Below are 64560 nucleotides of genomic sequence, written 5' to 3' on the forward strand. Positions count from 1 at the left end.
CGGCTCAATCTGATATCGTATTTTACGATTGTAAATTCGTTTTCGGATTGAACCTCACCAACATCGCTTTTATTTTTGCTTCCTAAACACTCAACAAAGTGGACTGAATCACAAGTGAAACAACAAAGTTGACACTAATTTTAGATTAGATCTTTAAACAACTCTACTTAAATGCACAGTTTATTTTCTCATAAGCGAGAAAGGGGGGGGGGGGAAAAGGCAGAGAAAAACTATCTCAACAAAGCGCCTAAATGATCATCCCAAATCCAATTCCCCCGAATGGAAGAAGAAACACTCCACCATGGGTGTTTAAGAGTTTGTATTAGTTTTGGCGCTTTTATACTCACCTACCAAACAAAAATAGAAGCAGTACTTGAATAAAGAAGTGCTAGATATGACTCCATGATGATAAATTAATTGAACTTTTATCTGCGTAGGGCAAAAAGATGGCTGGAGTAGAAGGTGGAAATGGTGGTTAGGAATGATAATGACAAATTGGGATATCAAATTGATTTGTATTCCTTCAATTGAGTCAAAATCAATCAAGGCAATTGATGCAATTACTATGTCTAGTCAGTGAAGTTAATTATGATGAAAGACCATCTAAAAGCAAGACAGTGAGTCACAGTAAGATATGATGTTTTTGGGTGCACAAAGACAGAACTTGTCGCTATTTAGGAACATGAGAAGACAAAGAATCATTCATCAGAACAGAAAAAAACGAAATACAAACTAAAGGGGCATTTATTTTTCTGTTTACCATTGAAAAAACCTTAAAAGTTTTCAGCAAACTATATATTTAAAGAATTAATAATCACCATACTATTGGTTCACTACCAATCAAATCAAGGAAAAGAATAACTACATATATTTCAAAGGGTTGAACTCAATTAGGGTTTTAAAGCAGAGATTGATTAAATAAAAAAGAAAGTGGAAACATATATAAGATTGTGATCAATATGTTATCAAAAGAATCGAGTGAATCATTGGTGGAGTGGCTAGGGAGGGGAAGGTGGAGATTAGAGAATGAGTGTAAGAAGGAATGAGGAGAGGGAACGTTGATATAACAGGGAGAGGAGGTATTGCCTAGGGATGGGGAGGCGAAGAAGGTGAGGGGAATGATGTCAAAGGGGAGCAAAACTTGCTTTTTAGGGTTTGCCCATGCTTGGTTTGTACTCAAATACATTTCAAACTCCTTCTATTGCGCATGCACCTCCAAAATATTCTCCTTAAAAAAACCAAAAAAGACTCTACTTTCTTTTCTTTTTTTCTAGAATTATGGTGTATTATTTTAGGCTCCCACCTTTCTGCACCATTGTTCATGCCTACCTTTGATTAACCTAGTGAAAGATATACATTACTGAAAGGGAGAATAAGATGGTTTATATGAATTAATTTATATTTTAAGATTTAAGCTTATGATTGAGTTTATATTACAAATCAATGAGACATTAATTTAATTAAAAAATTATTAAAATATTTTTCTATATTAATGTAGCAATTAGTTAAGTTTGTCTTAAGCCGCTAGTGATCTACTTCTTTTTTTTTTTTTTAAAGTGAGCTAACTAATTATGGATCAAATATAAATTTACACAAAGTATTACAGAAGCTTTCTCTAGCATTGCTCTCTTAGGCTCTCCTAACGAGTTCAATTGACTTTGACTATAGCTTTCAAACATGGCATTTGATAATTAGTGGTGCCTAGAAAAGTACACCACATATGTATATTCCGTGGTTGAATAGAAACTAAAGATGTTCAAATTTTGATGAAGAAAAAATGTGACTAAAAATATTGAGAGATAGGAGGAGTGAATCTTGGGAACATGAGTGCAAAATGTCAGCAAAGGGGATTGTCTAGGAAGAAGTTTCCATTATCTTTTTTACTTCCCGAACATATGTATGAAATGAGCAGTAAGCAGGAATAAGCAAGATTTGGCATTTGTGTTTTGCCAGCAACCCAAAGCGGAGACACCGGCGCTAAAGGAGCCCTGCCATGGCTCTGCATTAGGGAACACGCTCCTTGGTTTTTGCTTTCCTTACCTTTGTTTTTTCTAATTAAAATTATTTTCTCCTTCTTTCGAAGAAGAGGAAGGGATTCAACAATTCAGGTCACTCTTCATGTCGGAAAATGTAAAAGGGAAAAAACCTTTTTAATTATTAAAAAAAAAAGAGGCTATTCTTGTCACTCACTCATGATTTTGAGCTATAAGTTGGCATGCCACTATGAAAAACATATTCCTCCATGCACGCCTCATTCCATCACCAGAACTAGGACTTTTCTTTTTCTGTTTTCCTTTGTTCTTAGGCTCACGATCATGGAGGAGACGAAGTTAAAAATTTTGTTTAAGGGGTTGAGATAAAAATATAAAATTTGAGGAGGTGAAAGCTAAAAATATTGTATTAAACTAAATTATTAATTTTTCAAAAAAGATTAAAATTATAAAATTTTCATTTAATTAAAGGTTAAAAGGACTGAGATGCATCACTCTTGTAAAAACTTCTCTTTTATTTCCAATAATCAAAGGAGCACACTCATACCATGAATGGTATATGTCAAGTTTCTTCCTACAAATAAACAACATAGAACTTCTCCATCTTCTTTTCTTACTAATTCATTCTTGATTATGTGTTTTTATTTTTTTAATTCATTCTTCAATCTCTATAAGGGACTGTAGCGACCTAAAATTTGAGCATCGGGCGCTAGTCAAAGTGATTATTGAAAATTTGATAGCAGAGTTTCAATTTTAAAAAAGGAGTCGCCACCGATCTTTTTTTCTAGGTGTGATCGGACACCTAATAAATTCTCTTTTTAGAAGAAAATTTTATTTTTTAAAATTTTCTAAAAAAGAGGTAATTTTAGGTCTACGTGAAAATCCAGAGAAAATTAGAGTTCGGGAGTCGGTTACGCACGAGGAAGGTATTAGCACCCTCGCGACGCCCAAAATTGGTATCTCATTAAACGCGTGTTGTCTTAATTTTTAAAAATACGAGTTCAATTTAATATTTAATCGTGATCCGATTGAAACACGAGAATTTCTCGTTTTGAAAACACGATAAATTTAAGACATAATATTTTTTTAAAACACGGAATTTTTTTTGAAACACAATAATTTTTGAAAACACGAAAATTTAAAAAACACGGGAAGTTTTTTAAATACAAAAATTTTGAAAACACGAAAATTTTGAAAACACGGGAAATTTTTTTTAATACAAAAATTTTGAAACACCAGAATTTTTGAAAACATGAGGATTTTTGAAACACGAGGATTTTTGAAAACACAAAAAACACAATTTTTTTTAAAACATGAGAATTTTTAAGTTTTTCAATTTTTAAAAGGGCGTCCCGAATTTAACACTAGCCAAATATATTCACCCAACATAGCGATAAAAATATACGGCTTAATGTTAAATCGGTTCGTCGCCTTATTTATTAAAATTAAAAAAATAAATTAAATACTAAATATATAAAAAAATGTTAAAAAATACCGAGAATATTAAACATGAAATGTGATAAAAATACATAAATTAAATTTAAAGTGAGTAAGAAATTACCGAAAAGCCCGAAAATACGAGCTTGATCGAAAGAGATACACGACTTGGACTTCTTTTTTCTTTTTCTTTTCTCTCTCTTTTTTTCTCTTCTTTTTCCCTTTTTTTTGGCAGATTCGGCCGCTGGACACTGGGCCGGCTGTGGCTGCTGTGAACTGGGCCTGGCTGCTGCTGGGCGGCCTGCGTTGGGATACTAAGCCTGCTGAATTGGGCCTGCTTCTTGCTTCTTCTTGGGCTGTTTTTTTCTTTCTTTTGGGCTGATTTGTTTTTTTTGTGTGTTGCTTTTTTTCTTCTTTTTTTTTTGCTTACTTTTTTTTTTGGCTGTTGGGTTTGGGTTTGGGTTGCGGGTCGCGGGTCGGGTCGATGGTTGGTTGGGTCGGTCGGTCGGTTTGACCCGACTATTTAATTTTTTTATATTTTTTCCTTTTTCTTTTTTTTTCCTTTTTTCTTCTTCAAGCCCTAGGTGCCGCCGCCGCCGCTTGCTGCCGTCGTCTTCTCCTCCTTCTCTTCCTTTCTTTCCTCTTCCTTCCTCTTTCTTTTGCTGCTGAAACTGTTTTTTTTATTCGGGGGTGTTCCAATTTTTGGGGTTAAAACCCCTTTTTATAGATGTTTTTCCTCTTCTTTTTGCAGGGAGCAGGTGGCTAGGGAGGAGGGAGGCCATGCCCTAGGTCAGCGGCCGGAAAATCGGGGAGTAGGTGCGCAAATCGCGTTTGGCTGCCAGAAGGACTAGATTGCAAATGTAGCAACACTTATGGGTCCAAAACATAATTTTGAGAAAATTTAGGGGTCATAATGTAATTTAAAAAGTTTATGGGTTAAAATGTAATTTCAAAAAAAGTTTAGGGGTCAAAATATAATTTTAGGAAAATTTAGGGGTCAAAATGAAATTTGAAAAAAGTTTAGAGGCCAAAATATAATTTTTTATTTTTTGTATTTTTTTAAATTAAAAAAAAAAAAACGAAATCGAGCCGGACAAAATTCAGTAATTACAGAGACAATGGAAAATTACTACTTTTTTGGAAAGAGAAAGGACAAAGATGAAGGAAATGATAATTCATGGGAAGAACCGTAAACCCTATCCATTAACAGAGAGAATTTTGCTTTTCACAAGCCATAGGGAAATGATAATGGATTGGGAAGGTGGGCAAAATCAAATTTCCATGAGGAAATGATAATTTGCTGGGAAGGGTGGGAGGCACAATTAATTTTCTTTTTCATTAATGGAGGTCATTTTTGAATGAGAGAAGATTTTTAAATTTAAATTTTAAACCCTAAAAGAGCAAACTAGATAACTATACTAACATTAAATTTAGTTTTGGACCCATCTTTTACATTATTTTTGGACAGTTATCTATTTCCTATATATATATCAACACATGCTTTATATTAGAGGTGATCATGGGCCACTTCAGGTTAGGCCGAGCCGGGTCTCAACATAACTTTAGTCTCATTTTTTAGGTCCGAGTTCATCCCAACCCGAAAAATGGATTAAAAATTTTGCCTAAGTCTAACTCGGATAAAAATGCTAAAATCCGAACTCGACTCAGCCCGTTTGTTTTAATTTTTTATATTATTATTTTTATATAAAAACAAGTTTAAAAAAATAATACATCAAATATACTAACAACATTAAAATAAATGTTTCCCAATAAATTTAAAATAAGTTAAAAAAAAGTATTCAATATATGGAGAGAAGTTGCACAAAATGGTAGAATTTATACTTTCAAAGTGATGATAGGTGAAAATAGTTCAAGAGCCATGGAGATTCATTGTACTTGAAAGAAGTTCGAGTTTTGTGTCTATCTTTGCTCTCATACTTTACTGATTCTTAGTGTTAAAAATGTTAAGAAATTTTTTTAGCATTATATATATCGCAGATGGATTAAAGATGCTAAAAAGAACATGCATGGTGATAATGCTGCTAAGTTTTCAGAATAGTATAATACAGAGGCTAAAATTGTATTCTGAAATCATGTGATTCGATTTGCTTATGATTTAATTATAAAATGTCAAGTAAACGAAAAAAAAAAGGCAACTTTGTCAAAAGATTTTATATGAAAGTTGAAAAAGAATTGACAAAATTATATGTCTCTAAGAATCATGAGCTCAAGAAGAATGAGACGAATTCAAGAGGAGTCATTTGATCTACGTAATCAAGAATTTTGAATGCTTTATGTTTTGGTTACATAAGTGATAATTGTTTTATTTTTAATTTAGGAAATAAAAATAAGAATTCTTCCATCTTAAAGTCTCTGACTTAGACTAGTGCTTAATAAATGAGTTCTATATTTGTAAATTCGTGTTGAATTTTTTAACTATTTGTAGTCTGATGTTAATTTCTTATCTTTGAGTTTTATTAAGATATTTCGGCAATGAAGCACTTAAGCATACTACATAATTGAGCAAGGAATTAACGATTCGGAACTCAAATATAATTAGAGAGTATTTCCAACTCATCAAAACTGTACACTTTCTTTAACTAAATTGAACAATGCCATTGCTTTTTAAATGCGTGGACCAATTGTGCAAGAAACTCAACAAGGAAGCCACAACACACCATGATTGAATAACAAATAAAATAAAGTTTCAGGAATGGATATATTAAAAATATTTAAATAAAAAGAGATTGGCAATAGCTTCAGATGGAATAGGGAAAAAGAAGAAGAAAGAGTTAAACTAGAATTAGAAAGTATACGCTCATGCTTGTAAATTACAAAGAAAATCATAAATGGTTAGTTGATTAATCCCATCAACATTCGGGTCGCTTGAATAATATTTCATTTGCTGGCTCAAAACCCTAAAAGGAAGGGCTGAAAATATCGCTCAGCCATAAGTGTTAACAGATCTCCAATGAATCCAAGAAATGCAAAAAGGAATTCATTTAGCAAAAACCCACACCATGACCAAAACGATTCATCATTGACCCAAAAAGTTGCTAAAAAAAGACACAAAAGTATAATTCTTAATTAGATTTGTGAAAAAGAAAACAAATGTTGTGCACAACATATGAATCCGTCTCCATCTCATTCATTACCCAACTTAAAGGGAACTATTCATTCAAAAGCAGAAGATGAAGAATGATAATTTTCGGTACATAGCACTAATGGCACTTTCAAGGTTCAACTTTATTCTTAATTGCCTATCTTCATCTCTAATAGTTTACCTTTCAAACCATAATTACTTTACAAAGCAATTGAAGTTGAAACGTAAACCTATGGCGTCAATCAAATATGGTAGTTGACGACCTTGACGAAGCACTTGACCTGCGACTTCTTGGTTGTTTTCTTGGCAGAACCATTACGGTTAACCTTGTTGGGGGTACTTCTTTATCCCTGAAACCACACAGTGGCCATAGGGATGATGTAGTAGGAAGGTCCATAAAATAAATTCTCAGAACATAGAGAGTCTTTGATTAAAGGAATGGGACACTCATGTTTATATGTTCCACGTTGGCTTTTATTATCAGGAATAAAAAGCAATTCTCAACATCTCTTCAATGAAGAGAGTAATTGTTATTTCAAGTTTCCTCTTATCTCTAGTTTCATTTTGTCTAGTCAATGGAGAGATTGGCACGATTTCTGGGGTTCAATGAATGCATTGGGAATCATGGTCAACTAGCAAGGGCCAAGAAAACAAGATTTGTGGTTAAGGTAGCCATGTTTCAATCATGCAAGGCAACTAAGACACACCTCCCTCTTGAGCAATTCTAGTAATTTGCTGCTGCCTCGTTGTAGAATCCAGTGATTTAAATTGGGATCATCAACCGACGTTTTTACATGTATCCTGCTTATGTTTACGATGATCACTTCTATAGATAAACGAAATTGAAACGGCAGAATAACAATGGGAATCCCCTAAAAAATTATTAGTTCCGCAATAAGCTGGGCTTTGCTTTTGCAAAAGATTGATGCACACAAGTCATTGCCAACACACCCGTAGCAAAGCAGAATTGTTTGTCGATAAGTTATAATGATGTCTTCAACTTTGAGGGAAATGGAGCATTATTCTGCTTTGAGTTAATGTCACAGTTAATCCCTAAACTTTCACCAAATATACAATGTCGTACCTGTGCACATAAAATGTCAAATGCTGCCTTGTATCCATCTAATTCCATTTATACTGGACGTTGAAATTATTTTGATTTTTTAAGCATTAAACAAAATAACTTACAAAACCAAAAGTGAAATAACCTAAAAACTCTGACCACCCAGAATTTCAAAATCAATTCAGTCCCTTCTAACTATAAAGACATAAATGGCACAAATGTTAAAATGGCTCTGTTTGTTGAAGGTTTTACGGATACTCCATTGGGGTTGGCCATTTATAGTTTGATCTCCTTTCAATTAAGCCCAAACTAAAAAGTATTTGGCTGGATCACTTATTAATGGCCCAATGGAATAACTCAATAAATAAATATTTTCATCTTCGCATTGAATTAAAATTTGTTTTACATTTTTCTACGCTTCTTATATTTAAAATTTATTCTCTCTAATTAATCTATTTACTTTTCAATTTTAAAAATTTGGGCTCAATTGTTACCATGTTAAAATTCTCACTGATGTGTTTAAAAATGTGCACTTAATAGTGATTAAAATAATGTTGAAAATGTTAAATGTATTTCTTTTTTAAAATCACCCATTTAAACTTTTGGTGATAAAACAATTTTTCTTTTGTTGGAATGGTCTTTTAAGAAAAAAATTTTAAAGAATAAAAAATCCCTCCCCAAATCGAGCTTGCATTTTTCATTGCACACGACTTTCTCTATGTATCCATCTAAAACCCTGTTTATTCCCTAAACAGGACTCTAAAAAAACAGAATACCCGGCCAATCCCCTCTTATAATTGAAGTTACATAATTTCATAACCAATCATGAATGATTGACCAGATCATTGATACAAATAATATCCAAATACCAAATTCGTCCCCTATAGAACTTTTGCAAAGCAAAAAAACCTCTTGGGAAGATCAAAGAAAAAACATGTTCTTCTGTTTCCGTAAAGATTTCTTCCAAAAATTCTGAACCTAATTTTTTTCAAAAAAGCACGGACAGTACTTTTGTGTTTACGAGCCAAAGTTTTAATACAAGAAAACCGAAGTATATATTTTATTCGATACAAACTTTTTTTTAGATCCATTGTGATAATGAGAAATATTTCTGGATATACGCACAAATCGGTCAATAATATCAGAATCGGGGGAATCGACCCACGTCGGCTTACTAATGGGGTGCCCTAATGTGTTACAAAATTTCGCCTTAGACAATGATCCAATGAACTAAATAATTGGAATTCTTGTAACCAACGTCTTCATAGCATTATCTATTAGAAATGAATTTTCTAGCATTTGACTCCGTACCATTGAAGGATTTAATCGTACACTTGAAAGATAGCCCAGAAAGTCGAGAGAATATTTAGATAATTGATTTTTACGGACTCTTCCTGATTGAGACCACAGGTAAAAATAATATTGCCATAAATCGACAAAGTAATATTTCCACTTATTGATCAGAATTCAGAAGAGACGTATCATTTGAGGCCAGAATTGACTTTCCTTTATACCTAATAAAATGTATGAATGGGTCTTTGAACAACCATAGGTTTTTCTAAAAATCATTATAAAAGACTTCGCCAAGATACTTTATTTTTCCATAGAAAAAATTCGCTCAAGAATGACTCGGAAGATGTTGATCGTAAATGAGAAGATTGATAACGGAGAAAAGGAAAATGGATTCGTATTCACATGTATGAGAATTATACAGAACAAGAATAATCTTGGATTAAAAATCAAAATAGATTTCTTTGGAGTAATAAAACTCTTCAAATTACAATACTGAGAGAGAGAACTGTAATAAATGCAAAGAAGAAGCATCTTTTACCCAAAGAGCGAAGGGCTTGAACTAAGATTTCTAGATGGATGGGATGAGGTATTAATGCCTCTAACACATAATTTAAATGTGAGAATTTGTCCTCTAAAAAAGGAAATATTGAATGAATTGATTGTAAATTATGAGATTTTATGCTTCGCCTTGTGAGTAAGATATTAATCGTAAGGAAAATGGAATTTCCACAATGACTGCAAATCTAGCCGCTATCATTTGAGAATACAAATTAATGTTGTGTCCAAAAACCAGATTTCGGTTGGAATCATTAGCAGAACTAATCAAACGATTCTATTGATCCATTCGAAGAATTAAATTGTAACACCCCCTACCCGTATCCGTCGTCGGAATAGGATACGAGGTATTACCAGATTTTACTAATTTTTTTTAAACTCAATATAACCCCTTTATAAATATCTAATCTTCCCTGCAAATTTTAAACCGAGACCAATCCGACACAACCAATCTATTTCAATATATTTTCAAGATAGATTTATCGTATTCATAAGATAATCTCATCACATACCAAAACCAAAATTTGTTAACCATACCAATGGCTAACTATACATTCATTTTACATTAACATCTACTTTACTAGCTTATACATGCTATTGATTTCCAAAATAAAGTTTCTTTATATACCGAGATCTTGAGGTTGATAGTGTGATGAGTCTCCGACCAAATTTGACCTCTGAGCTCTTAACACTACAAAACAGGGGAAAAAGAAACAAGGTAAGCACTTTGTGCTTAGTAAGCTCATGTAACAAGAATTATACTTACCTAATATTTTCAATACAATGCAATAAACATTCATACATCCGTTCAATACATTATTCCCCTATCATGCACAAACTCAACATTCAAATTAGCCCAATAATTTTCATGTATCAATAATATATATCATGATTGATGAGCTTATAAATACCATGATTTCCATTTCCTTGTTATTTTTCCATATTTATCCCGTTGAATTTCTCGGAATTTTGATGGATTTTCAGAGGTACACTTTAGTGTACAATTTCGGGTCCGTCAATTCATATTCATGTGCACACATTTTCATTTCAAAGAGCACACTCCCGCGAACCTCGTCCTTACAGCGGGATTACCTACCCGGGCTAAATCCCCTGTAATATAAACTCATAGAGTATTGTCGGGATTACTACCAAAGCTAAATCCGCAACGACTATTACTCTAATGAGCTTGGATCCAATTACATCCAAAGCTAAATTTAGACCCTAATTCGGATTACCCGTCCGGGCTAAATCTATTTTCCACATATTCTTCAGGAGGGCTATATCAGAATAGGATCACCCGTTCGGGCTAGATCCTTTTTACCGTCAATTCCTTTTCAGAGATCCATTAAATTTTCCTTCCATTCAACCGGGATTTATTTCCTCTTTTCATCAAGAGTATCAATACTTCATCAATTATCATACAATAAACATCCAAATCATATTCACATCAATAACAAACATTTCAAGCATTTAGGAATATAATTCAAGTTACACGAACTTATCTCGACACTTGTTCGTAACCAAAAATCTACTAATCCCGACCTTTTTCTTTTCCTCGATCTAGCTTCGTATTTGAATTTTCTGGATCTAAATAAATAAATTTAATCATTAATCTAATACATTTCATGTTCATATGTAACATTCTTTATAATTCCATTATTATTTATAGTGCATTCAAAGCTGTCTCACTTAGGGGTGTGCATTATTCGGTTAAAACCGAAATTTTTCGGTTAACCGACCGAGTTCGGTTAATCGGTCGGTTAACCGAAAAAATTCGGTCGGGGGTCGGTTAAATTTTTTTGGTTTGTTCGGTTAACGGTTAAATCGGTTCAAACGGACCGTTAATCAAAAAATTCGAAACCAAATTAACAATATAGGGCCTAAACCAGTTAAATTTAAACCCAGCCCAAATTTAAACCCAACCCAATTTTAAACTTGCTGGCTGCTGTCCAATGTCCATTTCTGCTTTCTCACTTCTCAGCACAACCCGACTACTACCCCCCCTGGCCCCCTCTCCCTACTTTCACTTTCCCTTTCAATTTTCACTCACACTCTTAACACCCAACCCCCCTAGCCCTAAATCCTTCCTTCCTCTCAATCTCAGTCGAATCCCACCCTAAAATCACACACTTAAACTTTCACTCACACACTATTTCTCTTACGCCGGAGTGGCCGAGTCAGAGTGTCGGACCACCACACCAATAGGTTTGCTTTCTTAAAATTTCCCTTTTTTTTTCCAATTTCTTCAAATCTCAGTTGACTGATATAGATAGTATTCGTTTTTTTTTCTAATGGAAAAAAATGGAAAAGAGGGTCAGCTCTTGAAGAAGACATTGCAGATATTGTATGTAATGTAGCTTATTTGTTTAAACCTTAGGGCCATGCAAAACTGTTATTTATAGGGAAAAAGGAGGTTGATAGGCTAAGGGTTGAAGAGGGCAAGAGGCTGACATAAAATTTTAATTGTTATTTTGATTTTTGACAGTTATAGATCTTCCCAAAATTGCTGTTATATTGCAATAGAATTATAATTTATATAAAAATAAATTAAATATATTGTAATACACGACAATATAAATTAAGGGGGTAAAACTATTAATTTAATTTAAAAATAAAATATGTAATAAATTAAATAAATAAAATAAAAACCAAACATTATAAAAGAAATAAAATGAAATTATAGGAAGACAAAATAAAACATTAACTCCCTAAAACATTAAAATTGAACTTTTAATGTCTCAACCAATAAGGATTTTGCTCGTCCACTTGTCTAATTGCTATTACAAATGATTACAGTTTAACTTTAGTTTGTTCATTCAACTCCACAAGAAAAATCATTATTATTAGGTTCTAAAGTCATGCAAATTAGGTTCTAAAGTCATACAAATAATTACTTGATGAATTACAATATAGATCCTTTTAAGTGTATTCGCATCATTCTAAAGTCATGCAAATTGCAATGGTTTATGTGAGGAATTAATTACTTAATTATAATAATTAGTGATTGGTTAAACTTAAACGTGCATGATGCATGGATACTTATTAAATATTGAGTGTTGGAATTTATATTTTTAAGAAATCTTGAGTGTTTGTCTGTTTGATACATGATCTTGATTAATTTATTATATACTTTTTTAATTTATTATATACTTTTTTTTCTTGCAGAATGTCAACCGAACCAACATCTATTGAGGGTAGTGTTACACCTCCTACTTCGATAGATTCTGAAAATTCGGGGGTTGGAGCTTCAATCCAAACAAAGGGGACTACTTCTGGGAAAAGAAAAGCCCCTCCTCAAAGGTCAGAAGTTTGGTCTCACTTCACTAAGTTTATTAATAGTGAGGGTACAAGTAAGGCTAAATGTAATTATTGTGATAAGGAATTTTGTTGTGATATGAAAAAAAATGGTACAGGGTCATTGAAATATCATATTGGCTCATGTAAGAAAAATCCTAGTAATGTTGTTGACACTAGTCAAGGACAACTAGTTTTACCTAGAAAGGGAGTTGAATGGGGGGAAGGGAATCTTTCAACTTGGAGATTTGATCAAGAAGCATGTAGGAAAGGATTAGCACAAATGATTTTGATTGATGAATTACCTTTCAAGTTTGTTGAAAGTGAAGGTTTTAAGAAATTTATGTTTGTGGCATGTCCTAGGTTTCATATTCCTTCACGAACTACTATGACTAGGGATGTTTATCAATTGTATCTAGATGAAAGGGTCAAGATAAAGCAACTTTTGAGAAGTTCTTGTTCTAGAGTTTGCTTAACTACTGACACATGGACATCTTTGCAAATAGTTAATTATTTGTGTATCAACGCTCACTTTATTGATAATGATTGGAAATTGAATAAAAGATTTTAAATTTTGTCCAATTTCTAGTCATAAGGGTGAGTCCATTGGGATGGTGATTGAGAAATGCTTGTTGAATTGGGGGATTGATAAGTTGTTTACTGTTACTGTTGATAATGCAAGTTCAAATGATGTTGCCATTGGTTATTTGAGAAAGAAATTTAACCCTCGAGGGGGTTTAGTTCAAAATGGTAAATATCTTCATATGAGATGCATGGCACACATTGTGAATTTGATTGTTGTTGAAGGCTTAAAGGAAATGAATAAATCTATTGAACGTGTTAGGGGGGCTGTTAGATATGTGAGACAATCTTCAGCTAGGTTACAAAAGTTTAAGGAGTGTGTTGTGGTGGAAAAGATAGAGTGCAAGAAGATGTTGTGTCTTGATGTTTGTACTAGGTGGAACTCGACCTACTTAATGTTAGACACTGCTCAGAACTTTGAGAGAGCTTTTGAGAGATTTGAGGAGCAAGATACAAACTTTAGGGCTGAACTTGAAAGGGGAGAGGGTTGGCCTAGTGTGGATGATTGGGATAATGTTAGAAACTTGAGGGATTTCTTGGAACACTTTTATGAAGTCACTTTGCGTATATCTGGCACTTCATATGTCACGTCCAATAATTTTTTTGATGAGCTTTCCGAAATTGATATTCTTTTACGAGATGCTCAGTTAAATAGTAATATTGATTTCAATGTTATGGCCATCAAGATGAAAGAGAAGTATGATAAGTATTGGGGTGATATTGATAAGATGAATTTGCTTATGTTTGTTGCTTGTGTTTTGGATCCTAGACAAAAACTAAAGTATATTGAATTTGCACTTAGTGAAATGTTTAGTTCTGAAAAAGCTTGTGAAATGATGCAAAAGTTGAAGGAATCTTTGTATGATTTGTTTGATGAGTATAAGCCTCCACTTCATGGTACTTGTAGCCAATCGAGTGTGTCAACACATGTTTCTATTGGTGAACCACAACAAAAAATGAAAAGGCGAATGCAAGCTTTGTATAAAAAGCGTGAGTTGGAAATTTGTGGTGAGGATAAAACATCTGAGTTGGATAAATATCTAGCTGAGGCTAATGAAGAATTTGTTGAAGATTTTGATATTTTATTGTGGTGGAAAGTGAACAGCCCTAGATTTCCACTCTTTCAAAAATTGCCGAGATGTGTTAGCTATACCGGTTTCTACGGTTGCTTGAGTCTGATTTAGCATGTGGGGACGTGTGCTTGATCAATATAGGAGTTCTTTAACTCCTAAAATTGTACAAGCTCTTGTGTGTACTCAAGATTGGATTCGAAGATCATCATCACAAGAAGACATAAAAAAGATTGAAGAACAAATTCAAGAGCTTGACAAGATTGAAAATGGTATGTTTATTGTTTTATTTTAATAGTTTCAATTTTTTACCATATCACATTATCACTCTTACTTATTTAATTGATTCAATGTTTAGACATTGCTTGAATGCATTAGAGCCTACCCTAGATTCATGAGCTGTGAGTTGAAGGGTATGCTTACTACTATCTTATTCTTGTTAATTTATAATCTATTCGTTTGTTTATATTATTTGATTTTTTAAATGCGTATATTTCTATTATATGCTAAATTTTTGCTCGTGTTTTTTTTAGGTTTAATGCAAATGGAGATGTTTTGGAGAGATGACATGGATATAAATGGAGAATATTAAAACTTACATGTCAATTATGTGTTAATTCTAGACTTATGTAATGTTTTTAATTATGTAGTTAATTCAAGACTTATGTAATGTTTTTAATTATGTAGTGATTCAAGGACTTATGTAATATTTTTAATTATGTAGTGATTTAAAGATTTATGTAATGCTTTTAATTATGTAGTGATTTAATTCGGGTAATTCGGGTAATTTGGGTAATTTTCGGGTAATTCGGGTAAATCGGGTAAATCGGGTAAATCGGGTAATTCGGGTAAATCGGGTAATTCAGGTAATTTTTAACCAAAAATGAACAACACATATTATTCGGTTAATTCGGTTAACCGACCTTATTAACCGAAAAAAATTTCGGTTCGGTTAATTATTTTAAAAAAAATTCGGTTCGGTTAACGGTTAAAAAATTTGGGAGGTCGGTTAATTCGGTTTTAACAATTTCGGGTCGGTTAACCGACTGAACACCCCTAGTCTCACTGAGTCACAGTCACTAAATTATTTATATCTTGAGCTACGGAACTCCAAATTAAGATCTTCTAATTTTCCCCAAAACTAGACTCACATATCTTCTTACCATAAAATTTTCATAATTTTTGGTTTAGCCAATAAGTACAGTTTATTCTTTAAAGTTTCCCCTATTTCACTATTCAACAGTTCCGACCTCTCTTCACTAAAAATTAATTATCTCATTGTACAGAATTCGGACGATGTTTCCATTTGTTTCTTCTGAAAATAGACTCATTAAGTATTCTAACCATATAAATTATAACTCATAATAATTTTTTTTACAAATTTTAATGATTTTCCAAAGTCAGAACAGGGGAACCTGAATTCATTCTGACCTTGTCTCACAAAATCTATTATATTTCATGATTTACAATTCCATTACTTACACCGTTTCTTTTATAAGAAACTAGACTTAATAAGATTTAATTTCATATTTTATTCATCCTCTAATTTGATCTCTAAAATTTTGGTGATTTTTCAAAGTTAGAGTACTGCTGCTGTCCAAAACTATTTTAGTGTATGATGTTAATTACCATTTTCCCTAAACTTTCAATAAATGATAATTTCATCCCTGCTCAATTAACCTCTCAATTAAGCTGATTTTTCTCAATTAACACTTTATCTCATCACTTTAAACTACTTTTTAAGCTTTGGAAATAAGAATTTTAGCACTAGACTTTATTTCCAAACTCTTTCACAATTAAGTCCTACAAATCAATTTCTATTAAAATTACCTAATAAAATCATCTCATAAACAATTTAAAGCTTCAATTTAATCATATTTCATCATAAATTCCAGGACATATTCATAGCAACTTTCAAATTCATTCATAAAATCAAAAACTAATGAATTTAGTAATAGGACCTAGTTGTAAAAGTCTTAGAAACACAAAAATTATAAGAAAAAGGCAAGGATTAACTCACTTGGTGCAAAAATTAAGAAAAACCAGCTTGAAGAAACCCTTAGGACGTTTTTTGGCTGATGAGTATGCAGAAAAATAAAGAGAAATCTAGATATTCCACTTTAGTCCTAACTTTTAAAGTAAATTTTGCAATATTCCAATTTTACCCTTAATTCTTCAATTCTCCTGATTTTTCTCAGCTTATGCCGCCCAAAATATTTTCTTTTGGGCTTATTTGCAATTTATGTCCCTCGTCATTTAACAATTGAGCTATTTAATCCTTCTAGTAACTTTTACACCTTTTTCAATTTAGTCCTTTTCACTTAATTGACTACCCAAACATTAAAATTTTCTAACGAAATTTTAATACCATATTAATAACACTTCATAAATATTTATAAAAATATTTTGACTCGATTTTACGAGATCGAGGTCTCGATACCTTGTTTTTACTCAATTTCTTCAATAATTTCTTTTTCTAACTAACCACTAAATCGGTAAAATTCTTCTATCTATATTTTCATACGATTTTCCTAACATGCAAAAATATTAAAATAAAATTCTCTTTAAATTGGATTTGTGGTTACGAAACCACTATTCCGATAACCTTGAATTTGGGTCATTACATAAATGTTTCACAATTAGTGAACTGAATTTATTACCATAACCCTGATTTTCAAAAAAAATATCGATTTATTTAAACCATGCTCATGAGCAAGTGCATAAATATACTCCCAAAAAATAAGTGGGTATAAGAAATCGTGTCGGGGGGATCTATTTAGTTCTAAATATACTTGAAATTCCTCCATTTCAAATTCGATTTGAACCAAAGATAGGGGATGTATTCGATTATTAAACGATACATAGTGCAATACAGTCAAAACAAGGTATTATAGTAAGAAAAAAATAGTGTTAGAATTAAGTGACCCAAATCCTTATTTAAATAAAATACTATGGTAAAATAAAATAAAATAAAAGTAAAATCCCTATAGAATTATACTTCTTTTATTTTATTTTAGAATAATGTTTTTTAAACCTTATTAAACTCTATCTATTTGATGTTATTTGAATAAGGAGTTTCACTCATATTAGAATAAGGTTTACAAGCCTATAAATAGGCATAGTCTACTCCTCTTGTAATTAATTTTTTTTCGACATAGTGAATTTTCTTCTCCTCTGCCCGTAGTTTTTTCCCGAAAGGGCTTACACGTAAAATCTGTGTGTTCTTTATTTTTCTATTTCTATTTTTATTTGCGATATATTGTCATTACCGACATTATATTTTTCACAAATTGGTATCAGAGCTTTCGGGTTGTTCATCTCAATCACGGTAATGACATCTTTGAAGTACGAAATTCTGCTATTGGATCGCAACACTAGATTTGTGTTGTGGCAGATAAAGATGCAAGCAGTTCTTGCACATATGGAGTTAGAGGAAGCCCTACTAGGGGTAGATAAGATGCCTTCAACATTGACGGAAGAAGAGAAGAAGTGCAAGGATCGAAAGGCGTTAACACAGTTACATCTGCATTTGTCTAACGAAATTTTGCAGGATGTGATGAAGGAAAAAATTGCTGCTGGATTATGGAAGAGGTTGGAACAGATATGTATGTCGAAAACTCTAACTAGTAAGCTACATATGAAGCAGCGTCTTTATGCTCATCGTTTAGAGGAAGGTGCATCTGTGCACGAACACTTAACAGTGTTCAAAGAAATTCTCTCAAACTTGGAGGCCATGGAGGTTCAGTATGATAAGGAAGATCTAGGGTTGATTCTACTTTGTTCGTTGCCCCCGTCTTATTCAACCTTTAGAGATACAATTTTATATAGCCGTGAGTCTCTCACAGTTGATGAGGTTTATTATTCTTTAACCTCGTATGATAAGATGAAATATCTTGTGGTTAAAACTGACTCTCAGGGAGAGTCTCTTATTGTTCGTGAGAGACAAGATCGGAATGCTGATGATGATCGTGGAAGGACACAAGAACGGAATCCTCGCAGTAAATCTAAGGGTAGATCGAAGTCTTCAAATAGAGGTAAAACTTGTAACTTTTGCAAGAAGAAAGGGCACATTAAATCTGAGTGATATAAGCTACAAAACAAGACTAAAAGGGAGGCTGCGAATCAAAATGGAAAACAACTAGAAAATTCTGGTAAAGCTGATGTTGTAGAAGATTACAGCGATGATGAACTTTTAGTCACTTATGTCAACAATTCCAAAGTGAGCGAGGAGTGGATCCTTGATTCGGGTTGCACCTTTCACATGAGTCCCAATCGGGATTGGTTTACAACTTACGAAACAGTGTTTGAAGGTATTGTGTTGATGGGAAATAATGTTTCATGTAGAATTGCAGATGTTGGAACAATTAGAGTTAAGATGTTTGATGGAGTTGTCAGAACACTCAGTGACGTACGACATGTTCCAGAATTAAAGAGAAATTTAATTTCATTGAGTACTCTTGATTCAAAAGGGTACAAATACACAGCTGAAAGTGGGGTTTTGAAGATTTTCAAAGGTTCCCTCATTGTGATGAAAGGGCAGAGAAAGACTGCCAAGTTATATGTTTTGCAGGGTTCTACTATTACTGGTGATGTATCTGTGTCATCCTCTTCCTTGTCAGATGATGATATTACTAAACTTTGGTATATGCGCCTAGGGCATATGAGTGAGAATGGCATGGTAGAATTGAGCAAAAGAGGACTTCTTGATGGGTAAGGAATTTGCAAACTGAAGTTCTGTGAGCACTGCATTTTTGGGAAACAAAAGAGAGTTCGATTCACCAGAGGAATCCATAACACGAAGGGAACGTTAGAGTATATTCATTCTGATCTATGGGGGCCATCCAGAGTGCCTTCGAGAGGTGCAGCTAATTATCTGCTAACTTTTATTGATGATTTTTCTAGAAAAGTGTGGGCGTTCTTTCTGAAGCAGAAAAGCGATGTGTTTTTCGCATTTAAGTCTTGGAAAACCATGATTGAAAAACAAACGGGAAAGCAAATAAAATATCTCCGCACAGACAATGGTTTAGAGTTCTGTTCTGATGAATTTAATAAACTGTGCAAGTCAAAAGGGATCATGAGACACTTGACAGTTCGTCATACTCCACAGCAAAACGGCGTTACAGAACGAATGAACAGAATGATCATGGAGAAGGTTCGATGTATGTTGTCAAATGCCAACTTATCAAAGTCATTTTGGGCAGAAGTAGCCTCATCGCATGTTTTTGATCAACCGATCTCCATCCGCTGCCATTGAGAAAAGACTCCACAAGAGGTATGGTCTGGTAATCCTGCTGACTATTCTGATTTAAAGATATTTGGTTGTCCTGCGTATGCTCATGTTGATAATGGAAAATTGGAACCGAGATCTATTAAATGTGTTTTTCTTGGTTATAAAGCTGGTGTAAAAGGGTATAAGTTATGGTGTCCTGAAATTAGAAAAGTTGTGATTAGCAGAGACATTGTTTTTTATGAAACTGCTATGCTACCTAACTTATCTCTTAAAGACTCTTCCAATAAAGAAAATCAAAAGCAGGTGGAGCATCAGATTGATCTAGAATATAAAACAGAGTCGACTACTAAAGCTAGTACAAAAATTCAAAATAGAGTTGCTTCTTCACCACAATACTCTATCGCCAAAAACAGAACTAGAAGAGAAATTAAACCTCCAAAGAAGTATGCCGAGGCTGATCTAGTTGCTTATGCTTTAAATGAGGCTGAAGATATAGATGCAAACCAAGAGCCATCTAATTATGTTTGCTATGCAAGAGGAGATGAAATCACTACACAAAAATCAAAATGAGATCTTGTGAAACTTCCTAAAGGTAAAAAGGTTGTTCGTTGTAAATGGGTGTTTAAAAAGAAAGAGGGGACTCCAAGAGTTGAAGAACCTAGATATAAAGCAAGGTTTGTTGCAAAGGGTTACAGTCAAATTCCAGGAGTGGACTTCACAAATGTGTTCTCTCCAGTTGTGAAGCATAGTTCGATTCGAGCTTTGCTTGGTACTGTGGCCATGCATGATTTGGAGCTTGAGCAGTTAGATGTAAAAACTGCATTTTTACATGGAGAACTTGAGGAAGATATTTACATGCAACAACTAGAGGGTTTTACAGTTTCAGAAAAAGTGAACTATGTTTGCTTGCTGAAAAAGTCCCTTTACGGTTTGAAACAGTCACCAAGACAGTGGTATAAGAGGTTTGATTCCTTTATGACTTCTCATGGTTTTAAAAGAAGTAGCTTTGACAGTTGTGTTTACTTTAAGAAAAACAGTGATGGTTCTTTTGTGTATCTACTCCTTTATGTTGATGACATGTTGATAGCAGCGAAAGATAAAAGAGAGATAAGAAAGGTCAAAGCCCAACTAAGTGAAGAATTTGAGATGAAAGACTTGGGACCAGCAAAGAAGCTACTTGGTATGGAGATTCTCAAGGATAGGAAAACAAGTAAATTATATCTAAGTCAGAAAGGGTACATTGAGAAAGTTTTTTCCAGATTCAATATGCAGAATGCTAAGCCTGTTAGTACCCCTTTAGCAGCCCATTTCAGACTTTCATCGGCTCTGTCTCCACAATCAGATGATGAGATTGAGTACATGTCACATGTTTGATACTCTAGTGCAGTGGGATCTCTCATGTATGCCATGATTTGTTCACGTCTAGATTTATCATATGCAGTTAGTGCAGCTAGCAGATACATGGCGAATCTTGGGAAAGAACATTGGAAAGCAGTTCAGTGGGTTTTAAGATACTTACGAGGTACTACCGATGTTTGCTTACAGTTTGGAAGAACTAGTGATGGAGTCATTGGGTATGTTGATGCTGATTTTACTGGGGACCTCGATAGAAGAAGATCTATCACCGGTTATGTCTTTACAATCGGAGGTTGTGCAATCAGTTGGAAAGCCACTTTGCAAACTACAGTCGCTTTGTCTACCACTGAAGCTGAGTACATGGCAATTACTGAGGCTTGTAAATAAGCTATATGGTTGAAGGGACTCTTTAGTGAACTCAATGAAGGCTTTCAAATCAATACAGTATTTTGTGACAGTCAGAGTGCCATCTTCCTTACAAAAGATCAAATGTTTCATGAGAGAACAAAACACATTGATGTTCGGTATCATTTTGTTCGTGATATTATTGCTCGTGGTGATATTGTTGTGAGCAAAATTAGTACTAATGAAAATCCTGCAGATATGATGACTAAGTCACTTCCTATAACCAAGTTTGAGCATTGCTTAGACTTGGTTGGAGTTCATTGTTGAAAATAAACCCTTAAGGGGTTTTATGGAAGAGGTGGAGAAACTTGTTCGTTGAGAGTTCGCGATGAAGAACTTGTTCATTAAGAATTCGTGTCAAGGTGGAGTGGAGATTGTTAGAATTAAGTGACCCAAATCCTTATTTAAATAAAATACTGTGGTAAAATAAAATAAAAGTAAAATCCCTATAAAATTATACTTCTTTTATTTTATTTTAGAATAAGGTTTTTTAAACCTTATTAAACTCCATCTATTTGATATTATTTGAATAAGGAGTTTCACTCCTATTAGAATAAGGTTTACAAGCCTATAAATAGGCATAGTCTACTCCTCTTGTAATTATTTTTTTTCAACATAGTGAATTTTCTTCTCCTCTGCCCGTAGTTTTTTCCCGAAAGGGTTTCCACGTAAAATCTGTATGTTCTTTATTTTTCTATTTCTATTTTTATTTGCGATATATTTTCATTACCGACATTATATTTTTCACAAATAGATACCTCGGAGATAGACGGATTCATCAACGGATTCTCTATCCTATCTTTTGCCATCTAATTGATTTATGTTCGTTATAGGATAAGAAAACGGTTAGAAATCCTTTATTTTTCAACATTGTAATTGAAATAGTTAATAATATTACCTATTTAGACTAACTAAAGACATTATAAAAGTAGGGCATCAAATTATGCATATAGATTAAATCCAAGTTTTACCATAGTATAGGGACCAAAATTAAAATTTGACCATTGTCTTGTAATCTTAAAATAAAAAAAGCAAAGCAAACCGTCTATTTTTAAGACACTTAGTACATTAAAATTATATATAATTACACAATATTTTAATAAAAAATTAATGATATATTATTTTGATATTATGCATGTCTATTCATCGCTTATGTTCGGGTTTCATAGTGCCCTCCTAATAATATTGTCTTCAAGGTTATTAATGATATTAACCATTAGGACTAACTAATCTATAATGTATATATATAGGTACAAGTTTGAAGAAACTTTTCAATAAATAAAAACACATTTTTAATTCATTATATTACTAGATTAACATTATATAAAAATAAGTTTTATTCAACCATATAGTTGAGTTGAAGTTGAATTCAACGTATTAAAATAACTAATATTAATTAATTAATTATTATGGAAAAATCATATCAATAATTATTATTACATAGATTATTTATTGGTTTGAACTACATAATTGAGTATATTAATTATTTATTAATAATAGATATTTTAAAATTAATTATTATTTAATTAGTGTTATAGTTATATAACAATTAAAATTAAAATTTACCACTATAAATATCATTTGACACCTAAGAATTTTTAAACAAATAGCATCTAAATAATATCACAAAAAATAGAGATTATTAACATTGATTGTAACGCCTTGAATTTTGATATGGCATGTGGCCAAATTTTAAACTCGAATATAAGGATTAAATTGCAAATTATGAGAATTTATGGAATGATTCAAATAAGATATTTTATAAAAGGAGTTTGCTATGGGATATGGAATTATGTGAAAGGAGCTGGAAAAGTGACAATATGACAAACAAGATTAAATTGCAAATTTTGAAAAGCATGAGGATTAATGAGAAAATGATCTGAAAATAGAAAATATTCATTCATATGGATTAATTTGACATGAAATGAATTGGAATATGATTTGGTGTGGTGAAAATCACTTTGAGACTAATTTGAAATTTTTTGAGTAGTACAAGAACTAAATTGTAAATTTCTCATTTTGATGAGTTAAGAGATAAAATATAATTTTCACCGCTCATGGAGTTATAATAAAGATTTATGATGAATTATGGGCTTAAATTGGTCTAAGTATCAACTTTGAGAAGAAAATGTTGAAAAGGGGGTGAAAAGGAAATTTTGCCACAAAAGGGTAAATTGGTCAAACTTGTTCAACCACCAGTTTGGTTATAAAAACACTGACACTCTGAGATTGCAGCACATCATTGTCTATTTTTTTCAAGTGATTATGTGGCACAATTTTAGAGTGTCACATCATCAAGCTTTTAGATTTTTCAAGTTCAGGAATCAAAATTGACTTAGTTGTCAAGTTCAAAATGAACCCATAAGAAAATATATAGGTACCAAAGTGACCCTAGCTGTCAAGTTCAAGGGTCAAAAGTTACATTATCCCCTCTTTTTCCACGGTCATTAAGAGAATAAGCTTAAATGAAAAACAAATTTCAAATTTAGGGTTTAAAGTGGATAAAAAAAATTGCAGGAGTTACCAAATTTATGCCGACAAATTATGTGCTGGTAGAGGTTCCATAGTATAATTTTATTGTCCTATTGTGATATATTTTTAGATCTAAGTGTTTGGAAGTGATGAATATCCCATTGATACTAATCCCATATATAATTATTTGCAGATTTTTAAGATTACTTTTTTTGATTATGGAGGTACTTGTTTTCCTTTTCAGCTTTTTTGATTGAGATTGCATGAATGTTCATACTCCTTTATTACAACCATTCTCAAAATAGACTCCCAAGCTATTACCTTTTCCCAAAAGAAAAGAATTATAATTTTAACTTAAAGCATTAGAATCAAAATACAAATAAGTTAAAATTATAATCCTCACTTCACTTCTTAACCCTAAAAACAAAGTCCTCATAAATACCGCTTTCAAAAGGTAGGACGCACCCAACTGGTAAAAGCCTAAAGCTGTGGCAAAAGCAAGCAAAGTGGTCTGCCCAGGTCGTGGTCCATGTAAGTGCTGTAATCTTTAAGGCAAGAATGATTGGATTCCCAGTCCCACATCGCAATCTGCCGTCCCAAATGCTTCAAACAGAACAAATGGGTCCGTGTAGGATGTGAAAGGTTCTTCATCGAACACAAAATTTGAGTAATCAGGATGCATCATCAATGGAGTTCCTACCATCTCGTAATCCAAATCGTACTCATAATTGAAAAACCGAACCGCACGTTCCATCCATGCGGCGGCGCTCTCATCGTCCTTCTCTTGTTTGTTTCCATCCAAATCAAACCCATCAGTTGTGTTGAAAATGGGGTGATGATCAGAATCATGTGCTTGCCTTGGTTTCTTGCTATCCTGATTCTCTATATGATTGTCCTCCATATTGTCATTATGTTGGTTGTTTGAGTCAATAGTTTTTCTTTTTCTTCCTAAAAGGCTTTTCTTGTTCAAATGGGTATTCCAATAGTTCTTCACCTCGTTGTCAGTCCGACCAGGAAGTCTACCAGCAATTAAAGACCATCTACATTGTTTAAGTTCATAAAAAGGAAAAAAAAAACCAATCATCAAATACACTAATTCGAAATGAATATATAACATTGGACAAAAGTATAAACCATGCTACCATTAACGTCATTTTAGAATTCAAACTACTAAGTGCAATTATTCTTTAAAAGATAACATTCATTCAAATCTCAATCCCAATATCCCTTGCAGGAAAAGAAAGAAAGCAAATACTAACCGGTTACCAAGAAGCTTGTGCATTCGGATAATAAGGTCTTCTTCCTCCTTGGACATTCCACCTCGTTTGATATTTGGTCTCAGGTAATTCTTCCATCTAAGTCTACAACTTTTCCCTCCTCTCATCAACCCTGAAAACGTGTACAAACATTCCATCTGAGCTATATGTATATAATTGATAATTCGATATATATATCTATATATATATATATACCTGATCGTTTAGATACGGTAGCCCAATTGCCTTCACCATAAGTCTCTACATAATTTTTCAAAATCAAGTCTTCTTCTGGTTTCCATAAACCTCTTTTGGGCTGTGACTTCTTTTCCTTGCGGTTTTCCATTATTCTCAGTTTGCTTTCTCTCTTGTTGACCCACTCACTATCACGCTCTTAATGAAAGATGACCATTGATATACCGAGTTAAATGAGAAAGAGATCATTATTATTATTATATATATATATAGGAAAGGACAAGTCTATAGCCTACTGAGATTTATAAAACAGTCGTGCATGAAAGGGTTCACAATGGGAGGGCCCCTTTTGTTCATTTACTTTTTTTAACTTTTACTTCACACGAGCTCTCTAATCTGTAAAAGCAATTTACCAAAGCAAATATTTGAGTTACCACTTTCACTTTCTCCCTAGATTCATGAGAGAAGGAGAGAGAACCATAAGCATGTCTTATTACCATGGTGACATATTTTAAGATTGGCATTCAACCCAACATGTCTCATTATTACCAAATAATATTGTCGTATCCTAATAGGAAATGTACATTGCCATCATATATAATTTCTTATTAATCTTGTTGCAAACCCACTATTTCCATTAAGTAATTCATCTTTAAGCTCCTTGCTTAACTTCATTAAAGATAAAGAAAAAATATATAACAAAAATAGTATTGAGATATGTTAATGTTCTGAGGCACCACTACATGTATGTCTCCCCATTGCAGCTTTTGTGAGCCCCATGAAATGACATGCATTACCATATAGTGTGTTTTTCCCTTTTTTTGGTGTGTGGGTTGTCTTATAAGTTGGAGAGGTTTTTTCTATTTGTTTAAAAGATGTGGAGGGAAGATGAGAGCAAGGCTAGCTTTTCCGTCAGGACGATAGGAAATTTTTGTGTTCTTATAATGGTCATATTCAATCAATTAGTCCATCCATTTTACTTAACTTACTGGAATACTCCCTCTACTTTAGTTAAGATTAAATTTAGGCTTTTAATTTTATGGGTTTATAAATCACATTAATATCAAATAAAATATATAAAAAAAACCCTAAAATTTCTTAAATTTAAGAAAATTCTAAAAAGTTCAGTTCTTTTTTCTAATTTTTTTAAAGAAATAGAATATTCCAAAAAATCTAAAAAATCCTTTTTATAGATTTTTGAAATTGTACTTAATTTTTAGTGATTAAAAGTGGAGTCGAAATGATAACAAACTTTGTCTAAAGCCGAATCCAGATGGGTGTGAGGCTACCAAACCTTGGATGGGTGTAATTGAAATGAAGAAAATCTTTTGCTTTTGATTGCCCTATGTTCTTTCTACTCAGAAGATAAAACAAAGTAGAGGCAAACAATCATACCTCTTATCATTATTTTTTCTTTCTTCCCCTTATCATTTTTATTTTTGAATAAAATACCTCTTATCATTGGGTTATCAGCAATGGGGACTTTATTTTCCAACCAAAAAGCCTCTTCCTGTTCGGACCATCATTCCACAAAGGAAAGCTTTTGCGAATGTCGTCTTATTTAGGCATTCATTTCCATAATTTTAATCCCTTGAAGAATAGTTCCAACAAATTTACCACACAAATAGAAAATCTTATTTGAGTTGCGGTTACCTGGGAATGTGTAACAACTAGGACCATCATTCATGTTCTTAAATGAAAGAAAACACAGAGGGTAACATGGCGTTGGCCCTTGGGGTTGACAATTTAGTTCAGGATATGCCTATAACCTCGATTGTCGTGTCACCTTCAAATACTCTCACTCTCACAGATAATCTCATTTATTGAATCATCTGTAAATACCTTAATTCTAAACCTAGATAACACAAAATCATAAAGCATGCAAATTCAAATACAACTAGGAAGTGAGTTCAAGAGAAGACAGGTATTTGAAGTTAAAAGACATAGAAGAACAAGAAAGTTGGTTGCCAACTTGATAGTTGGAAACTCTGTATATGTCAGAAACTACTGCTACATTATTATTCTCTTGTATATATATACACAATTATACATATATCATATATATGGTCTGCAATTTGCTTTTTTTTCATGTCATTGTCACAACGTAAAGGTGTCCCAACGTTTCACATCCCTTTTACTGTCTCATACGATTGAGAGGTGGAGAAAAATAAAATTAAAATAAAAAGATAACTTTACGTGAACATCTCTGCAATCTAGATTTTTGGGTTTAAATTCTTCAATATAAGGGTTAGTGGGATTTTTTTTGTATCTGTACACACTATCAAAGCTGCAATAAAATCGCAGTCTATATCTTCCCAGTTACTCCCAATCTCACACACAACATAAGCAAAAACCAATGATGGGATACGCAAGTTAATTACTTAGGAACCTAAGGACTGGTTTTTATTTTGTTACAAAAAAAATGTGTGCACATATCACGAAGTGTGTGAAGTACTTTTAAGCTGGCATGTTGGGATAAGCTTTTAGATCAGGATTCCCTTCACTTTTCCCCTCATTTCTACAATGAGGTTTCACATAAAATCTCCCCCACACGTGAAATCTGCAATGAGGTTGTTCACGTCTCTCTCTTCTTATTCAGATATCCTTCATTTGTTTAAACATACATGTATCGGTCCAAAGTTATGATACTTCTCTCCTGCCAAGATTCTGCATTTGAGTCATGGGACATGATAGCAAGATTCACATCTACTGTACATATAGTTGCTGACTCACCTTATCTACAATACGTATATGATAGCGAGAGGCTATGAACATCAGTGTTAGGAATATTAATGTTTTATCTATATATTGTTCTGTCCTATTACTATAGTTGATCGCGAATGTTGGATTTTGGCATTCATTCATAGGGACCATCCAATTTGAGAAAATTTAATAATAAAGGTGGTAAAAGGCAAATTTCATCAACATGATAAAGGTTTCAGTCTCAGCATAAATATAACATTATGATACATTGACAATTTGCTCTGTCACAACTTCAATACGATATATCTAGAGTGGTTGCAAGCATTTAATATAATAAGGAAATCAGCTCCGAATGGTCCAAACCTATTCGTGAAATCATTTATTATTCTGAAATACTCTCAAAACAGAAATTGACGAAGAGTCATCCGCTTTCTAAAAAAGTTGCTGATAACCAGTGGAGTTTTAATGATGACAGGCACTGTCATTTATCCATCACTATTTGTGATATATGAATTATAGTATGTGAAGTGATGATGTAATTAAATTTACATGTAAGCTTTAAGGTACTAAATAGAATAATAATCAAAAGTATAATGTTATGTGCAATTAAATGATCTTGTATAAGAATCGAATAGTTGATAAGTGAAATAAGTGCTAAATGTTGGTATGAGTGATATGAGTGGTAATAAGTAAAACTTTGACTAAAACAATTTTGGATAGCATTAATAGTAGTTCAATTTTGAAAATTCACCAAAATTGTAGAAATTGAGTTAAATATTGAACCAAACATGAAATTGAAGCCTATTGAGTCTAGTTTAATATAGAAGAAACGGTGTAAGCAATCAAAATTTAATATTATGAGATAAATAAATTTAAGTGAGAAAAGATCGATTAATTTTGGGTTCCCTATTCGATTTTGAAAATTCATTAAAATTGTAAATAATAATAATAATTAAGAGTTGATATTTATATGTATAAAATATTAATAACACTATTTTTAATAGTAACAAATAAAAACATTATACGATATCGATACTATGATATAAATAATTTTTAGCGGAGATGGGTCAAAGCTACCTAGCAACAGATCATGGGAAGATTTGAAGAAAAATTGTATTAATTGGCTTGATTTAAAATTTTGATCATAATTTTTATATTAAAGATGAGATGTCTAGCTTCAAAAACTTCAAATTGAACTTACTTATCAATTCCGATAAATGAGATATAAATAAAAGCATGAAAGTTGCACAATGAACTGCACTATTTTGAATTGTTAAGATTTAATATTTATAGACTAAATTGTAAATAAAGCAAAATTATGTTAAAATATGAAAATCGTGAAATAAATACCCGTGTGAATAAAGGTCGTAATTAGTCAGGAAATGGAAGAATAAAGATAAAGTTCTTGAAAATCTTGATGTTTGATTTTATATGTTCTTATAATATTAAATAATGGACTAGAAATGAAAGAAATATAAAAAAAGTAATACATTCGTGGAAATCGTGAAATAAAGTATTCATCATTAATTATTGTGAATTCGGTATCGTGAAAATCTTTTGACTAATTACTGTACAACTATTTAAGTGATCTCGTGCATCAAATATTGTGGTATGACTAAAGAAGACTTTTCATCGAGAAAGGGAACTAGAAAGAAGCCTAGTGCGATTATCTTACCTTGTTTACAAGATGTGTGATTGCATATAATAATGTATAAGTATCTCGCACATTATTCTATTACATATTAAATTAATTCATCGGGTAAAAGTTTAGTGAACCATTCTCGTCACACTAGCTTGATTCATGAAGATAAATATCTATTATTGAATAAGTGACATAATTGATAAATGTCTAGATGAGATAAATATCAAATGGTGGAACATCTCAAACAATATCGAGTATTCATTCCTCATAGTGGAGACTTCTTCCATGAACACTGTCATCAGCACGTACTCTTCTATAGTTTTGGATGAATATGGAGTATGTCGTGCTTCTTGAGGCATTGTCTCCTCTATTGAATTGGTCCTTCAAGGAAAGGTGTAAAACATGTTAAACTATACGAAATAGGTCGTATGGCAAATTGCCTGTTGGCTGAAGAAAAAACGAAATTCACAAATTGTCAAGACTTTGAATAATGTGAATTATGTTGTCAAGCTTTATAATAATAAAAAAGTAGTTTTCGTTTTAATTATTGGGTTTGGTTAATTATTGAATTAAAAAATAATTTATTAGTATCATACTGTAGCTAAATTAAATATAAGAGAAAATATTTGGTATAATAATAGTAGAGTTTTTAGATTTTACAAGCAATGCAATGGGTTGATAAGTATCATAAGGGTATAGTAAAATGGTTGGTATTTGGTATACTAGTAATGTGTTTTTTTTTATTTCACAAGCAGCACATGTGTCTCTTTTTTAAATATTTTATTATACTCCTATACGACACTTGTCAACTCTTGACCTTATCTGTGGAGTCTAAAAACTCCACTAGCAGTGTACAAAAAGACACATGACAACTAGACCTAATTAAGGGATCCGCCCGAAAAGTAGGAGGGTTTGAGAAAAATATATGCCCAGAAAATTGACTTGGACGAAATATAAGACTTGTTTTTTAAATGGGTTGGACCTCAGGTAAGTTATTTTGGCTCAAGCCTGGCACGACTCGAATCTGACTAATTCTTTTTCTTGTTGTTATTTTGTTGTTGTTTTGATGACATTTTGCTATTATATTGTTACTATTTTGTTGTTATTGTTTTGATATTGTATAACTCTTATTTTATTGTTAATTTTGGTACTATTTTAGAGGCATTTGCTTGTTAAGTTGCAACTATCTTAGTGTTATTTAAGTATAAAGGCTTTTTGTAATATATTTTTAATTTGTTAAGAACCATTTATTTTAGTGTATTTAATGTATGAGTCGGGTCGAGTTCAAGTTTAGCATTTTTTATCTGGATTGGGTTGTAGACTATTTTTCGAATCAAATCGAGCCTAAAATTTTATATCGATCTGACTCAACCTATAATCAGATCTAATGACAAAAACTTAAAATTATTCGTGAAATAACAAAAAAAATACACTGTAAACTACCCAATACTAATTCTAAATAATGGTTAATCTTTAAAAGATTATTTTCAAAGCATTGGGTGGAGATATTTTGTTACATATCTCTTATATCTTAATTTTCTCATTTTTTTTTCTCAAAAATCTTATCATAATGTTTATCCCAAATTTCAAAATTTTATACAATTATAGATAAAAGGTGTGCAAACATTTAATAGGCAATTTATACATCACATCCAGTGTAACACCCCCTAACCCTAAACCGTCGCCGGAACAGAGTTACGAAGTATTACCGGACATATCGGATAACTTATAACTAATTCACAAGTAAATAACATACATAGCGTACTTTAATCAATACATCACCTAGATACATGCCACATTATCAAAAGAAAGGTACATCACTAAAATTTCTTTGAGGTCGGGATTGCTCTGAATGTTGGACCGGTCACTGGCTTTCTACTAACCTGCGCACGAAAACAACTGTACGCTGAGTATGGGTATACTCAGTGGTATTACCATAATTCAAATTTATAACATTAATCGATAAATTATATACATTTTTATTTTATGTCTACAATTATTCATTAATTATGTCATACTTTAAATCAATTTGATCATTAATAACAATAAGCAATATTTCACTATCTCAATTTCATTGGATTTTTCACATCTCATTCCAATAGTTCATTTCAATTCATATACAATTCATTCAATTTATCACTATATTCAATATAATTCTATTGCAATTTGTACTCACTAATATCATATAACAAAATTTACTCTTAATCACATCATGAACTTTGGGTTCATATCTTCAAATCTCATATCTCGATTTCCAATTCACATATCAATTCACAATTTCACTTTCTCATTTCTTTCCATAGCTCAATCAATCACACTTATTCAAAATTTTTCATTTCAATTATTTACCCCTATTAACAAGACTCGGACCTTGACAGATATATGGATCCAACCAAACACACCAGAATATCCAACAACACACCCGGAATAATATAAATCCTCCTTAACACACCAGTGTATCATATCCTCCCAAACACACCAATAAGGCATTAGATGCCTCTTCGGATAAACCGAAGCATATATTAACAGAATCATCTTCTCGGCCGAACTACAAATCTCCCCATCACATCACAAATCCTATGGCATGCCATTTGTATCCAATCTAGTCCGATAAGTTAATAGGGTATTATTTTACTTTTCCAATTTCGAATTCATTTCCACAACAATTTCAAATATTCAATCAATTCAAAACATCTATTATTTCAATTCACAGACAATTCAATATCATTTAATTCAATATCGATATTCACCTTATTTTTATTTATTAAACATATTATTCAAAATTCAACAATTACTATTAATAAATTCAATACCAATACGTATTTATCATTCAATTCAATCATGATACTTACCTCAATTTGCTTATCATGTATATTAATTTAAATTTTAACAATTCATAATTAAATTCGAATTATGGTAATACTAACCAAAATTTTCTCGAATCACTCCTTGTCCACCTTCTCATTTCCTTTCTCAGACAATAACTCTTGCACGACATTAGCAATTAGATTTGGAACTTTTGAAACCCCTAAGCCATGGTTCACTTTCTTTTTCTTCTTTCTCTTTTTTCTTTCTCAATTTTCGTTACGTACGAGGAAGGATTAGCACCCTCGTAACGCCCAAAAATTGGTACCTAGTTGATTAATTAGTGTCTTAGTGTCGAAGATTGAAAATGTTAAAGAGTTTTAAAAATACAATCCTTAAAAAAAACTCGAATAACGTAGATTGAAATTTAAGATTCTCTTGTTCCGAAGGGATATCACATCTAGCACGTTAGGGCACGATACTTTAAATCATCGAAGCCAAGATCACCTTATGGTTTCAAAAAAACATACTTTGAAGTTTTAAGAGGATATTTGGCTATTTGGTCAAACGAGAAATCGAAACCCAGCACGTTAGGGCACGTTTTCTCGAATTTCCAAATGCAAAATATTACCTTTATTATGAAATTTTAGAATGATATTTTAGCTATTTGGTCGAACAAAAAAAATCTAAACCCAGCACGTTAGAGCACGTTTTCTCGAACTTCTAAACGTGAAATATTGCCTTATTTTGAAATTTTAAAAGGATATTTTTAGCTATTTGGTCGAACGAAAAAAATCGAAACCCAGCACGTTAGGGCACGTTTTCTCGAACTTCCAAACGTAAAATATTGCCTTATTTTGAAATTTTAAAAGGATATTTTAGCTATTTGGTCGAACGAAAAATCGAGACCCAGCAAGTTAGGGCACATTTTCTCGAATTTCCAAACACAAAATATTGCCTTATTTTGAAATTTTTATTTGGATAAAAAGGAAATGAAATGCCTAAAAATGTACGCTTAATGTATTAGGTTTATTAGTGACATAGTTTAATACGCAAAAGGAGTTGTACATGGCTAAATACAATAGTGCGACATACGTTTTAAAATAATCGTGATATAGCATGCATAATAAAATATACATATAGCGTCGATGCTAATAAATCTTAATATATACGCGCATGAATAAGATTAATGATATAAATAACAATATAATAAAAACAATAATAATAATCAACGATAACTATGATAACTATAAATCTAAGTTTTGAAAGTACTTGAAAAATAACAAATAAATTAATGATAGAAATGAAATTGCAATAATGATGGCAAAAATAAAATGAACAAAATCGATACTAAAATAATAAGCAAATAAATAAAATAAAATGAAATGAAATGAAATAAATAATAATGTAAGTTTGATAAAAAATCACAAATAAGTAAATAAATAAATATTAAATAAAATATTAAATAAAACCTTCTTTTTAAAATAAATAAGTAAATAAACAAAAACAATTAAACCGGCAAGGGACTAAATTGAAAACGGATCCAAAATCTGGGACTCAAATCGCAAATAAATAAAAGTGGGTGGTTCGGGACTAAAATGGAACGTGTATGAAGCACGAGGGACTGACTCGGAAATATCCCCATCCCTTATGCGCATCGTTTCAACACGGACCAAAATGAAATAGGCCGAAAAATCGCGGGGCAAGAACGTAAAAGAAACGAGGGCCAGATTGCATTAATGCATAAAATCGGAGGGACTTGACATGAAATAGCCCCTCCAAGAAAAAACACGCGGATCCCCTAGCGGGTCGGGTCGCGTGCACGGGTCATGGGGATAAACGGCGTCGTTTCGCGTTTGGGGAGGTCACCTGAAACGGCGTCGTTTTATATCTAATATGAATATCAAAAAAAAGAAAAAAAAAACAGTTTGCTTCATTTTTTCACAAAAAAACAGAGGGCTCAGCCTCTCTCTCTCTCTCCCTCGCAGGCTCCAAGCCCGGCCGATAGGGCCGACGCCGGCGCCACCGTGACCCCACCGTCATCGGTGATCGGGGCAACGCAAAGGTCGCGGTTTTGGTCTGTTTTTAAGGCGCTTGAAGGCCTAAACCTCTGGGCTTCAAGGCCGAAAGGAGAAGACCCCATGTTTTCTCCCTTCACGTCCCAATTTCGATGACCGAAATGGCCGGCTAAGGGCTTTTCAGGTGACCCTTAGGTATTATCCTTCCTCCTTTAGGCTTGTTTTCTTTTTATTTAACAGATTCGTAAAACAAAATAAAAAATAAAAAAATGACTAGTAAATAGATTGAAAAAAAAAAGAAATATCAACCTCTGTTGTTCTTATTTCTGATATTCTAATATGTGTCCGAACTCATAGAAAGAAAAAGCTTGTGGCTTTTATAGCCAAATTACAGACTCTTTGATGATTGCTTTTTTCGTTTTGTTATTGTTTTGTTGTCTGTTGTTTCGACTTTCTTTTTGTGTTTTTTCTTTTTGTTGTTTTGTGTTTGCGTGTGGCTCTCTCTTGCAGGTAGTCTGACGCGCGTGAAGGGCCGACGACAGGCGAGCAGTGGCGGCGGTGGTGCTGACTCGCGTCGCCGAAGGCTAAAGACCTCGGTGCGGCGCACCTAGGGTTTTCCCTTAGCTGAAAGTTGGCATAATTTTTGGGCCATTTGGGCTTAGGGTTAAAATTTGGGCTGAGGGTTTAATGTTTGGGCTGGTTTAGTAATTGGGCTAGGATATTTTATTTGCTTTTATTATGGCACTGGGCCCGGGCATAAATAGGTCTGTACAAATATAATATAAAAACATACTTATTAATTAAGTAAATATAATATAATATATATTTTAAATTAAATATATCTTAGATTTTTCAATGTTAAACCGCCACAACTTTAAACAATGGCATAATTGCTTCTTTGATCCCTTTAATTTTTCTTAATCTATAATTAAACTTTTATCTCTATTATAATTTAATATTTTTTATAATTAACCTCAATTTAGACAAATTCACTTAATTAAAACCTAACTAACGACACAACTAACTTCGTAATATTTATAATAAATATTTACAAGTCCGATTTATAGGAACGAAGTCTCGGGAATACATTTTTTTAATTCAATTCTTTTTAATCAATTAACCATCGGAACATTAAAATTTCTTAACGAAACTTTAAAACTACCCTAATGACACTCTGCAAATATTTATAAAAATATTTACGGCTCAGTTTATAATATCGAGGTCTCGATACCTCGTTTTTGACCCAATTTACCTAATAATTTCTTTTAAATCACAAAATTCACTAAAATTTTGAAACATTTCTAAAATCACGCTTAACTTATAATTATTAATTAATAAATTTTCTAAATTTTTCATCGGATTTAGTGATCTCAAATCACTGTTCTGACACTACTGAAAATTGGGCTGTTACATCCAGACTAGTTATATTCTATGATTATTAGAAAAGTGAAATCATAATATTTTTTTTTATTATCAATTTGGTACCCTATGATTTTAAAATATGAAGGAATTTGGAGGAGTGGGTGCTTACCTTCATCCAAAATGCATCAACGTATTAATATCAAAATATTATTATTACAATTTTAGGGTATCTGTAATTAAATTTGAACATACTAATAAGATATATGATATATATATGTATATATATATATATTCATCAATGTCATCCTTGTATCATATCTAAAATTGTGATACGGAATAGACATATGATGCTTTTTTTCCACCACCATTCATTTTGGATTCTTTTCTTCATTTCTCTTACGGACCCAACATGGCAAAAGCTAATGTCTAGTAACAGCCCTACCGTTGTTATTAATAGACTGTAAAATCTATTTAAATATTTTCAAGAAGCTATTGCGTTTCATTCTCATCCTATCCACCATACCACTACACCCCTAATGGACCAACCATGTTATTAATGTACTCAACAATTTCATAATTTGTACCAAAATTCATCCTTTATACGGAAAATAGACTACAATTTTGTTATAACCAATTTTCTTTTGATACAAGATGGAAACTTGACATTTATAGGCCGACAAGATATGGGTTGTTGGAAAAGGACCCATGACTTGAAAAACAGGGTTGGAGGATTCATCACTCTATTTGGGCCTCATAAGATTACAAATAATTAAAATATGGGTCAACTACGATCAATGTCACTAAACTATTGATAAGTTTACATTTTGGTTACTCTAACTTTAAAAAGTTGCAAAATGGTCATTCAACTATTCAAAAGTTTTCGTTTAAGTCACTGAGCTCTTAAAACTATTATTGTATGTCCTTTTTTGTTCGCACAGTTTGTACCAGTTGAAACCTCTCATTGCCTTTCTCTTCTACAATTCTATTTTTTTTTTCAAGAAACAACTTTGAACGTCACGAATTTGCGAACCAAATGCAACCGGTTTTCTTCTCTGATCTTCGACACTGACTGTTAAATCGACTTGGATCTAAGATATGCTCTTCTATTCGTTAATGGGTACCGAGACACAGTACCAATTATCAAAGTTTTATTTTTAATTGTATATAGCACATAAAAGTAGGTTAAATATAATTATGATAGAATAGAATATATAAATACACAAATTACTATATCTACTGAAATCCCAATTCCAATGTCCTCCCACAAGTTTTAGGTGGAACAGTTTGTGCATGGCTTGATTTAGAAAAGCTAGGCTGTCTAAAGGGACAAGAAGGCAGTACCTTTAAATAAATTTCACATTTCACTTTCACTTTTATATAATATTATTGTTTTTAAGACTTGTTTGGTTAGCTTGAAATTGGCGTCATAATTTGTTTATCTAATATTCGAGTTTTGATAAATAATGATTTTTTAGATGACACCTTTCACAAATATTACTTTTTATTAATTAATTTTATCCTCACTCAACACTTTGTGGTTTAAAAATAATAATAAACTATCACCCGCATTCCTGTTTTGGTCAAATAGATTCTTTTTTGTTAATTAAGTCAATTTTGTATTTTCATCACTCCACCGTTAAAATGTGTTTGATCACCGAACGGAATGCTGGCATGGCTCGGTATAATAATAAATTTAGCCATCAATGTTTACCAATTTTGCTAATTTAGTCTTGGTTTTGAAAAATGTATTAAATTTAATCCTCAATATTTACACATTCTATCAATTTAATATTGATTCTAAAATTTAAAATATTTCATATAAATATATGAAATATTGAAAATTTTATTTTTTAATTTTAGAATCAATACCAAATTAACATAACATCGAGGATTAAATTTGTTGATTTTTAGAGTTAGAACCAAATAGATAGAATAGGTAAAATATTAGAGGCTAAATTTAGAATTGAAAGCACATTTCAACTACTAATAAAACTGTTCATTTTGTCTCTCCTTCTCCTTGTCTTTTTACATTTTACGTTTCGAGTAATGTGTGAACAATTTTAGGGTTGAAAGAAATGTTTAGGACTGTTGATTTTAATGATAAATAATTTATTAAAAGAAGGAAATTATCATATAAGATTATGTTTATATTTTAAACACGGATTACTTCTAACTTTCCCTTCATTTTGTTTCTACTATAATGTTGCGTTTTGGTCGGAGATACCAAATCAAATTTGTCTTTTATAATTAACACAAATAAAAGGGATAAACATTACATATGGTTTAGGGTAAATTTGATCCAATATTAATATTGTTCTAGAAATTTTATTGAGATTGTCTCCATAAAAATCTATCCAATTTTTCTCAGTAGTCACTCTTCAAAAGATTGGAGTTTGCAAGATTATGTTAAAAAGCATACAATGTGGAGTTATTCAAAAAATGATTTGTGTTTTGTATTTAATTTTCATTATCTATTAGATTAGATTTTAACATTGATTATCTTTTAAGTCTATTAAAATCATAAATATTATAAAAATAATGACTATTTTATAATATAATAACTTTAATTAGGAAAAAAACAAATGAAAATTTTGTTAATATATTGTTAATGTTGTCAACTTCTTTTTAAATGTATACACTAGTCATATGGTATTAGAAATTTTACAGTGTAAAAATATTATTTAAAATAAAAAAATTATGAGTTTATTTTCACCCTATTAAATAATTTAATATATAAAATAAAAATACTTATAGTCTAAAAGCGGAAATGAGCGGCAGGTTTGAGTTTTGTGTCATCTCTTTGTCCCCACGTGCGGATGTTTTGGGCAAATCCAGACAAACAGATTTCGTTGTTTCTTTGTTTTAGTCCTTCAAATTTTGACAAAATCCATGTTTCCACTTCAATTTGATTTCCTATTGGAAATTTTTTTTATCTTTATTTATATTTTCAAATTTTAATATATTACAAAATGTGTAATGTTATTTTTATATAATAGTGAGAAATTAATTATTAAATTTAAGTTTGAGTTATAATTAAGCATGCTAAAATTAGATGGGGACCGTGAAAGTAAATGTAATGAAAATGCATTTTATAAAGTAGAAGGAAATACTAAATTTGATTTGTTGCATTGATGTATGAGCAGAAACATTTTAGGTTTACCTAATATTAAATATCCATGTCCTTTTATATGCTATATTGATTATCTTTTAAGGAATCGATGTTCATTATTTGTACTTCTTATGAGTAGAGTCTTAAAATTAATTATGTTATTATAATTATTAGCCACAATGATTAACAGCTCATTTAGCTTATGTTTTAGAAGCTTGATATTAACTTTAAGGGAGAAGAAAGTGGTGATTTCACTTAAACAGGCGGACTGCTAGAAAGATAAGAGGAGGGGGAGGAACTGTGAGGACTTGGAAAGTAGAGTGCAGGGAATAATTATTCAAGGTTGCTAATTAAGGGGAGAAGATCATTTTTCCTTTTATGTATTTTTAGGGAAAGTCCTTTTCTTTGGTAGCGGTGACATGACAAAGTGATTATCATCAAGGAGTGCTCAGGGGTATACATAGTGGGGCTCATTTTGTTATTCCTTTTGATGGGGTATGAAGTTATTACACTGAGGTGGATCCAAGCAGTCCTCAAATAAGTGTTCATATTGGAGAAATGTTCACACTAAAAAGCATGTGACCATAGTAGTGGGTGGCGTTAAAACCAAAAGACTTATTAGATGAGAATGAGCCATAGAACGAGAAGTGATGAATTGTTTTCAAAGTGTCCAGCCCAAGTGGGGTATAATAGTTCTAAAAATATAAAAATCTAAGTTATTTGTGGTTTAAATGAAAGATATGGTATAATTGATTGTGGTTGACTAAAATGAATAACCCCAAAAAAGAGGTTTAGGGGGACCTCTTAGGAGAGGGTAAAAATCAAAGCTCCCAAACAACCTAGTCGATAGACCGCCCCTCACCTACATTTGGAGACTCATTGAAAATAGCTTAACAACGCAACGAAATGAATGGTGGAGAGATTGATTTGATTTCTTAACCATCCAAGTCGCCCCGTTGGATTGGACTCACTTCGATTTGCCCATGCACTTTGATTCAGTAGACACCCTGCCACTCTTTCACTCCAATTCTTCATAAAATTTTGGTCCCCCTTGTCTCCCTTATAATTAACTCGCTTTAAATGCCTGGACCAATATTAGATGTTGTAAAAATATCATGTCACATCAATAGATGGAACTCAAAATCTATAAATCATATAAGTTGAATACAAAATCAGTAAAAAAAGAAGAAGAAGGGAAATTCAATTCTTTTTTATTATTTTAAATTTTTTTAATTATTTGGTAGTTTTTTAACTCCATAAATAAGATAAAAATTATCATTTTATCTTTCTTTTGAATAAATTATTATTTATTTAATTATATTTTGAATTCTGTAGAAATTGAAAATCCAAAGTTGATTCAATTATTTCAACAATGTCAATTCATTGGTTTGTTGGAATGTGTGTGACCATCATTGCACCACCGCATGAGTCGGGCGGGACATGGATGTCACAGTGGCCTTCGCCTGTCTTGGGGTAGCCTCCCGCATGGTTCCCTCCTTCCTAAAACTAGTTTTATAAAAAAAAGAAGAAAAGAGAGATAAAATGAAGTGACTTATGCTTGTTATTCAGCACTAAAACATAGCACAAACAAGGCACATAGCGAAAAGGTGTTTTTGTTTCAAACATGACAAACTAATCTTTTGGGGCAGACATTAAGACAAGTTTGCTGTGGATTGCAGTCTCCACCATTATTCTAGGGGTTAAAAAATACCCATCCATTCCTTTAACAATTATTCTTTAAGGTGTTTGTATGTGGGGTTATTATAAAAATATATTCACTTCAAATCATGTATTTAATACCCTACGTGCTGATTAATAAACAACACAATTCTGTTCTCGTCGTGCATTGCATTGTTTATATTTGTTGGCTATCAATTAGGGATGCTGGGTAGCTGCCTGCTTCCCTACCAACTTCATTACTTTCAATCAAAGCAAATTTTTCACTTAAAATCGTCAGATCCCATCATTTTAACAATTGCATGCCGTGGTTGTTCTAAAAACCCTGTTGAGGAAAGCTAAACTTGTAGTACCACAAAACTACTAGGGATGCATCATTGTTAAAAACAATACTTAATGTCCCTAAAAGGCTGTTTAGCATTAATGATACACAAAATTAAGCCAAAATATAAGGAAATAGAACTTGTCGGCCAACAAAACCACAAAGAAAGCCCAAAAATAGCAAAAGAAAATGTCAAAGAGAAAGTAAGTTTTGCCAAAACACACATCCCTTCAATATTTAAATATAAATGTCTTATATCAAAATTACAATAAAATCCTTGAACTTGGAGTTCAATCCCTACGGTCCAACCAATTTATTACTTCAACCAAGTATTAATTTAATTATAAAGTATTCAATGTTTTTAATTAATATGTTAAATTTTGAAGATCAAAATATTAGGATTAGATTTTAATTTTATATAATCCCGAATATAGAAGATTCTGGAATAAAAGAGTGTAGCAATTGTTTTGGAATCAAAATTGACATAATGTCAAATTTACATCTTTTGTTAATTTAATTTTATTTAGTTTTAATTAATTTTGACTCTTAACCTTAAAAAAGTTAAATTTGATCATCAATCTTTTGAAAAGGAGTCTAATTGATCTTTTAACAAAAATATTGTCTAAAATGTTAAATTTTAAATATAACATTTCGCATGACAATTCACTTATATTTTTTTGTGAATTTTTATAATTTTAAATCCTTATTTATATGGTATATAAAACAAATAGTACCATTTTAACATGAAATGCATATGAACTATTATATAGTAAAGAATTAATATTTTAATTGACATTTCTTTTAAAAATACAATTTAACCTTATTTAAAAATAATGGTTAAAATTAGCTAAACAAAATAAATATCAAATTCACAGAAAATATAAGTATTAAAGACTCATTTCAATGGGTTAAACATTGTGCCAAGGGGAAAAGAGAAGAGTAATGAAATGAACCAGATTGGGTAAGTTTTCCTCTAAAAAATGGGTAAACTACATTAGAGATGATTATAAAATAGTCATTTCTATTTTGGTTATTTTAAATTTTTTTTGATTAATTTAGTCACTTTTGTTAGAATATTTTCTCGAAATGGTGACCGACTGTTATTTCATTAATGAGAAGCTGACTGGACCTATCACGATATAAACATTACAAATTAAAATTTATTCTTTTAATCCCTTTAAAAATTAATTTTTTACTCTTCCCTTTCCTCTTTTCTTATTTTCCTTTCACTTACCTTGTCGCTAGTGAACAATGTCTTAAAAATGATCGTGAATGAGATAGCACTTAAGTGACCATTTTGAAAAATTATACTAACTTCGTGATTAAGTTGATAAAAAAAAGTTAAAATGGCAAAAATAAAATTGATGCTATTTTAGGATACCCTCCTATGTAGTTTACCTGACGATGAAACCAAAGACGTGTCGATCATCTTTTTTAATGCATAGGGAAACGAAGAAAGAAAAAAGGGTGGCCCTTTCTGCAGGTTTGACTATCAATTTTGTACCTAGTCAGGAATTAAAGTCTTCTTCTTCTTTAATTTCAATCTCATAAGTACCCTAATCTTTTCTCACTCTCCCTATACCGCATTGTTTCACACATGAATCTGCCCATCCACTCAACTCCCGCTTTGGGTTTTAACCCACGCAGTATTGAGACCTAAATATCTGCTACTTTTCTTCAAATAAAAATGTTAAATTTAGCTGTTATCGTTTATATTTATTTATTTTTAGTTAAATTTAGTCTCAATTTTTTAAAATAGTCAAATTTAACATTAATCTTTTAAAAAGAGTCGAATGGTCATTTTTTAACGAAAATATTGATTAAAACGTTAAATTTTTAAATATGATAGCCTACATGATAATCCCCATGTACTTCTCGCTTCTTTTTTTGAATTTTTTTATAAATCTTAAATTATTTGTTGATGTAACATATAAAATAAATTGTGTCATGTCGGGATGAAGTATACGAGAATTGTCACACTGATTTTCATGCCAACATTATTAAAATTTAATTTTTTAGTCAACATTTTAGTTAAAAAATGATTTAATTCTTTTTTTTGAAAAATTATTAGCCAAATTTAACTAAAATAATAATAAAATTAACAAAAGAAAATGTAAATGATAAGGACTAAATTTGAGATTATACCTAAATAATAATAATGTATTACCTTAATAGAGGTTAAAGTTTCAGTGTTGGTGTAGAAGTGGGCGTTAAGAGTTGAAAGAAAGGCGGGGAAAACAATAGGGAAGAAACTCCCAGTTTTGGTGCCCGTGAAATGGTTTGGCAGTGTAGTGTGCAAAGGTACAGAAAACAATGGGAGAAGCAACCTAAAAAAGGAAGAGAAAGAGGGGACAAATAGGTCGGCTAAAAGTGAAGCAAAACATGGACCCACTTCACCAAATGCTACCCTCTGTCTGCTATATGTCCCCATCCCTCAATCTCACCCTTCTTCTTTATATTAAAATCCCCCCCTCCCAACTTTGTTACCAATAAACCTAGATTACTATTGCACTCTTTGCTTTGCTTTCCTTCTCTCAAGACTAATAGCATTTGTCATTTAAAGTTGGGTTTTTTTGGGGGGGGGAGGGAATCTTTGTTTTTTGTTGTTTGTTGTGTGGTGTGCATGGAGCTCCAACTGGGACTCTCCACTCCTATTTTTCCTTTCAAAATGTTGGACCTCAACAGCTATGGTTACGAGCTTAGGGAGGGTTTGGGTCCATTTGGCATTAATGTTAATAACAATTGCGACAGTTGCAGCAGCAGCTGCAGTTCTAGCAGTAGCGGCGGTGCTGATGATGGTGGTGGTGGCACCAAAAAACGACGCCTCCTTGATGAAGAGAATCGAATTGTTCCTAAAACGTTGCCTCTTTTGTTTTGGACAAACCAACGACCTAATGATGAAGATGAGCCGAAAGATGTCGACGACCACTCTTCTTCTGCCATTTTCAAGTACTTCACTTTCCCTTTCATCTCCCTTTTCTTTTTATTTCGTGCGCCTGTCTTTTATTGAATTGAATCTTTGGTTTTGATAGGAATGATGGAGAGGGTTTAGTGGGGTGGCCACCAGTGAAAGCGTGGAGGAAGAAGGTGCGGCGCCGCGTAGCCAATGTAAGGGCGGCGGTGGAGAATAGCTGTGGTGGTAGGGCTTCAAGTTCTACGTACGTGAAGGTAAAGATGGAAGGAAATGCAATTGCAAGGAAAATTGACATTAGTCTTCACCACTCCTTTGAATCGCTCACAACCACCCTGATGAGAATGTTTGATATATGTAAGTATATATATAATAAAACAAACCCTATAGACCTTGCTTCAATTCAATCCTAGTTTCAAACATTCTTGTTTGGTAACAGCTGATGAGAATGGGCAAAAGAGCTTTAAACTCACTTATCTGGACAGAGAAGGAGACTGGCTGCTTGCTGAAGATGTTCCATGGAGGTAACTTTTTCCTTGTTATTTTATTTTTCCTGTTTGGTTACATACAGGCTGATGAAGAAGTTTGGGTTATTTTCAGGACCTTCATTGGATCCTTGAAATACATCAAATTAATTCGAAGCAGATGCTAATAAGTTAGTGATGGGATGGATGAAACTTGAAAGAATGGTCATGGCCTTTTCAATTCTGCTTCAATGTGAACATATAGTAAATGAAACACAAGTATGTAGATTTGAGAGCAATAATGATACCCTGCTTCAATTATTCCAAAAACCTTCCCTACCAACTTCATCAACCTTTCAATATTTCTTAAACATGAATCTATTTTAAATGCCCTCTCATTTCTCTTTACCCAGAATTCCATTTTTCAGCTAAAACTGAAATTATGAGAACGAATCAAAATACAGTGCTACAGTTCTATTGATTTGATAAATGCATACTCTGTTTTGATACACCTCTCAAAATCATGATATTGTATATACATGAATATGAAAATTTAAATAAAAAATAAAGTACTTTTTTTATTAAATTGAAAGGGAAATTGTTATGTATCCTTTATAAATTTAAAGGGTACCAATACTTTGGACATAAATTCAAATATAAAAGAAAAAGAAATAAAGCAAAGTTGGTCCAAATCCAAACTCTAATGGGATACCCATAAATATAATCCCACCTTAACCTGGGCTAAACAACTTGAAAATAACAAGAAAATATTGTTAAGGGTGACATTATGCCAATTGAAAATAATCTCTTTCTCATATATATATATATATGAAAACTATTTAGTATATTAGTAAAGTTTTAGACTCGCAAGTAGGGTTAAGGGATTGATAAGTACCTTATAAGAGTATAATAAAATATTAAAAATAAATATTTTAAAAAGAGACATAACAGTTTTTAAAATTACTTATGAAATAAAAAAGCACACTGTTATTGTATCAAATACTAATCCATATATATATACATTATACACACAAAATTTATCTATCACATGCATGTGCATGTGAAAATTACTGATATAAACGTGCGTGTATGTAAAAATTATTATATTGTTTGAAAATAATAACACGACATATTGATATATACAAAATTATAACAAAACAATAAAATAAACTAGTTTAAATTTTAAGTTGAAAGAAATAATATAAGTAGGTACAATTTTTAATGTCACTTAATGTGTAAAATAACACACAAGATTTGTTAACATAGTTCAAATAACAATTCTACTCAATAGAGTATTACTGAGTGAATGATTTATTCATCAATGGATTCGAAACCATATTAGCTAAAACCCAAACTGATCGTACAATGTGAAGCGATTGCAACCCCAAAGAGATCCCCACCTGTTACCATCACTCAACCCCAAAATACTTCACTCATAAAAATGTTCAACTCTCCAAGAAATTCTAAATAGATAGTTTAATAAAATAAAGCATTAACCAAGAAATTCAAGATAGATAATAATTTTGGCCAACCTTGCCTTTTTTGCTATAAGCCTATGCATTTCATCTATTAATGCCAACTCACTCATTAAAAACTCTAAGATTTATCCTTTTGTGTAGCCACAACAAAGGGGCTTAGTGCATCTTCTATCCTGACATCAGTGAGAAGAGAAGCTGAGTGAATAAAACTATTCACCCTGTGAGTGGAAAATAGCTTTTTGAGATCTTGAAAGACTTTGGAATAGTAGCCATGTTCTCCTTAAGCAACCCCACATCGTGTTAATCCATCACAATGTGATAAATAAGAGGTAGAAATGGCAAGAATTCTCGAGTAGCTAAAGACTCAGCATGGACAATTTGACTAAATATTAACTCATCACCTGCACTAGTTTCATGTTCCCCTCATTCATCCTATCTTGTCCCAATCTCTGTTTCGATAAAGGTTGGACCACTATACTCAAACTCCTCTTTAGCATTCTTCTCTATGTCAGGTGAATCTGTCCCCAACTCCTTAACCTAAGGATCCTCCTCTTTTTTCCATTGCTAGTTTGAACAGGAGAAACAACATCCTATTGTTTAGTCATCTCATTAATAAATTTTTTAGGCCCCAAAATACCATGAGAATGGTAATTCGGGATTTTGAAAATTTCATACAAACTGTTCTCAACCAAGGATTTCTCATTGTTTTATAATTGGAATGTTGTTTTTCAAGGAAAATGTATAACATTTATAATCCCTATATTTTTCACAAGGTTAAGATAAAACCTACCTCCTAGCTAATTTTTATGGCTTAACTAAAACCATCTAGCCTTTACAAAGGCTTAACTAGAAACCTTTCTAATCCATTAAAGTTTTTTAGGTAAAAAACCTTAAAGTGATCTCTTTACAATAAAGACAAGATGAATAAACCAACAATCAACCTCTAATAGGTGCGTTTTTGCAAATTAAAGCTCCAAATACAAAAATGTGAGAGTAGTAAAAGATATTAAAATATGCTCTCAAAGTTAATGCACAAGAGAAAAATGAGAAATGAAGAATTTCAAGCTTTTCCCTTGCTTTTGATTCTTGGATATCTATTATGTCTTCAAGTGTTATTGACTTGTACTTATACCCTTTGAGTGATTTTTGGAGTCATTAAATGGAAATTAGAGCTGTTGGAGCCATTAATTTGAGCATTAAATGTAATTGTAGAGTTGTATGTCCCGATACATGGCTTCAAGTACCAATACATTTCTTTGAAAAAATATGATTCTTAGCATGTATATATCGAAACTTGTGGCAATGTTCTGATACCTCAATGTTATATTTTGGTACCTTTGTAATCATATTTCAATATGTTTTGTTGCCTTGAATGGAATAGTATTTACTTGCTATGATCTAAACCACTAAAGGGTATGTTCCCATATCTATATATGGACCAGAACATTTACTTGTAAGTTTTAATACATTTCAAGTCAGTAGGTTACTGAGTCTGTATATTTTAATATATTTAAGATATATATAGGAGTATGGTTCCAAATTTGCTTAAAATCAATTTTTAGTGAAATAACATGTAGTTTTGTAAATTTGATTAAGAGATTATTATTTTATATCAAAACATTTAAAAAGAAAAGCTAACAAACTTGTCAATGGTTTGTTCTTGAGCCTCTCGATCACTAGGGGTGTTTGCTCTTTATTGATTTCTCTGTTTATTTCATCATGCACCGAACTGTCATCTGATATCTCCATTGGCGATGAAGAAACCCCAACTCTTCTTCTGGTTGATTGTTTACCATGGTTAATTTTGACAAAGAAAAAAAATCCTTAAAAAGGAAATATAGAACAATCGAGCAGTGGAGAGACGTGATAGAAAGAGAGAGTAGTTAAGGAAACCAGCTTATCTTTAATAAAAGATAATCAGTCATCCAATAAACAACCCCTTCTTTATACATTTAGTGCCAACACCTAAAACCATTCCAAGGGATAATCAACATTTAAAAAATAAATAATAAAAATAATAGATGTCGGAAATAAGCAGTAATTAATCTATGAAATGTGCCCTTTGACTACCCAAGGCAAGTCACATTCGGCATATACCAATAGCACTCCTTAAATTTTCAAACCTCTTTGAATGAAAATATCCGCAAGCTGATTTTTAGTTGAAATATGTTGTAATACTACCCTTTTTGTCTCCACAAGTTCACGGACAAAGTGACGTCTGATATTGATATGTTTAGTACAAGAGTGCAACACAGGATTTTTAGAAATGTTATATAGCATTGGTATTGTCACAATATACTGTCAGAACATCTATTGGAACCCTATAATCAAACAACATTTGATTCATCCGAAGAAGCTATGCGTAGGAGTTCCCAGCTCCTATGTATTCTGCTTTAGCTGTGGATAATGAAATGAACTTAAAAACAAGCACTTAAGATGCTTTTCCATGATCAATACTACCGGCCTAGTTTACATCGCTATAACCAACAAGTGTTAAATTAGTGTATTTAGAAAACCATAGTCCAAAATCAAATGTAGTTTTCGCATTTTGCTGCCTTGTGATGAGACTCTTTCGGATTGGCTTGGTACCGTGCATATACCACAACACTCCAACAAATATCTGGCTTGCTAACTGTTAAGTATAGTAAGCTCCTAACGATTCTTCTGTAAGATGAACAGTCTATTGAAATACCATTTCTGTCAATACTCAACTTTTCACTTAAGCTCATAGGAGTTCTAGCATCTTTAGCTTACTCAAAGCCAAATTTCTTAACCATATTCAACATATTCCTCTAGGTTAACAAAGATGTCTTTTTCAAGTTGTTTAACTTGCAAAACAAGAAAATAAGTAAGCTCACCAACGATGCTCATTTCAAACTCCGGACGTTTTAGTTCCAAAAATTCATCTTTAGCTTTGTTAAGGTTGGATCCAAAAATGATTTCATTTACATAGATGCACAATGGTCATGCTGCTCTTGGTCTTCTTTACAAATTAAATCTTGTCCACATTTCTCTATTTGTAGCCTTCTTGCAACAAAAACTATGACAAGCGCTCATACTAGGCTCGTGGAGCCTATTTTAATCCATACAAGGTCTTAGATAGTTTGTAAACATAGTCAGGCTTATGAGGTCCACAAAACCTTTCCTGTTTCTCCACGTATACTTCCTTATTAAGAAGTTCATTAAAAAATGCACAACGTTAAGGTGACATGCAACAAGAAGTAAAAGTCGAATGGATTCTAACTTGGCTACTGGTGCAAAGGGTTTTTATTTTTATTTTACCAAAATCAACACCTTCAACCCACGTATAACCTTGTGCCACCGCTTGAGCTTTGTTACGAGTGATGTTTTCCAAGTTCATTGCTCTTATTTTTGAAAATCCACTTGGTTTGTATCACATTGTAGACTTGAGGACGAGGAACAAGTGTCCAAACATCATTTCTTGCATTGCATTCAACCAATGTTCATCTTCCAATGCTTCCTCAATTTTCTCTAGTTCGGTGGTCGAGACATAACAGCTGGTCTTATTCATGTCTCGATAGTTAATCTATTTTTCCCTGATTCTTCTACCACCAGTAATGCTGCCAATATCATTATTAGGAGGATGATTTTTATGAATTCTTACAAAGGGTCTCGGTTTTGAAACATCCTAGAACTGATCTGATTCTACTTCATCAGTTGTTCCATTTTCTGTTCGATCTTTTATTACAACAAAAGCATCATCTTTTGTTTCCTCCACCAATTTGCTCTCATCAAATGGAGAGTCATTTGATGAAAACTAGAAGTATGAAAGCAAAACCCAAAATGGTTAAACCACCCTTCGATGAAAACTTACACCTAACAAGACTTGAAATATTTAGAAAACCTTTGGAGGAAAAGCCAAGAAGAACAATGAAGTGTGCTTTTTTTTTTTTTTAATTCCCTCCATTTTAATTAATAAATAAAAATTTAATTATTTTAAAATAATATTGAAATGCTATAAAACTAAATTCTAATTTAATTATATTTGACTTCAAGTATAATTGAGTATTTTAAAATTATATTTATATTCAATTCTATATTAACTTCAGATAAATTCATTAAATTATTTTTATTTAAAATTAATTAATTATCATTCTTTAAAATATATTTTCCATATAATGCAATTTTTAATTTAAATTAATAATACTTATGATAATTTATAACTAATTAGATTTTTATTTTATTGAAAATTATAAAATAAAGGGTAAATTACACCCAAGGTCTTGAACTATCAATAAGTTTACGTTTTGGTCACTCAACTTTATATGTTACTAAATTATCATTAAACTATTAGAAAGTATTATTTAAGTCATTAGATTGTTGAAATTATTGGTGTATGACTTTCTATATTCACTGCTTGCACTAATCAAAACATCTCATTTCCATTATCTTTTAACTGTTCAAATTTTTTATAAAACAACTTTAAATGTCTTGAATCAACAAATCAAAATTCAAATAGTTTTTTTCTTCAATCTCTGAAACTGACTGTTAGATCAACTTGGGTATAAGGTATGTTCTTCTACTTATCTATGGGTACTAATTCACTGTATCGATTGTCCGATTGTCGCCTGGAGCTCGTTACCTAGACTTTTTCTTTTAAAAAAAAATCTTAATAGCTTAATGACTTCAATAAAAACTTTCAAATAGTTTAGTGATTTAAATAAAGATTTTCGAACAGTTTAATAACCATTTTGTAACTTTTTGAAGTTAATGACCAAAATGTAAACTTACTAATAATTTAATAACCAGTGTAATTTACCCTACAATAAAAAGGAATGGATATAAAAAATAAATAGAATAATAATTAATTAGAAAAGGGTAAATTCATATTTTTATTTAAAATTTATTTAATAAATAAACCTTAAAGTTAATATATTTTGATACGTAGGTATTTTTCAAACAATAGAAAACTATGGTGATTTTTTAGGATAAATCCCATAAATTAGACATGAACTATGGTTTAATGTGCAATTGTATACATGAACTTTGATTTTATGCAATTTTGTACATGAAATTTTGATTTGATCCAATTCTTGTAAATTATTAACACAATTATTGATATAACATCATTTTATGTTTATATATTACATACATAAATAATTATATTTATTCAGTATAAAAATAAATTGATGTATTTATTTCTTTGAACCAAAATTAGAGTTTTACTTGTATAATTGCACATTAAATCAAAATTCATTTATAATTTTGAGATTTATTTTTTACCAAGCCTTAAAGTTTGAATTTTTTTCTAGTATTTTATTTAAATAAATTTTAATGCTTTTTATACAATAATTTAACAATTAAATTGCGAATTAAAAAATATAATAATTTTCAAGTTGATTCATAACCATAATAATGGCCCATACCTAATTTTTTTTAATGGGTGGAGAAAGAGAAAGTGGATACCTAATTTTTTCCATTCAAAAAAGTGTTGGCTGCTAATAATGGTGGCCGCCTCTGAAGAATAAATGTGCCAAAACTTAGGCTTGGGCTTCAATATATTTTTTAATTCTTTAGTTTATCAACCATCAAATGATTTTTAATTTATTATTATTATATATAAATTAGTTAATATTTTATAATACTTAACAAAATTTTAAATATATAAATGTATTTTTTATATTAAAAATAAAATATTATTATATATTTTAAAAATTAATAAATCTAAAATGATACATTGAAACATTCATATATTAATACGTACTACTATTAATAAAAAATGATATATATATATAACGATACAATATTTACTATTTTACTTATAGCATCAATTTAATTAATTATATTATATATAGTATAAAAATAGTAACTTATTTAATAAAACTTTAGCTTTTGTATTGTGTATGGATCTTAATTTAGATTTATTGTGAATATATTTTAATTTTTAGTGTGCTAAAATATATATTTTGACAAAATTTAAGATTTTGTCTTAATACTTAAAAGTCATCTAACTTTTTATTTAAAAATTTTAATCGTTCTCATGTGATGTAGCATATGGTTAACAGAAAATAGACATATTAAGTTGACAAAATTTAACGGAAACTACTAACAACAATAATGATTGGACTATCATTTTCAATTTGAAAAAGCAAGAGGATTGCATTTTGAACATTTAAAGTATAGAGATTAAATCTCTATATTTTGTATCGAATAGACCTAATCACAGGTCGGGCTGAAGTAAACTCTTAGGCTCGAGCCTGACCCAGAGTAAAAGTGCTAAATCTGAGCCCGATCCAGCCCGCTCGTATTACTTTTTTTAGATTTTTTATAAAAATAAATTTAAAAAAGATAATACATCAAATATATTAAAAATACTAAAACAATTGTTTCCCAACAGACTGGAAATATGTTAAAAAAATCTTAATACTTAAATAGCACTAAAATAGTTACAACTTAACAAGTAAACGTCTCTAAAATAATAGTAGAATTAGTAAAAAAACAAAGAGTTATATAATATCCAAATAATAACAACAAAATAGTAACAATATAATTGAGAAATTGTAACAAAACAACAACATAAAAACAATAAAACAGCAACATAAAGCAGTAAAACAGTAGGGGAAAAAAGTTTAGCCTTATTCGGTGATGCTCGAGCTAAAATATTTTATCCAAGGTCTAACCTATTTAAAAGACGAACCTTATTTCGAACATTATACTTTTATTCAAATTTTCTGGATTTTAAACGGCCCGGTCATAATTGAGTTTATTATAGTTATAGTAGTTGGAGCATGTGGATGTGTTGTATTTATACTAGTACGTAACATTGTAGAGGTGAACAGAAGCATACAAAAATTGGAAAGGCTATAACAGTCATTTGGCTGAACGGCACAGCAGCCCACGTATGACATAATTGATCATACTCCAATGCCATGTGTGTCTCCTCCAGTAATATATATATCACCAAACAGGTACAACAAACTGTAAATTACCCAATTGTCCCTCTCGCCATTCTCAAGTGGACTGCACAGTCTCTCTCTCATATCATATCTCTTCTTCTTGACAAAAACACTAATTTTTTTCTCTCTTTATCCCTCCCTTTCTTTGCATGTCCCCAGCGTTTCAGGTAGGTGAAAGTAGAGTACTAAACAAATTTCTTTTTAAAAAATAGTGGGAAGGATTAAACTGTAATTTCCGGATGTTCTGGCGGGAATCCCATCGGCCCTCGAATCTCTCCGTTCACTGTAGCATTCAACCTTCAAAAAGACTAAAAAACAGAGGTGAACTTTTTCTCTCCCTTTTCAATGTCTCATTTCTGTCATTTCTTTTTTAAATAGAAGATACATTTTTAATCTTTAAAGTGACTACTATTTCATAGTAAAACAACAGGTTTTGGCCTTTAAATCGGACTTCGTTTTTCTTTTTTTTTTTTGGGGGGGGGGGGATTTTTGGTTTTATGAGTATTATTTTGAGTTGAATGCTGAAATTCCCCTCATTTTTTAGTGTTTGGATATGGGATATCGAACAAAGTGTAAATCCATTGGGGTTTCATGTTTGCTTGCAATAATTTTGAACTGCGGCGCCGTTTTTTTTTCTTGTGAAATTGGATTAAAATTAGAGCGGAAATATGGGGCATAAGAGTTTAATGTTACTCAGAAGAGGTGTTGCGGTGAAGTGAAAAGGTAAACTCTTTTTATGATTTTAAAAAGGAATTAATTAAGGTTTTGAACTGGTAATTAGACCATTTGTTATAAATAAATAAAAATGAATAGTCTGCGACTGTTTTAAGAGAATTACCAGAGTAATAAATGCATTTTTATAGTACAATATTGGGTGGGGAAAGAGCCCCTGCTACCGCACTAGTATTACACGATACCTTTAACCACTGCAATTCGCTAAAAATTTAGCATCTTTCTTTGTTTTTGAACGGAGAGTTTTGTCCTGGTTAAACTTTTATCCCATCACCTATGGCATATTTGATTGAATTTAAGCATCTTGTGGAGCATGACTCGCATTTCATGCCACAACGAGCAGCCATGGTCACGATGAGAAAAAAATCTTCATCCCGACGACACTACGAGATATGAAAATATGCAGCTGATTCCTTCGACAACAATTTTGAGATTATTTCCTAATTCCTACGTATTTAATACTACATTGCATTAATTAATATCTAAAATGTATCTAGGGTAAGTGGACACTAAGTATAGTTACTTTAGAGCTATCGGGATTAGTGTATGAATTAGACCTAGATATAATAAAAAATAACACAGTTAAGGGAGACTCTTTTCGGGGTTTCGAATTTTTTTTTATTTTGATTCTCTCTTGTACTTTTCTCATATTAGTGAAATATTTTTTTGCTCGTCACATAAAATTTATGTGTTTGATATTTTCAATTTATTTGTTATTTTACTTGTTTGCTTACACGTGTTTATCCCAACACATCTCTGTCCCTATATAATGCTAGATTTATGCTTTTTTCAGTATATGGCTTATAATGGGACAAAAATTGCCTGCATTGTTGTTTGTAGAGAGAATCGATGCTTGTCTTTTAACTTTCATGAAAACCAGTTTGGGTAAATTTGACATATTTGTTACTTTAGAACTAAAATTTTGGTGAATTTGTGCAGGCTATCTCGGTGCCATGATTGTTTGTTTGTTAATTGAATAAGCAAAGCATGCCAATTGCTGTCTTTCCTAAGCTTTTCTACTTCAAAGCATGGCAACACGACTCCGCCGCCTCACTACCAGAAGATCACCACCTAAGCTTCTTTTTTTCGCCCTCTTGATGCTTGCGCCAGTTTGCGTGATTGGCATATATAACTATGGCCAGAAGATATCCTACTTTTTTCGGCCGCTCTGGGACAAGCCCCCTCTGCCATTCAGACGCCTACCTCACTATTATGCTGAAAATGTTTCAGTGGAACACCTTTGTCGCCTCCATAATTGGTCCATACGTTCACAACCACGCCGTATCTTCGACAACATCATCTTCAGCAATGAACTAGACTTGCTTGAGATCAGGTGGCACGAGCTTAACCCCTATGTTTCGAAATTTGTAATCATGGAGTCAAACACCACTTTCACCGGCATCCGCAAACCTCTATTCTTTGCATCAAACCGTGCCAGGTTTGCCTTTGCCGAGGAGAAGATCGTCTACGGTGTATTCCCTGGCAGAATTGCATCCCCTGGTTCGCTCAAAGATCCATTCGTTCTCGAATCACTCCAACGTGGTGCTATGAACGGATTGCTTCACAGTGCCGGGATATCTAACGGAGACCTTGTAATAATGTCGGACACAGATGAGGTCCCAAGCCCCCACACACTGAAACTACTACAATGGTGTGATGGAGTACCACCTATATTGCACCTTGAGTTGAAGCATTACATGTATTCGTTCGAGTTCCCGGTGGATTACAGCAGTTGGCGAGCCACGGTTCAGATCTACACCCCACAGACTCGGTACCGGCACTCACGGCAATCGGATGTAATATTTTCGGATGCAGGATGGCATTGCAGCTTTTGCTTCCGTAGCCTGGAAGAATTCACGTTGAAGATGACTGGTTATAGCCATGCAGACAGAGTAAAGAGGAAAGCGTTTCTAAACTACTCTAGAATACAGAGAATCATATGCAGGGGAGATGATCTGTTCGATATGCTCCCAGAAGAGTATTCCTTCAAGGAGATGATTAAAAAGATGGGTTCCATTGCCCGTTCAGATTCAGCAGTTCATCTTCCTTCATATTTAATACAAAATGCAGATAGGTTTAGGTTTCTTCTCCCCGGGGGATGTAAAAGAAACATGGTGCAGCTAAAGTAGGTTCTTTTTTGTCTTCGGAAATTTCAACTAGGAAAATTAGGCTGGGCTTGGATTCTCTTAAAATTTCATGATAAATAGTATAGTGATGGGTTTTAGGCCTTTTAAGGGTTTCCATTATCTGAGCTAAATTTTCATTCTCAAATCTGAATTTTCAAAGGCCTCAGCAGGCTATATAATTACTGCTCCTTGCCTTGCTTGGCTTGGCATCCATGAACACGTAGCTTTAGGCTATATTTTAGATTCAGCGTCTAAGATTAGTATTTATCTACAGACTCTTAAATAATTTAAGCTTTATATACCTTTATTCCTTTAGATTTATAATAATTATCTTCGTAACTCTAGTTTTACCGAAGAATTTCACTGTGCTAACAAGGCATGAAGTAGATAGGCTTCTTCATATATTCTACGGATTGAGCTAATTCAAGTGAATTAAATGAACCCCATTTAATTAGTTAACCTCTATAGAACATTCCGTGTACATTGATCACAGATTTTGACCCGTAACCCGCGACCCATGACATTTTGACATTAGTCAACTGCATCGATGAATGCATACCTTAAACCCAAATACCCTTAACGAGAAATATCTGAAGTCGATCTTCCTCTGCTAAAAGCTGGTGCATAACAAGAAGACTATTTAAGGTTTGAGGACCTCGATACAACCCTGTCTATGTCAACTTGTAGTAAAACCAAAAAAGGTACTGTTTATCCTCAATCTCAGTAATCCAATCACCCCCAATTGATGCTAGAAAGAAATTAGCCATAATATTCCTCATGACCTGGAATTGAACAACACTCGTTGTAAGGAACGATCCAACCAAGCAAAACGCATAAGATTCCACCGATATCGATCCTTCCCCCCATTCTCCCATGCTTCGTCCTCCTCATCCCCAATCTCCAAACCTACAATCTCCTCTTCCATAAGCAGATCGAAAGATACAATCAACTAAATGGAAATCAAATGAACAAGAAAATAAAATAAAAATAAAAAAACATGCCAAGATAGCAGACAAAGAAAACATGCCGCAAAAGCAGACTGAAAATCCTATAGATTCAAGACTTTTCAATAATCTTATATTTTATCATCTTGCACTTTCGAATAATTTTCATCTTCATTTTTTGCTTTGATCTCAGTCTTTTTTTTTCTTATACACTAAATAAATAATCCATTTGTAGGTTTAAATCGCCTTGTTTATATGCTTTCTTCTTTGTTTTTACTTCATTAACTGTGAGGTTTGTCTGCAAATTTTTCGGTTTCAACAACTTTTCATTCTTTTTGGCTTTTTTTTTGATGATTTATTCTGGATTATAATTAGATATCATGAACTTGAAAGGTAAAAAGAAAGAGAGAGAGAAAAAGCAATGGTGGGAAATATTTTAAAAAATATTTTTAGTTGTTACAATTTATATTAGGATTTGATTTATATATTTCGATATCCATGCAATTAAATTTTTTTTAAAAAATTAAATATATTTAACAAAATCACAAAAAAAAAGGTACACTTTGAATGGATATAGATGAAATGACATCTAAGTTCGTATAAAAATTTATAATAAATTTAATCTCCGCTCAACCTTGTCACAAGCGCACGTCCAATAGAAATCCCCCATTTGCGCCACATGATAGATCTAAAAGTAGTTTCAATCCTTCATAAGTGGAGAAATTAATGGTAAAATCTTCCAACCCCCGATCACGTTCCATGCCATTGGCTGGAACCATTTTTTGCTGATGCCTTCTTTTACTTGCCTCGCGTTTAATAATCAATATAACTCACACATCTAAACAAATTCCGTGTATAAAACTCTTAAGTCAAAACACTTACCCAGGCCGCCTAAATTTTCCATATATTATCTTCATTTTCCATTTTTTACTAAATCTTCATTTTCTGTATCTACGAATTATTCAACTGTACAACAAAAAACATGATTGTTCTTTTCCTCGGCAATATCCCATTAACCTAATTCCGCCTTCGGCCTGCTTTCTTGTGCCGCCTGGTGTTAGTCGAGGATGATTGCGTTGATGGAACAGGCAACACCGTTCCTCCCTTGATGCTATCTGAATCCGTCATGTCAGTAAGTGTCTTCTGAGCTTCGATATAGACCTTAAGATCACGTACCTGTCATGATAAATAATTACTGTCAAAGCCAGTTATCTCAAGCAATTGCATAGATACATATAAACTTAGGCCATTAAGTTACCTGCTCTTCCAGATCAAGTATCTTCTCATCCATTAACCTCGATTCAGAGGCTTCCCTAAAATGAAAACCAAAATAACCATGTAAGAAAAATACAAGAAAAAAGTCAGAAGGTAATACCCGAGAGACAAGACAAGCAACTAAGCAATGGATGGAATAAACAATTCAATAAAAAAAAGGTAAATACAAAAATGAGTTGAATGTGGACTAGTAGCAAGCTTTGTCCCTTTGAGCAAGAAACAAGAGTACCTCTCTTCGATTTCCTTGACCTTTATGTGCCAAACTTGTTGGTCTTTTATGAGTTTACGGTTGATCTGTTACAAAAAACTCAGATGGTGACAAATGCTACAAACTGTGCAACTGATAATGGTGATGTTATAAAAGAACCAATTATGCAAATGCTTTGCACAGTTAAGCGCATACAGAATTTGTATATCAGAATACATTGAAACACACCTCAGCAAGAGCATTTTTTTCCTCTGTACACTTATCCAGTTTGCTTTGGATGTCCTGCATCTCGGATGTCACAGCCTTCTCCACTGCTTCAGCAATGGTACTATCTCTTTTGCCTTTGGCTTCAGCAAGTAAAGATTCATAGTTCTGGGGGAGGGGAGTGAAAACAGAAGATAAATACTAGTTCTTAACACAGTAAAAAGCCACAATAGCACCGGTAGGACACAAACACAAGAACAGTGAAGGAAATCCATAATACTACAAATTAAAGAACATCAGTGTTACTCTTACTTGTCTTTGTTTCTCCAACTCAGTAGCCAGAAGCCGACTGTACTCATCAAAAACCTGTTACATTGGCACTTATGTCCAAGTCAGCACATGTGCACGTGAAGTATGGCAGTTATTTTGTTATATATAAAAAACTAAAGACACTAAGTTTCAAAACCAAATCACAAAGCATGATAATGAAATTGTTTTACTCATTCAAGGGAACCTGTTGAACTTAAAAAAATAACATAGTTAAGATTTCCATTCAACTAGTTTAAAAACTTATCGTTGAAAAATAAACAGCCAGAAGTTATTTATAAGGACAATATACCGCTTCAACTTTGCTGCTATAGATGGCCTCATTAATTCCAGAATCATCACCATAGCCACATGAATGACAAGTTCCTTCAATTGATGTGCAACGGGAGTTGATCTCAACTGGTTTGCCATCAACTTTTGAATGAGTCAAACGATGTACATAACCATCACCCACGTAATCCCATATTTGCTGTGATATTAATTCAAGGGAATAGCAATGCTGTGTATCTTTCCAATGTCTAACCCCATGACCTTCTTTATATCTGCAGTGGCCACAAAAGAGTTGGTTGAAACATAAAAGAGCACAAATTCATATAAAAAATTTCAAAACATAAATAAAATAACTGCGCTTAGATACTGATAAAAGATTTTTAACACAATAAGGAAGGACCAGCTGATAATGCATTACCTTCCACACCCCATAAAACCACATATCAAGCAGATCCAAAGATTCTCCCCTGATCCACAAATAGAACAGACTGGATTTTCTTCTTGCTGCTGGCAAAATCGGCAGACCTATCAACACACATAATACTGATTAAAACATTAATCCATATAAAAAATAGCAACAATACCAATTTTAAGTAACATGTGTCCTAAACCTAATAGATGCAGATGCAATGGTAGTAACCGATACCCAAAGAAAGAAAAAAGTAAGCTTCTCCTGGATCATGCTAGAAGGATAACAGACACTAATACAATACAAAGTGCAAAAATTATTCAAGGAACCAAGAGCTAGCTTACTGTACAGGACAAGTAAGTCCATTTTGAAGTACAAGAACATTGAAATGAATGGTCACAAAATGTACTAAGTATCCCACTAGTATCCGGGTCCAATCTCTCTGTTGCCATACACCAAACATAAAAAGAGAAGTGAAATTAATAGCATAAATATATAACAAAATGAACAGACAAGATGAATAGGGTAATTTAGGCTTTATACTAACCAAGACAAATGGGGCAAGTAGGCAACTCGGTGAACCCTACAGGAGGCGTGCTTGCAATCTCACCCAATTCGGTGTATTCCACGGAATGCGTAAAAAGGATGTGACATAACTCAGCCTAAAAGAAACACAACCCGTTAATCAAAATTGTTATTCAAAAGAGGATCATAACGAAGTAATTTGAGGCAAATTTTACCAACCTCAGCAGGTGAAAACCGCTTCCCATTCAAGCTAAAATAGAATGCATCGGCCGCCGACTGGGCAGCTAGCTCTATTAATACGCTATACCTATCTTCCACTCCATCATTCCTAATATTAAAAAACATTTAGCATTAACGAAAAAGAAATTTTTAATCCCCCCCTTTTTTTTCTTATAAGTGTAAGTATAATGCAAAGATAGAATTGTGTTTTTTAAAATGAAAAGAAATCATCAAATTGGGATCAAAATGATAAAAAGGAAGCGTGATAAAGGGAGATGAATGATACCAGATGAAGAGGATGTAGGTGATATTCTCGATGTGGGAGCCAGCAAATCGGATGAAATCGGCAGCGGATAGATACTTAGGGACGGCGACGACAAAAAGAGAAGTGGAGCGAGAACTAGGATTTGGGAGGGAGCTTTGAGACGCCTTCCGATAGAGGTGAACGACCCCTCTCCTTTCGCGGAATTTAGGGTTAGGGTTTGATAGGGAAGTGGTGGTATAGAATTCGATTTCTTCGGCGTCGGTGAGGGGTAACTCGGTGTCCACCGAGTGAACTCGGAGGATGAACATAGTAACTGCGTTCACTCGCTTTCGGAGAAAATGACAGACACAGTTCGAATAAGCAACAAATTGATCCTTGAAATTGTGGGGGAAGGAAAAAGAAAAGAGAGAGAAGAATTGAGCCTTCAAATTTTCTTTTCTGCCATATAATTCACTGTTTACGTCCTCTGTGAAAATGTTATTTTAAAAAGAGACGCTATTTTTTGGTAAACTACAGCCATAGTCACTTAATCATGAATCATTTTCATTTTGGATAACTACTTGGTCACTAACGTTTTGAAACTTGTTTTTTTCAATTTTTTTTAATCAGTATAATAATAATTTTAGTCCTCAATTTCTATATTTTTTAGACCTTGATATTATATAAAAGAATTCAAAATTCCTTTTAAAAATTTGAAAATTATATAAATACACAACAAATTAAGTTATACACAAAAAGTTTATTTTCTTTAATTTCTGACGAGATTTATAAGGTTTTTAGTTTGGTTATGGTGCATTGATGAAACATTTTTAGTGTTGTGTTTCTTTAAGGTTTGGGTTTTGATTTTATTTCTAGGTCTTGGTTAATTGATTCCATGGTTGACTGGTCACAACTTTTGCATCCATTTTCTTAAGCTTAATGCATCTTTGATCGTCTCGCTAAGCTATTCTCCTTACTCATTTCTTTCAAAGAAGTTTAAGAAGATAGATTTTTCAATAACCCAAGTTTGAAGCAACAATGTCCAACGCTATAAGAAAGCTCATAACTTAGGTTTTGAATCCAAGTAGTCAGATTCAGTGGTTGGCAAACCAAAAAATGTTAATGCCGAAAGTGATGGCGTGGATAGAAAAAAAATTTACTGAAATAGTATGTCAGAAAAAAAAAATATCAAAATGGATTACTTTTTCATTTGAGCCTATTTGGTAGGTGCCAATGAATAAAATAATAATAATAATAAACTTTTTTTAATAAAATATAATTTTATATTTTTTTTAATATTTTTTTGAAAAAAATACGGGTCAAAGATACAGGTCGGGTCGGGTGGCGCCTCTCAAGTAGGCGCCAATGAAGGAGCCTGATGGAGAGGCGCCAATGGGTGTCAACCCCCCTGCATGCTACTGCTGCTGCTAGTGAATTGTCCCTTCATAAGCTTTTATTTTTGCTATAAGTAATAGCAAATGGTCCCAAAATCAGTCCACACGGTAGAGAAAAAAAAAAGAGAGAAAGGAGAAGAAGAGAAGGAGAAGAAGAAGAGAAGAAGAAGAAGAAAGAAAAAAAAAGGTAATGTATTTTTTTAATAAATAATTTTGTTTATAATTTAAAAGGTTTATAGTTTGTGAAATTTTTAGGATATATTTTAGAAAATATTGTGAATTTTTTTATAAATTATCTATATTTAGTGTTTATAGTTTAGATTAGAATTTTGTATGAATATTTTAAATTTTTGTATGAATATTATAATTTTTTATGAATATTGTAATGTTGTATGAATATTGTAATTATTTTATAATTAAATTTGTATTTATAGTTTTGGATTAGTAATTTTTGTATGAATATTGTAATTTTGTATGAATATTATAAATTTTTGTATGAATATTGTAATATTATAGTTTTGTATGAATATTGCAATTTTTGTATGAATATTGTAATTTTGTAATTTTGTATGAATATTATATTTTTTGTATGAATATTGTAATATTATAATTTTGTATGAATATTGCAATTTTTTGTATGAATATTGTAATATTGTAATTTTGTATGAATATTATAATTTTTTTATGAATATTGTAATGTTGTATGAATATTGTAATATTATAATTTTGTATGAATATTGCAATTTTTTGTATGAATATTGTAATATTGTAATTTTGTATGAATATTGTAATGTGGGGATATATTGTAATATTGTAATTTTTGTATGAATATTGTAATTATTTTATAATTAATTTGTTAGTAATTTGGGAAAAATTCACAATATTTTGTGTTTGTAATTATTTAAAATTTAATTTATTAGTAATTTAGGATTAAGCTATAAGTTGTTGTGTTTAGTTTAGTATTTGGTGAGTTTAACATATAAAGTTTATAAAAAATTAAAATCATTTCATTAAAAGTTTAATTATAAAAAATTAAAATCATTTTATTAAAAGTTTAATTATAACTGACTTTTTTAATCATATAGTTGTTGTTAACTCATTTAATTTTTATATAATGTAACTTTTATATAAATAAATTTTATTTGATTTTGTATTTATTTAACAGTAATTATTGATTTTTTAAAACAAATTAATTGAATTCATTTTTTTATTGCAGATTTGCAGGAAATGAGTTCTCTAATTAATAATAATAATCACATATCAAGTACTATTAATGAGATGGTAATAAAATTTGTTTTTGATATTCATGCTATTTGTTGAATTAAATTATATTGTATTAACTATGTTGCTAATTTAATAACACAGCGTTGATCCCCTCCACTAAGTTTGTAGTCATTTGACCATAATGAAAGCCCTCGTCAAAACTTTGAGCCAATTGCCACGGCTCCATGGTACCCAGCCACTGCCGAAAAGATATGTTGGTTTGACCCTCCATGTCACTCTCAAGCCGGGCCATTTTTTGGCGAAAAATGTGTGGCTCTAGCTCGTACGCTGCATATGTATTAAAAAAAATTTAAGTTACAGTATTGCTCTAAAACATTAAAACTTATATTTAAAAGATAAGGTAATTCTTTACCCATTCTCACAACTTGTCTCTTCCAGTCTGCATTCTTATAATCTCGCTGGAAGTTAGCCGCGATGTGCCGGATGCAGTAAACAGATCGCCATGGTACACCAGAACGCCTAATGGCTGCAAGTAATCATTTTCCTCTATCGGAAATGATGCAAATATTATCATTGCTAATCATATACCTCCGCAGGTTGGTAAGAAAGAACTCCCACGATTCCATGTTCTCCTTATCGACGATGGCAAATGCTATCGGGAGTACGTTCCTGTTGCCGTCTTGAGCAACCTCAAGAAGTAAGATCTGTGTGTATTTTCCATATAGTCAGGTTCCATCTACTTGCACAAATGGTTTGCAGTGGGGAAATGCGCGCACACATTGATCAAAAGTCCAGAACATCCGATGGAAAATTCTTTTTCTCGATTGTAGTTGGTCATTTGGACCGTCATAAGATCGTGTCTGCAACTCAATTATAGTCCCCGGCACGTGTTCCCTCATGGCGGCTATCCATCCCTGTAATTCATTGTACGATGCATCGAAATCTCCGATCAATTGCTCCATTGCCATCTGTTTAGCTATCCATGCCTTCCGGTATGATACTCGATACTGGAATCGTGCTTGTATTTCAAAGAATCGATCAAACTTTAATGGTCGGCATGTCTTTCACCATTGGCATGATGCATGTACAGATAGTTTTGGAGTCAAGTTTTCGATGATCTTCTATCATACGTGTTGAAGTGCATGTGTGGGGCTCCACAAATTTTCGTATTTCCCACATCTGCGACTTACGCATAAATGCGCTCAGACCGCCAATTGCGATTTTTCACGACCTCCAACACTCTCCAATAGATAATGTTGGTTTAGACTCGATGACTTTGTAATCTACTGATATATTCATGCTATACAGCTTAATTGCAAACATACATTCTTCCTTACTTTCAAATCTCTGGCCCACGCGCAACTCATCTGGATCAGAATTTACGCCCATCGGTAACCATGTGGTATTTCAGGGTACTCCGGAAACTCAGCTGCCGGTGCTGCATCGGGGTCTATCCGAGACATGTGTGCCCCAGGATTATTGTGTATCACAATACGATTATTCTGGTTTCCGACTGAAGACGCATTAACATTTCCATCCTCATTCACCCCTTCGTCGTCAATATCATCCGGGACCTCGTCTGCGTCGGGACCACTCTCACTATCCACTTCGTAATCAACAGGATCACTACTATAGTATACATCATCACCAACCACATCAGTCTCAGCTGCAGCATTAAGATCAATATTTATCCCATGTATAGGTGATTGACTATCAACATACGATCACGGAACCACCATACGGCGCTTC

At 32.3% G+C, this 64560-nt stretch overlaps 4 protein-coding genes, 1 long non-coding RNA gene and 1 pseudogene across 6 annotated transcripts; 3 read left to right on the plus strand and 3 right to left on the minus strand.

Moving 5' to 3' along the window:
- Nucleotides 1-8393: 8393 nt before the first annotated feature.
- On the minus strand, nt 8394-17229 carry LOC128042364 (maturase K-like; annotated as a pseudogene).
- Nucleotides 17230-24079: 6850 nt separating this feature from the next.
- On the minus strand, nt 24080-25516 carry LOC105770326 (transcription factor MYB82). Its single transcript, XM_012591477.2, has 3 exons — nt 25324-25516; nt 25111-25240; nt 24080-24891 (listed from the first exon to the last, which is right to left on the minus strand). Exons 1-3 carry the CDS (start codon nt 25451-25453, stop codon nt 24399-24401), a joined length of 753 nt encoding a protein of 250 aa, XP_012446931.1. The 5' UTR covers nt 25454-25516; the 3' UTR covers nt 24080-24398.
- Nucleotides 25517-34371: 8855 nt separating this feature from the next.
- Nucleotides 34372-35333, plus strand: LOC128042357 (uncharacterized). The gene is made up of 2 exons (XR_008197639.1): nt 34372-34665; nt 34981-35333. It is a non-coding gene; the product is annotated as an uncharacterized LOC128042357 (long non-coding RNA).
- A 7882-nt stretch (nt 35334-43215) lies between these two features.
- Nucleotides 43216-44824, plus strand: LOC105780205 (auxin-responsive protein IAA29). The gene is made up of 5 exons (XM_012604435.2): nt 43216-43241; nt 43317-43889; nt 43973-44208; nt 44291-44375; nt 44452-44824. The coding sequence occupies exons 1-5, from the start codon at nt 43216-43218 to the stop codon at nt 44501-44503; spliced, it is 972 nt and encodes a 323-aa protein (XP_012459889.2). The 3' UTR covers nt 44504-44824.
- A 7759-nt stretch (nt 44825-52583) lies between these two features.
- Nucleotides 52584-55907, plus strand: LOC105780087 (uncharacterized). Of its 2 annotated transcripts, XM_052633066.1 has the most exons (3): nt 52584-52722; nt 52870-53031; nt 54382-55907. In XM_052633066.1, the coding sequence occupies exon 3, from the start codon at nt 54471-54473 to the stop codon at nt 55569-55571; it is 1101 nt and encodes a 366-aa protein (XP_052489026.1). In that variant the 5' UTR covers nt 52584-52722; nt 52870-53031; nt 54382-54470; the 3' UTR covers nt 55572-55907. The 2 variants fall into 2 exon arrangements, with proteins under 2 accessions (XP_052489026.1, XP_012459695.1); XM_012604241.2 differs by lacking the exon at nt 52584-52722 and having other exon boundaries at nt 52758-53031.
- A 1444-nt stretch (nt 55908-57351) lies between these two features.
- Nucleotides 57352-60688, minus strand: LOC105780018 (BRAP2 RING ZnF UBP domain-containing protein 1). Its single transcript, XM_012604120.2, has 11 exons — nt 60236-60688; nt 59950-60058; nt 59753-59867; nt 59550-59647; nt 59215-59321; nt 58819-59068; nt 58512-58565; nt 58224-58367; nt 58017-58081; nt 57771-57825; nt 57352-57688 (listed from the first exon to the last, which is right to left on the minus strand). Exons 1-11 carry the CDS (start codon nt 60520-60522, stop codon nt 57530-57532), a joined length of 1443 nt encoding a protein of 480 aa, XP_012459574.1. The 5' UTR covers nt 60523-60688; the 3' UTR covers nt 57352-57529.
- Nucleotides 60689-64560: the final 3872 nt, after the last annotated feature.

Source organism: Gossypium raimondii, chromosome 7, assembly GCF_025698545.1.
Source record: "Gossypium raimondii isolate GPD5lz chromosome 7, ASM2569854v1, whole genome shotgun sequence".
Lineage (NCBI taxonomy): Eukaryota > Viridiplantae > Streptophyta > Magnoliopsida > Malvales > Malvaceae > Gossypium > Gossypium raimondii.

Coding starts and splice junctions, on each gene's coding strand:
- LOC105770326 (XM_012591477.2), bottom strand. CDS start 25,453: ATGGAAAACCGCAAGGAAAAGAAGTCACAGCCCAAAAGAGGTTTATGG. Junction 25,241..25,323: donor TACCGTATCTAAACGATCAG/GTATATATATAT, acceptor ACACGTTTTCAG/GGTTGATGAGAGGAGGGAAA. Junction 24,892..25,110: donor CACAAGCTTCTTGGTAACCG/GTTAGTATTTGC, acceptor TAAACAATGTAG/ATGGTCTTTAATTGCTGGTA.
- LOC105780205 (XM_012604435.2), top strand. CDS start 43,216: ATGGTTTGGCAGTGTAGTGTGCAAAG. Junction 44,209..44,290: donor GATGAGAATGTTTGATATAT/GTAAGTATATAT, acceptor GTTTGGTAACAG/CTGATGAGAATGGGCAAAAG. Junction 44,376..44,451: donor GCTGAAGATGTTCCATGGAG/GTAACTTTTTCC, acceptor GGTTATTTTCAG/GACCTTCATTGGATCCTTGA.
- LOC105780087 (XM_052633066.1), top strand. CDS start 54,471: ATGGCAACACGACTCCGCCGCCTCACTACCAGAAGATCACCACCTAAG.
- LOC105780018 (XM_012604120.2), bottom strand. CDS start 60,522: ATGTTCATCCTCCGAGTTCACTCGGTGGACACCGAGTTACCCCTCACC. Junction 59,322..59,549: donor GGACTTACTTGTCCTGTACA/GTAAGCTAGCTC, acceptor GTGTGTTGATAG/GTCTGCCGATTTTGCCAGCA. Junction 58,566..58,818: donor ATAGCAGCAAAGTTGAAGCG/GTATATTGTCCT, acceptor CCAATGTAACAG/GTTTTTGATGAGTACAGTCG.